General features: G+C 41.4%; 1 protein-coding gene and 1 long non-coding RNA gene across 3 annotated transcripts; one reads left to right on the forward strand and one right to left on the reverse strand.

Moving 5' to 3' along the window:
- Positions 1-1,098: 1,098 nt before the first annotated feature.
- Positions 1,099-11,371, reverse strand: LOC128352388 (uncharacterized). The gene is made up of 3 exons (XR_008320370.1): positions 10,958-11,371; positions 3,194-3,278; positions 1,099-1,411 (listed from the first exon to the last, which is right to left on the reverse strand). It is a non-coding gene; the product is annotated as an uncharacterized LOC128352388 (long non-coding RNA).
- VGLL3 (vestigial like family member 3) lies at positions 11,265-52,176 on the forward strand. Of its 2 annotated transcripts, none has more exons than XM_053312952.1 (4): positions 11,265-11,794; positions 24,190-24,445; positions 30,894-31,391; positions 50,299-52,176. In XM_053312952.1, exons 1-4 carry the CDS (start codon positions 11,651-11,653, stop codon positions 50,340-50,342), a joined length of 942 nt encoding a protein of 313 aa, XP_053168927.1. In that variant the 5' UTR covers positions 11,265-11,650; the 3' UTR covers positions 50,343-52,176. The 2 variants fall into 2 exon arrangements, with proteins under 2 accessions (XP_053168927.1, XP_053168928.1); XM_053312953.1 differs by lacking the exon at positions 11,265-11,794 and adding an exon at positions 13,474-13,564.
- Positions 52,177-72,089: the final 19,913 nt, after the last annotated feature.

A 72,089-nucleotide genomic window follows, 5' to 3' on the forward strand; every position in this document is an offset into this window, starting at 1 on the left:
TAGCTATTTGGTTAAAAAAAAGTTCAGTGCAAGTGCTAAGTGGGAAAGAAATTCTAAGAGACAACCAGAAATTGATTTAATATTTTGTTCACGGCTAGGCTTTTGATGAAAAGTACATTGCAGAAAAAATACTCAAATGGTCTGCAGAGAGTGAAGCTCATCTAATAAACACAACACTGCATTAAGTTGTCTTTTTTTCAAGTTAATATGATACTTGAACTGTTCACAGCTGACTAAATTAAAAACTGTCAAAATGGAAGAGAATGACCTGGAATTTGCAGCATTGTAATTTTAATATATTTGATCATGGATTCTGATCAGAATCCATGACAGAAAACAATCTGCATGCACATGTTTCATTATGTGAGCAGAAAATTACATGTACATGAAATATACTAATATTAATTCCAATGTATTAGCATTGATGTACAGTAATATAATATGACATAGTTACAAGCATGTGAAGAATGTCTCTAGGAACACCAGACGTATTTTCCTCTTATAACTGTTTCATCTTTTATATTAATGTTAATAATTAATATAATTGTTAGAGTGTTAGGTAAACATACTAATGTAGCAACTGTACATATAATTTTTGCTGGAAGCCAACAATTTGGCTGATTAATACAAATCAATATGCAATATTTAGACTGCTTTCTCACCTCCCTAACCCACGGTCCCTAGGCCTCTAAGGCCTCCCTTACCTCTCCCACCCACCATTCCCACCAAGTACAAAACCTCTCTTATTCCTGCCTTTCCCAACAAGAGAACATAGCCTGTCTTATTCCTGGGCCCTAAATGAGGCTTTTCTCCATCCTCTCTCCTCCTCTATCCCTCATTCTTGTAACTCCTTTCTCTGTCCCATTTCAATCAATTTCATACATTTTGCAGAAGGAAACCTGGGTTTGAAATCAAATGTACAGTCAGTCTAGCTATGGCCAGTCTATAAGACCTCAGAGGAAGCAGTTGGGAAGGACAATTTTGAGTTGAAAAATGATCAGTGGTAAATGGTTAATTTCCACCACTCCCCCCGCACCCGCGCTCCACCTCAATTATTTGCATTTATGAGGCTACTTTTTACCTCTTTAAAAAGCTGAGATTTGTGAAGTGTATTTGTATGTAATTTGTAGCCTGCTTCATAGAAGTACCAGTATTACAGGAAATATTTCTTGGGGGTAGGGGCAGAAATTTATGGTGATTTCCAGGAAAGGAAAAGTCCTGAATGAGCAAAGTGTGGTTTATGCTTTAATTCAGTCATTTGACATTATACTTGTAAAACTGTTTACAGGTATAATGCAGTAAGTCCATTGAGCATTTATCAGAATGAAATTTGGACCTTGCTTTTAAGGAACATCCTATGTTTCAAGTTCAAACAACAGCCTGATCTTTGTAGAATCCAGCGGAAAGGGTTCTGGAATGCAAGGACAAGATAGTGGAATTGAATCAGGAATATTCACAATTTAATGAGACAGATATTATTTGCAGAGAATCAAGTGCAGTCTGCCTTCAGTGCTCTTGCTGCTGGCTGTTTGTTAGCCCCATCTCTACTCTGGGACTGGAATACAAGTAACTAAAGCACCATTCAAATTTGGCCTGGATCAATGAATGTATTAATCAAACACACCATAATCTTCACACCGGTTTCCAAGCTGATTCTAAGATAGAAAGACTATACTGCAAAACAAAATGCAACGCACCATTTCCCATTGAAGACTGAAAGAATGGAACGAACGTTGGTGTGCCTGTTCAAGATCAAATTGCCAGTTCCGACTCAAACTATTCCTGGAGACTTCCCCCCCCCCTATTCCGCCCCCTGGTTTCCCCACCCCCATATTTTTCCTAATATCAAATCATTAAAATCTCCAGAATTGCTTTCAATTATCCCTTGGACATTGATGCAGATTCCTGGAGACTACAGGCCAGTCCTGAAGGGTTGCAACCCTAATTCAGCACATTTTGCTTTCACATTACTGGTTTGCTCATTTTCCAGTGCAGAGGAAGTGGAAATAAATTGTGATGTGACCTCTCAGGCAAGGCCTCTCATACTTTAGCATTCATTCTCCCACCCCACTTTGGCCAATGTATCTTTCCCACGTACAGAATACCTTTATCTGTGCTAACACAGGGCCAAAGTAGACAAGATACCAGTATGTTTTTCCTAAAGTAGCAAACAGCAGTGGAAATTAGATTGGGAAACTGGCAAAGAAGAAATTATTAACTTCCCTCTTCCACACTATGGCCCTGATCCAAGTTAGGGCATTCTGTGACTGCTTTTATATATATATATATATATATATATATATATATATATATATATATATATATGGTGACCCTTGTTATCCATGGTCCCAGCACCCCCAGTTTTGCATATCTACAGACAGGTCTTAGAGACCTGGTTTCTTTGTTTACAGTACAAAAATAGGCAAAAAAATTCCTATATGTGGTTGCTGAGTGGCCAGAAATGACCCGGGAATGACTTCCAGTGTCACTTTCAGCCACCATTTTACAGCATGGAGCCATTCTGAGGCTCTTTCTTTTAAAAAAATTTTTTTTGGGGGGGGCAAATATTTGCCACACGTTTGGCCAATTTGGGGGTTTTCAGGGGCATTGCTGTGGCCTTGGAGAGCAAGGTGCTGTGCATATTTCTACCCCTTTCCACTTTTTTGGCCTTTGGGGGACGGGGTAAGGAACCCTAGATTCCCATAGGGGAGGTTTTCTTTATTTGTGTTTCCATACTCGAAGTTATAGGTGAGAATGGAACCCCCATGAATAAAGAGGGCCACCTGTATATATTTCAGGAGATCTCGTCTCATCTAGCTTGGCTTTCATACACGAGTCTTGAGAGAAAGTAGTTAAATTCTTTTAAAGAGGAAGGTGCCACCACATATGCCTATCTGGAAGCCCTGCCCTACAATCTCAAAATAGCAAAGAAAATATGCATATACAAAAGCACTCTGTTTTTATTATTCTAGGACTGAGCTTTGGTAAATGCAAGGTATGGCAACTGGTAATCCTCCCAAGACTGCATACAAATTAATCACAAGTTTGATAAAAGGTGGGCCTTGGTTCTTTAGTGGTAGAATACCAGTCCCAATGCTAAATTTTGATTGTTTCAATGGCTAAAGCTAGATTTTAACATAATAGGAAGAACTAGAAAGTTAGCATGATGTACAAAAGCTCTTCTGCTACTGACCGGCTCTCTGCATCAGTTCCATTTACAAGTAACTCAAGGGCTCCTCTCATCTCTCCATTAATGCACTCCCCATCTGTACTGCAGACTAATGGAAAGAAGAAAAGCGAGTTTATTTTAAGTGCAGTTTTGGAAAACAAGTATACAGTGCATGTGGAGAAAAGCAAATAATCCTAGTTATTTTCTCACTTTACCCAAACGTGATCAGATTGGGATAGTTCGAATTATGCTTAATATGATATAAAACTGAATTCATACAAGACCACATATATTTTATATTCTGTAAGATCATCACTGTTTCGCACAGTGGCATCAGGTGGGCCACTGTGAGAAACAGGATGCTGGACTAGATGGGCCTTGGGCCTGATCCAGCAGGGCTGTTTTTATGTTCTTATGTTTCTTAAGAAAAAATAATAGTAAATCATACCTTATCTCTTCTTCTTGCAATAATATGATTGCCATCCCTGCTGCATTGACCTGCAACAGCTTCAGCATGAAACAAAGTCCTTACTTAGATGTTATCAGAGTTAAACTACACATGACATTTGCTGTCCTGAGAAGTTTAGTTTTTCTATAGTGAATAGCATCTAAATCAGCCTCCCTATGTATCAGGTCTCTGGCAAGGGGTAAGGTACATTAATCCTATTCCCCCATCATCCAGGGTCCTGATTTGCATCAGGGGTGTGAAATCTGACTGATATTTACCATGAAGAAAGCTCCCATTAGTGAAAGTGACAGCTGTTACAGGGGGCAAACAGCAGCCAGACAGGGCATCCTACAGATTCAGAACCATGGCAGGAGGGGATTTATTTACTACTACTACAGCTACAACCAATATTTATATACCACTTTTCTTCAACAAACGTTTCCAAAGCGGTTTGCATATAGAAATAATAAATAAATAAATAAGATTGTGAGCCCTTTGGGCTCCCTGTCCCCAAAGGGCTCACAATCTAAAAAGAAACATACGACAGACACCAGCAACAGCCACTGGAGGGATGCTGTGCTGGGGGTAGATAGGACCAGTTGCTCTCCCCCTGCTCAGTAAAGAGACTCACCACTTTAAAAGGTACCTCTTTGCCCAGCTAGCAGGGGACAATTATTTATTTATTTGCATTTACATTTATGCTGCCTTTTGTGATAGATGTCAGGGCAGTTTACAACATATTTAAGCACACCACAAAACACTTGTAAAACAATAAAACAGAATTAGAGCAGCAAGATCAAAAACACCTCACCCAGAAGAAGCTAAATGCTCAGTGAAGGTCATATATAGCCAAAAGGCCAAAAACAAGTTCCTTCTTTACTGTCCAAAAGTATGCAATTTCAGAGTGGTTTTCAACTGCTTGCATACAACCAGGAGTGAGGTGAGAGAGCAGATTTTCCCAGGCAGGGAATTCTCAAGTTTAGGGGCAATCACCAAGAAAAGATCTTTATTGTGGTACTTGACCAGATTACACGACTATAGTCCAATATTTGCACTCAATATACTCAGTACAATCTGTCTGTCAATTGTCATAGTTACATCTAGACAAAAGAAGTTTACCCAAATCAGAAATACATCCTTACCTAACTAATAGGGGGAGCCTTCACCATTACTTGACAAATCTTATACAATGACATAAAATTTGGCAACACAGGAGAACACATATATTCTTCTCAGTAAGGAGATAAGTTACATAATAATCCATTGATCTTCCCTATAAACCCTCTAAAAGGGGTAAAATAAGTTTACTATGTGGAATGTTTAAAAAGTTACAATAAAGTAAAATATGAGCCAAATTTTCAACTTCATCTGATCCACAGGGACACCTGAGCCTCAGCAGGTGTTGGCATGTGAAGGAGAGTGTCTCTGGAAGATCTTTAAAGTGGCTAGATTCTCTCTTCTTGCCCTGCCCCAGTTTTAACTAGAGCCACAAGGTCTGGTTATTTGTGAGGCAGGAACAACAAATGAGAGATACAGCTGCAGCCCGCCCCATTCTGTGGCTGCCTGCCCTGCCCCTCATCACCCTTCATTCTCAGCAGCACTGGCCACCACTGGTGTGCACAGATTGTATGAGTGTTGAGCATAACATGTGAATAAGGCTGCTGTCTTTGCACTGAGTTAGACCACTGATCCAACCATCCCAGCATTGTCTTTACCACGTCTGTCTGAAGATGCCAGGGATTGAACCTGGGACCTTCTGGAACAAAACATGTGCCTAACACAGAGCTAAACTCAGAGAAAACAGGATTGTAATATATGAACAGGATCTAAATAAAGGTAGAGGTGAGGCTTACAGGAGTGCGGAAGGCATGGTATGCAAAACAGAATGGTATGCAAAACAGGTTTATAGGATCTGTCCCCAACATGCCTCTAAGACTGCTGTATCTGTGTCTGTGCTATTATTCCACTGCATGGCAGGGTTTGGTAATCATAGTGGTTGGCAACAGACTAGACAGCAACTTCTCTAGTGACTGGAAGGAGAGAAGAGGGTTGTAGTAGTTCAGCTGAGAGATGACTAGACATTGATTTTTATTTTTACTGGGGGCTGAAGAGGAAAGGCCAGATTTTTTGCAAGAAGGTGTGGTTGGTGATGAAGTGTCAAAGCAGAAATATCAGACAGGCCATTGGAAATGCAGGATTCTACAGAGGGGGTAAAATGTTGATGTAATGAGATTGAGTTGGTCAGCAGACAGGTGGTACTGCAAGCATGGGAGATGACTGAGTCTGTCACCAGGCAGAATAGCAGCAGACCAAAGAGAGATCCTTGAGGGAGCCTAAAGAAAGGATGGAAGTAGAGGAACAGTTACTACCAGTGAAAATGATTAATTACACAGGTAGGAACAAACAGCTAAGCATTTTTTAAAAAGCTAAGCTCTAGCCCTTGTAGAAGTGGAGTTATGGAGCAAAATGTGTGGTCACTATTTTTCAAGTGTTTGGATTCTTTGGTGTGTAACAATGTTTTCCTCAATGAGTCCCTATGAAGACTCATTAAACACCTTTATTTCTTCTATTCATTTTGACTGTATTTGGACAGTGCCAACTGCCAACTGCCATGTGCCAACTACTAAGGTGTGCACAGAACTGGGTGGGGGGTAGGACTTTAAGGGTGGGGGAGGGTACATTTACCCCTCCCCCCACCGGTGCTGGAGTTAGGTAAAATCCATTGGGGTGGCAGCTTACCTCCCTTCCGCCCCTTCTGCTTCTTCAGCAGGAAGTGGCCAGAAGTGCAGGGTGCATGTGCGAGCACGTCCTATAAAAGGGGCCTCCGAATAGGTCTGTAAACATCTCTACCAACCACACCTCCCATCCACCCACAAGGCAGTGGGGTACTACTCAGTTTATATTCTAGGAATTTTGTTCAAGTGTTGAGACTCCTTGGTGTCTAATTCCCTTTCCTCATAATGAATCCCTATGAGGATTAATTACACATCAAAGAGTCTAAACTCCTCAAAAATTCCCAAAATATAAACTGAGTACCCAGTGGCTTATGGGTTGGGAGGTAGTTGGCACATGGGATGCCACTAATTCCTCACCAAGCAGTGGAAATGAACAGAAGAAATGAAGGTGTGTAATGAAGATACCAAAGAATCTAAACACTTCAAAAATTCCTAAAAATTAAACTGAGTACCCCAGTTTGTGTGTGTGTGTGTAATTGACACATGGCATTGGACAGTTGGCACTGTCCAGTGGCAGTCAAAATGAACAGAAGAAATGAAGGTGTGCAATGAATCCTCAAGGGATTCATTATGATGAAAGGTTATTATACACCAAAGAATCCAAACACTTGAAAAATTGTGAGTGCACATTTTGCTCCATAACCCGACTTCTACAAGGGCTAGAGCTTAGCTTTTTTTTAAAAAAAAAATGATATCTGGGGATCCATGTTAGGATAGGGAGACTTTGAATCCCCATTATTTCCTATGGTGGAAATATACAAAATCAGTAAAAATAAAAAAAAATCATTAAATAGCAACCAAGTGCCCCACTGCCTTGACCTTTGGGTGGTAAGTGGCACCCAATGGGCCCTAGCCACCACCCAAATTTGATGCCCCTAGGACCTTTACAATGGTCTGAATCGATCCAAATCTGAATCAAATGGAATCAAATCCAAATAGAATCTGGGGTGACTCGGGGGGACAAATTCAGACACAAAACAAATCAGGGGTGATTCGATTTGGGCACAAATTGAATTGAAAAAATCAATTCATGCACATCCCTAATTAGTTGTTAAATGAAAAAGATCAATTGACAAAAAGGTTTCTTTCTTAAAAAAAAAAAAAATTCTTGACCTATTCTCCCTTTCTAATAACTGCCTTCTATTCTTTGCTTTCAAAATACTATGGATGGTAGATATAATAATGCTTAAAAAAAATTAGAAACACACTTTTGTGAGAAAATGGGCTGTATTCCTGATATTCTACAGGAATAAAATATTATATATATACATATACATATATACATATATATATACATATGTATGTGTGTGTGTGTATATATATCCTACACTTTGTTAAAAATGCTTTAACTTGTAACTTAATAATGAAAATAAATACAAAAAAATTGAAATAACCTACAAATAGATATCTATTAAACTGGATCTCTTGTCTTGTACAGAACAGAACATCACCAATGCCACACATGAAAAACCTGGGCCTTTTCTGAGCCCCTTGGCTTCTGAATCTAATAGCCCGCATTCCCTGTCCATCAAAGTAACTAGTTTGAGGAATGTTATATAATCTTAGTATAATTTCACAAAGTATTGTAGAGACATATTTAGGAAAAGGAGACATCTTCATATTTCAGTCTGGAAAGGGCTTTAACTGCTTCAGTTTATGCCCTTTTAAATAATATTTTTATGGAAGATTAAAGTCAACACTTTGAGAATTGTCCAACACTGGATAAAAGCTTTGGTTTAGAACAGGGATTCTCAAACTTGGGTCCTCAGGTGTTATTGGACTTCAACTCCCATAATCCCCAGCCTCAGTGGCCTTTGGTTGGGGTTTATGGGAGTTGAAGTCCAATAACACCTGAGGACCCAAGTTTGAGAATCACTGGTTTAGAAGATGGTATTTTGAATCATTGCACGCCACAGGTGATGCAACAGTTCACAAGTATCACATTTTGAGGAGCATGCTACTGTCTCACAAAATTTACATTAGGCTGCAAAGTAAAAGTTTATTTTGGGTCTTGTTTCCGAGTTCTTCAGTTGCTAAACAGAGAAGAAAGGCTGCAAGCATGCATACAGGTAGTAGGGCTGAAGGGGGGAAAAAATTCTTCACTGAACCCTGGGAAGAAAGGAGGGAGAGAGAGAATGCTTATATCTGCTAGGCCTTAGAAATAGGATATTGTGGGTTTGGGTTTTTGTTTTTTTTTTAAAAATAGAACTTCTACCTAAGTTCAGTGAAGAAAACATTGAGGCTATTCACACGATGGGGTGAAATCGGGCTAGTGGAGGCTAGCCTGATTTTGCCCCATCGCGTGAACGACCGAGCTCGGCTGCGAGCCTGGTGGTTCCTAGGCAGGTACCCTGCCCTAAAACGAGCGCTCCGCAAACCTGGTTTTAAAAATCGTGAGTAGCCGTGGTGCGGCTCCGCACCATGGCTACTCATGAGGAAACCCCTGGAAGGGAGGTGAAAAGCCACCTCCTGGCTCTGGGGATCTTGCCAGCATGCCCTGCGCTCGCACAGGGCATGCTGGAGCTTCTGGGGGCCGATCGGCCCCCACTCGCCCCAGCTCCCGCTGGCTCCGTTACAGAGCCGGCAATCGTGCAGGCAGCCAATCCGGCTGCCCAGGGCTCCCGCCTGGATCGTCTGCGGGGAGAGTGGGCTTAGCCCGCTCTCCTTGCTCGGCTCACCAAACCAGGTCTCACCGATTGTGAGACCCGGCTCATTATCTTGCTCATTCTCATGTCTATTTATTTATTATGGGAAGTTACAATCTACCCTTTTTTTTTCAGTTCAAGGTTTGCTGATGCTGAAGAACAGCTACCATGAACAGCAAACAAACATACTTTCTGTATAAATAAAAATGGATATTAAAGAACCCTATACAGATATTATGTTGTAAGAGTGTACAAATTTCTGTACACTTATACATGTTTGTGCGCAAATGACTACTTACATTTGGTTTTAAATGTGAACATGGGTACTACAGGCCCCTCAAATGCATGGCACAGAGAGGAAGTGTACTGCTACAATAACCTGTGTTCAACATAATGTGTTAATAACTGCACCTGTGTAGAGATCTCTACTGTGTATACTGTACATTCATTGTACAAGTGTTGAAAGTAATGTTTCACGAAATGGAAATACCTCATTATTATACAGAAATAAAGAAAGAGCCAGGGAAGGAAGGAAATTGCTCTTGTATTCTGTGTGTTACAGCAAGAGACAATGCATCATTTTAAGCAAATAGCTTGCAGAAACTCAAAGTGCAATTCTGCGATATAAATACTTCACAGCTATTGAACCCAACCAGTGTAGTGGACTAGCCACCACTTTTCAGATTCACATCCCTCATCTGTAAAAGTAGATTGATGGGTGCAAAATTAAGACAGAGGTCCAAATGAAGAGGAACTAGGCTAAACAAATGGCTTTAAATTATAGGCATGATCCTATAATCATCCTTTGTATGGAGAGCTATACAAAGGACATGTGTATACTGAAACAAGCCTATTTGTGCCACCTGTCCCTGGACTTTAGCATTTGCTCATGCACATAGTACACAAATCCATATTGTGCCACTGTCATTCAGGAATGCCACTGCATCCCAGACCATGGCATGAAAATAAGAGGGTCTCCATGCGCTCACAACAAGGCAAGCAAGTCATCAAGCCTCACAAGTTGACTGCAATTAGACTAGTTCCGCAGCACTGGATCCAGAGAGTGGGCAGAATAGAAGGGCCTGGCTGTCTCCTTCCCCTTCCATCTTGCCAGTATTAGTGATCCCCTCCCCAAACCCCAGGTTTCCCTCAGGTCTTTGAAGCAGGGACATCAAAAGAGCCAACCCGTTTGTATGGGCTGGATTTTTGTTTCAAATTATTTTATGGTTTTAGTTATTGATCTTGTACCCTGTTTATATGCTCATTCAACTTCGTTATGGCCTATAGTCAATTCCCTTTCTACAGAATGGAGCTTCAAAACGACACTTTATTTTTTACAAAGTTATACAACTTTGCTTTCAGTGGAGCACAAGTAATGACTAACTGTAATTTAAGCAAGTTTATTCAGAAGTAAGTCCCACTGAGTTCAGTGGGACTGACTCCTAGGTAAGTGTGTCTAGGATTGAAATAAGTGAGATTTAAACACACTTACTTTTCAGTAAAATACAAGAGGTCAATGTGACTTTAGTTAGATTGGGGTATGACTAAGGATACTGTATGATGTAAATGTTAAATTCCAAAAATGTAAATGAATCATATAAATCTATTCCTTTTTACTAAAAATCTGGATAAAATATTTTGCCCCAACTAAGAATAAAGCATATATCTCTTGAAAATAAATTTTTAGGGCATTTGCTTTCCATTTTAACGCCAGATAGATAATATTTCCCCTCCAATCTAAATAATGCAATTTTGCTTGAGAAATAATGGATTTTTCTAAATGGATTTTTCAAAATTCAAATTTATGTTTCTTCTAAACTGCAAAAATTCCAGAGAGCCACTGAAAGTACACTTACTGAAACTAAGAGCGAAATGTACCTGTTGTGACTCTCTACCTTTATGCTAGAGAGCAAAGAATGAGAGGATGATTAGGAAGATGGGCAGCCTATCAAACATCTACCTTACAGTGATTCTACAGCATGATGAGCTTCAGATTGCTGAACAAGCCATTAATAAAGCTGGTCTTATCCAAGAGATTGTTTTGTTTCACATATTCAACCCTCCTCCTTCCCTGGTTGTCGTCCCCCGTCCAATAAGCCTCACTTGTCCTCCAGATGCCACTGCCGTCCAGTGCGAGGCGGCCAACTGCACTGAGGCAGTTCAAGCAGCCTTCACAGAAGGGCGGAGTCCGCTCTCCCCCGACACGCCTTCTTTTTGTGCCAATCCTCTTCCAACCCTCTTCAGCCCGACTCAAACTTTGCTCCAATCCAAAGGCAGCAGGGCGGGGTTTCCAAAGTTGGGACCCTGCTCTCTGGTGCTCTGGGCGCTGGCCATTGGCAGAGCGCAGCGGCCCCTCATTGTGCGTATGGTAATCAGTGCGGCGGAGGCGCGCTGCCCCTCATTGCCTCCCCGGGGCTACGGTGCCTCCTCCGCCCTATGCAATCCGCTTTGCCGCTGGTGCCAGGCTTCTATATAAGCGCTAGAGCGGCTCCCCGCGACTCCTGGAGATGAAGGCGCCCCCGTCACTCGGCTCTGCAGCCCAAGTCTCCGCCGCTGCGCTCGGCTGGAAGAAGGCAGCTCAGAACCCAGGAACAGCGGCGGCGGCTGGAAGACACGACTCCGGGCAGGGGCAGTAGCACGTCCCGCTGCTGCCATGAGCTGCTCGGACGTGGTGAGGCACCAGCCGCAGGCGACGTGCCGCCCGCCGCAGTTGACGTTGCCCAGCGCCGTGGCAGCGGCAGCCTGTCCCACGACTCCTTGTCCTTTGACGGTGCCGCCGTTCACGCAGAGCCAACAGGTGAGACGGAGGAGGGTGGACAGGAGGCGGAACACGTCTAATACTCGAGGTGGAAGCAGCCGCAGCAAGGAGTGTGTGTGTGTGTGTGTGGTGTTTCCTTTGGAGGGTAGGTCGAAAGAAAACTTGCATTAGGGGTCCGGGTGAACGGAGTGCGCTGGAACGGTTGCTCGGACAGGGCGTGGGACCCCGCGAATCTCTTTAGAACGTCGCTAAACTGTTCACACGTGCATGTACACATCACTTGCTTATCCAGGGCCTCAGCTGTTTGGAGGAACTGTCTGCCTTGATCAGCATTGTCTTTGCGAGGACGTTATATGCAAGTTCTGCCTGTGGTAGTTGATTTGCGGTGGCTCCTTGGAAATATGCAAGTCACCCCATGAGGCTACAGTCGCCGTGTGATGCATATGCATGTGTGAACCCGTGTGTGTGGCTATCTAACTGTTGATAAAAACGCTAATGAGAGTATCCATATTTTAGGGACTTCTGCAACTTTTCACCCAGCCATCCCTCCTCGCTCTCGCACAGTCACACGCACTTTGTCTGACAGCCACAGCCCCCCTTACATTCACACCCCTTTCACCTGAGTGTGTCCAATGACTGGAGTTGTGAGACACAACCGGAGTTAAAATGTTTGCCACAGTGTGCGTGCACATGTGCAAAACAGCAGATATGCATGCATAATTTGAGGCTCCCAGATGCTCCGATCCAGAAACAGAAAAGGTTCGGTGTCTGACACGTTGAAAAGGTGACTAGTCGATGCGTGTGTTTCACAAAGTGGGTGAGTTTCCCTTGTCGCTCGTCAAAGTATAAGCAGAGATGGCGCAAGGCATCTTAGCGCCGCCTGGGGCAGAAAACCCGAATGCAACCTCGTCCCCTTGCGGTTCAACCACCGCCAGGAAAATAATTACTGACAGTTTGTTGTCTTTCAGTTGATAACTCAAAAGGAGCCACTTGTGGCGAGCCGCCTCACGCTGCTTAGTGGGTCAGTTAAGAAGATTGACTGAAGAAGAGGCTGTAGTGAAAGACAAACGCGTGAAGTTCATAAGCACATGGAGAATGCGTGGCCAGATCCTGTGCCTTATAAAGTGGAGGCGGCTTAGGAACAGAGCGAGCTGCCTTATAGCGAGTCAGACCACTGATCCATCTAGCCCAGTATTGCCTACACAGTCTGGCAGGCATCGCCAAAGTTGCAGGCAGGAGTCTCAGCCCTATCTTGGATATGCCAGGGAGGGAACTTGGAACCTTCAGCATGCAAGCATGCAGCAGGTGCTCTTCCCAGAGCGGCCCCATCCCTTAAGGGGAAATATCTGACAGTGCTCACACATGTAGTCTCCCATTCAAATGCAAACCAGGCCAGAGCCTGCTTAGCAAAGGGGACAAGTCATGTGCCACAAGAGCCCAGCAGCTCTCCTCCCTAAAATGCAGAGGCAAGCTTGTGTGAATGGGTTGCTGTGTGCATGAATACGTGTGAAAGAGTATGGAGTGTGCGCGCGCGCGCTGCTTTGGGAGTCTGCAGAAGCTCAGCCTTGCGTATTCGCAGCAACTGGTTAGGGCTGCGGGGAGTGCCGGTCTTTGGGGGCTGGTGGATTTTCTAGTTCAGGGTTGGGAAGGGATGGCCTCGAGGCAGCTCCACGCGCCTTGGTTGCATCTCTCTCCTGCTACACCTGAGGGAAGGGCAGCGCGCCGCAATGGGCGGTCCGGCGGACCTTCGAATAGAGCTCCCGAGGTCAGTTTGCTGAAGTTGCCCACGGGCCGCGGGAGCGCTTTCGGGTGAGTTTCAAGCTGGGGCCCAAATTCGACGGATTGACATGGGAAGATGCGATTTAGGCACGATGCAACACAGAGTTGAATCTGACGGAAGGAGACAGGTTCGGAAAGAGGCTGCAGCAGAAGACCTTACCTGCTATGTTGCTCAGGATTTGTGAATTTAAGGCTGGAGGATGGATTTGGTGGCTACCTGTACCCCGAGCTGACTTAACTGGGATGTAATTTCCCTTATTTTCCCTGAGACTGACTTAATTGGATTGTCTAATCTATTTACTGATTGACATGTAGAAGCTCACTTCCACATAAACGTGTGTATATATCAGGTGTCCTGATATACTTGGTTAAAGCAGATTCTTAAGTTAAACAGTTCTTGCTGCATTTCTAGTACCAGATTTTTAAAAGAAATAGTTCCCTTGTCACAGACTTTCGGCTAAAGCAACACTGTAAGCAAGCACTAAGTAAAGTAAAAACATACAAATTGGTGTAATTCACCAGAAATTCATGTAAATGAAGAGGATGTTCTGTTGCATCTAAAGTTGCATCTAATAAAAGCATCTTGTGGCATTTTGAAAATTAACAGACATTGTGGCAAAAGTTTTGGTGGACTGGCATTTGCTTCATTAGATGCATCAGATGGAGATAACGGTCTAGTCTATGAAAGCTTATGCCACAATAAATCTGTTGACATTAAGGTGCCAGAAAACTTTTGCTTCCTCAGCTGGTTGCTCTGTGTTTAAGTCAGAGCCTTGTTTTCTGTACAGGAAGTGTTGCAGTACAGCACTTCACACATTATTACCTCAATAATAATACTACATTAATACTACTGTTGATGGCATGTATCTTTCTGCATATCAAGTGTAACCGGACACATTACTTAAAAGGGAAAACAACAACAAACCAGCACTTTGTGCTTGCTTATGGTGCTGCTTTAAAGTAACTAACTAGTTCATCTAGAAGCCTAAATGCTGTCACAGGGGAACTATTTAAAAAACACAACAAAAATCTTGTTCTTCTAGAAATTCAGCAAGAACTGTTTAACTTAAGAATCTGATTTAACAAAGTATATCAGGACATTCTTATCAGGCTGACAGCATTTTTAGACTATGCTGTGCGTGGGTGAAGTGGGACTAATATTGACTTGGCCCCAATGCAGTCATCCGAGAATACATTTTTTTGGTTGTTGCTGCATTCCATAAGGTTTTATCATTATTATTCACAAAAATTGTTTTCTCTGTACATGAGAAGTGAACCTTAATACCAGCTTGCCTAGGAGAGACAAATATGAGCTAAAATACAAAGATCCCTACTTCAGGTTTATTATTTCCTCTCTATTTATTGCCAAGTCAGTTTCAGCAATGCTTGGCTAACTTTTCAGGTCTGTAGTACTTGGATGGCAGGAAAGTGTAGCATTTTTGTGTTTTTCCACTCAACTGTTTTGAAATTAATTCTCAGATCTAGGTCAGCACAGTTGTTCCAAGAGCACACTAAAAGACTGATTTGTATTTTATTTTCTAATAGTTCCACATTGACAAGTGTTATCTATTAAGGATAAGCTTAAATCCAACAAATGCTCCTGTATGCCATCATATTGAAATATAACATTACAGTGGAAACTTTAGAGTTTCTTCTTAAATTTTATAATGTCTCTTTATATTTTTAGGATAGTTACTGTTTCTAGATATGTTGTGAACAACATGGGGATTATTTTTAATGCAAGGTGGTATATTAATCTAACAATAAATAAATAAATAAATAAATAAGAAAGATGTATCTATGGTTTTCTATAACAGAATATGTTGGCTAGTCATTGGCTTGAAACTGAAGTAGTTTTTGATATCATATAATTCACTTTGCTATCTCATGAGAGTAATTCTGGAGTAGGACTGGGCTGTGTGCATGTATGTGTTTGTTTTCTTTCCAAACCTATAACAATACAGGGAAGGGGACGGACAGAAGAAGAAAAAAAAGCTTATTCTGAATAAGAGATGCTGGTTGCTGACATTTAAAGCACACTGACAGATTTCCAGTTAAACTAACTGAGGCTGTGACTCATATTTATACTGGCAAGGTGAAAAATGCCATTCTTTTTTGGCCTTTGGTGATGTAAGGATTTTGGAGATTTTTAAAAAAAAACACACGAATATTATAAATGCAGATATCAAAACATATGGAATTAACTCAAATATCTTTGTAACAGACCACCCGTTTTAATGATAGCTATATTGGTAAAAACCAAAGTAAGGTAATCCCTTCGATAGGGCCAAAGGCTAGATATTGAGCAAAAACAGGGGTTGAGGTATAGACAAAGTTGAGCATAATGAAAGGTCTGTAGTTTGTAAGGTTATATCAGACACTGACAAAATCTGATTTGAAAGACTTGTACAGTTTTGATTGTACTAGACTAAAAGCAGGGGGGAAAGCAGAATAAAGTATCCTGTTTATCCAAAGCAAAAGTTTTGAGTACCCCTTTCTAAGAATATTCATTTTAATTATAAAATTAAGTATTATGTACTGCTTTTCAGGACTTTGTTTTAGGCCAGCAATACTTTGATGCCAGCAATACTTTGATGCCAGTTTGAGGCCAGTAAAACTTCTGCCTTGTACTGGATTTGCATTTACTTATGAAATTTATGAATATTTCCTATATTCATTTCCACTGTGCTTGTGTTTCCCTGCCTTGATACGTTCTCCTCAGTCTTGTCTTTTTTCTGTATGCATTTCAAAAGAGACAAGAAGATGTTATACACTTTCATTGTTAGCAGCCTGAACACAGGTGTTTAGCAGTGGCCATAAAAAGCACTTGAAATTTGTCTCTCTTGCAGCTTTTTAATATCTCAAAATTAAAAATGTAGTAAAAAGTTAACATGCTTTTTATTTTCATTTATGAATTTGAGTTTAAAACACCCCTGAATGTATGAATATTGCATTGGTAAACATTGAAAGAAGTTCAACTGTTAACACTTGTCGCCTGTCTATACACAACTTCCTCATATTTTCCTCTTTACTCAGTTGGGTTCTGCATGCCTTGGAGGCTGTTCACCTCATAAGAGGAAAACAATCCTCTGCATGTAGCACCTGAGGCTGAATATGTGGTGTTCAGAATCCCAGATCTCATATAACTTATTGGGAGAAGAGAACTGAAACCCTCCCTCCCTTAAACAGGTGATAGGCACTATCAGAACCTCCTGTGTCACATATGTTTGGCAGATATTGGTGGGCAATTTTTCACACAGATACAAGCAAGTATTGTATATAAAGACAAGTGTGGTGCATGGGAATTTTTTTTTAATCAAGGGCACTGATGAAGATTTTAAAAAGTAATCAAAGTGTCCTTATATTAAGTTATGAAAGACCAAAATGTCAACATTTGAAATGAGTGCATTACAAATCACCTTGCCAGGAATATTTGGGGGGAATTTGGAATATATGTTTGGCTGTGTGATGTTTTGCAAGCCTTCAGTATAAAACATAGCATAAACAATGTCTTTAGACAGCTTCACATATTTTCTTTTTCTTTTTGGTTCTGCAAAGTCTGTTGTCAAAATAAAATGGAAGAAAAAATCCAAATTCACTTTCCGTTAATTATAGTTTAATCATGAGTATTGCTGCAAAAGCTGATGTTTCTTTTTACAAAATTGAAATTGTACAATAGATTACAAAACATTACAGTCTTAATCTAGCCAAAGCTAAGCACGTTTGAATCAGTTTGTTCTGATTGGCAGCTTTCAGTATGTGCTTACGTCTCTTCTATTGACTCCAAGGGCACTGCAAAGTACATGACTTTGTTTTCATTTCTTTTGCAAAAAAAGTATGCCCTGTGGTGTGAACTCTACATGCTTATTAAGTTGCTATCAAAGTGCCATAGATGGAAGTGATCAAGCATTCTGCATATACTAGGGGCAGGGGCGTAACAAGGCTGGAGTGGGCCCAGAGACAAAATTTTAAAATGGGCCCCTCGCTTATACACACACACACTTCACATGTGACTTGCCTCTGGGGGGCCCCTCGAAGCATGGGGGCCCCCAGGCAGCCGCCTCCCCTTGCCTAATGGTAGTTACGCCCCTGACTAGGGGTCAGTTGCCAACATGTTGCGCAGTGAAACATGGGTGGTTCAGAACCACCCATGCCTTTGTGAGTGCCTAAAAAATGAAATGCTAGTGCTTTTGTGCAAATACTCAAAAGGGCATGATTGTATTTCTGCAAATCTATCTATCTATCTATCTATCTATCTATCTATCTATCTATCTATCTATCCATCTATCTATCTAATTCTCTCAGGCATACCCGTGGCTAATCCCATGCATGGCTGCTCTTGTGACAGTTTGCGAGCAGCTCCTGGAAGTTGTGAGAGCTGGCAAGTAGGGAGGGAGGGAGACCGAGGAGAAGATGCTATTGTGAGCCGCTGAGGACTGCCATGCAGCAAAAATGGGGCCTTCGGCCTCCTTGTGAAGAGGACAAGAGCTTAGTGGGGGGAGGGAGGTGGGGGGAGGTCAAGAAGAAGGCAGTGGCACCACTGCGAGTGGCCAAGCAGTTGACGACAATGGGCCACCAGGCTCCTCGTGAGGAGGATGAGAGCTGGCAGGGGTGTGGGGTCGAGGAAGTGGCGGTGGCACCACTGTGAGTGGCCAAGCAGGCAGCAAAAATGGGCCGCCGGCCACCTTGCGAGGAGGATGAGAGCTTCTGGCAGAGAGGGTGGCGAGGGAGACCGGCTGAAGGGGAGGGAGGAGAACTGGCTAAGACCTGAAATGGAGGGAGAGGAAGGGAGAACTAGGGGTGCAGATGCTCTGCACCTTGGACAGCTAATATGCATTATTTCCAACATAAGTAGCATCACAGAAGTGCAATTGCACCTGTTTAAGTATTTGCACAAGGGCAACAGTGTTCTTTTGGCACTTGCTTCAGTGCATGGGGTTCAGAAACACCCACATTTCACTGTTCAACATGTCGGCCAGTGATTAGAGCACAGTAACTATCTAGTTTTTCCACATCATCTCCTTAATGTAATATAATTAGAATACTCCTGAAGATCTCTTGTTTTTCACCCTGAATTGACTCTTGTAAAAGCCTCCAAACCTGTTGAGATTGTTCCTCCTCCTCACCTTCAAGTTGGTGGAGCTGAAATGGGGCAGAGGAGGGGAATTGGGAGTGCTGTCAGAGTGAAGTGGAGAAAGGCAGACAGAGATAAGAAGCTGGGGAGAGGTGGGAAATCACAATTGCCAACTGATGAACAAGAAGCTGGCCTTATGCAGGACTTATTTAGCTATGGGCTAATGCCATCCATTTCAATACAAAGCAAATGCTCTCACACCATCCCTTATGGTGATGCCACAGAGTGAGCTCTCAATCCTGACAAAATAGTTCAGGTTGCAGCATTGTATTGGTACAGCAGCATTTCCCATGTGATATGTTCAGAGCTCTCACATGTGTAAAGATCTTTTTATTCATTTTAGTGAACTAATTCACTGAAACGAATGGGAAGCCTGGGCATATATGTGGCTCACAGAGCTTTGAAAGAGAGCCATTACACTGAAAGGAATAATCTGATTTAAAAGTGTAGGTAAAGTTTGTTTAGCACACTTGATGACTGGGATTTTCCCACACCAGTGAAAGTCTGGTGTGGGACTTCAAACATTTTAACTCCAAATACTTCAAGGCCCATATATCAGGTTAGCAATGTCATTGCATAGTGAGAATTTTTATTTTAAGAGAGGGAAAATCTATTTGGTTTCTCTTGATTGAAAATGTATATTGAGTGTTGTTTAAATAGGACATGAGAGAGGAAATCTGTTCCAAGGCTGAAAATAAGTGCTTAGAGTTTCATCTTGTGCCCTATCCAATAGAAGTAAGACAAGAATTTTGTCAATTGTATGCATGTGGGCACACTATATCAAATGCTGTAATAAATAAATAACATTATTTTCTTTATCAATGGAATACTGTTGACCAAAGCATGTACCTGTCACTCATTAGCACAAGTATCACAGAATAAAAAAGATATATTTTAAAAATCATTTAAAAAAAATAACCAAGATAACTTTTAACAATAACTCTGAGGATGAGAAACAGGAAGGATTGCAGTGCAAATGTGGACAGAGTATGAAAAGAACATTCCTGCCTAGAGCAGAAGCTCTGAATAAGAGTTTAATTTCCTGAATTCCACTCTCCATATACAAATCTACCAGACTTCCAAGCAACCGCATCTGGATCCCAGCAATATGGTTCCTAATACTGCCCTTCACCTGTGAATTTTCTTTTTTTGCCTTTGAAAATTATCTCAATAAGTGCAAGGCCCGAAATGAATACAGTACAGGGAAATAACATTCAAAAGGGTAACATGAAGCTGTTGCATCCTGGGGTGGGGGGGATCCTGAATCAAAATGTACAGTGGATGATCCTGAGCCGCAGGAGGCAATTTTCTTTCTAGTGTTTTAAAAACAAATAAACCATCTGAATATTGTTGAGATGTGCTATGTGGGAAATGTCATTTTTTAAAAATTCAAAGAATAGTGTCTAGAAATGTAGTTATTTAACCTGAACTATCTAGTAGACTAACAATCCATAGAGTTAATGCAGGTAGTTTGAAGGAGCCTGGCACTATAATTTTGTGTCCTGCCCCCCACCATCCTATTCACTCTATACACTTGGAATGCCTGAAAAGGGCTTCTATATTCAGAGCCTTAAAGAGAATTACCTGGCAGAAATCACCATTGAGAAAGACAGGATCCAGGCTGTCCTGCAGAAGGACAGCTGCTGTATTAGAAACCTAGTTGTATTGTAGTGAAATCAATGAGCATGCTTCTTTATAACAGCATAAACAAAAAGTAAGGTTCCTCTCCTGATAAATTTATAATCAAGATTAATATTTTGTTTCTTAGTTTTGTGTTGTAAGTTTAATTTCTTAAAATATCAATAACAATTGTAAAATTTACCTATAACACCACACCTACTACTACTGGTATTTATATACCACTTAATTTTTGAACTGGTGCTCAATTTTAAAATTAATTTTAAAAAAATCATAAAATTAAATTTTGCCATAAAATCATTGGTGCTGCATTATACATATCGTTGGTGCTGCATTATGCATATCGTTGGTGCTGCATTATACATTTGAGTAGACAGAAATGATAATCTTTTATCAGTGTACTCGAGACTGGCTTTAGGAGTGAGTGAGCTGGGCAATTGCCCAGAGCGCCTACTTGAAGGGGATACTGAGCTGAGCTTGGTGGCCTGCTGTTTGTTGGATGAGTTGCCTTCAGTAAGCTAAAAAACAGCTGACACTCTGACTGCTGAAGCGTGCATGCTTCGAGAGACTCTGGAGGTGTGACAGGAGCCCTTATGCAACTTCCCCTTTCCCCCTGCATGCTCACTGTTGTATAAATATTCTTTTTAGTGCTTTGGAGTTGCTCTGCAAGATTGGACATGTGTTACACTTGGAAGCTTGATGGCTCTTGTACAACAGTGTGCGTGTAGTGGGGAAGGGGGATTTGTGTGAGAGCTGCTGTGGTCAGCCAGATTTTTTTGGGGGGCGGGGGCACAATTCCTGCATCTGCCTCCTATTCACACACTTCTTGCCACACCCCAGCTGCCTCCCCCCGCCCCTCATGCCTTGCCCCGCTGTGACATTAACCACAGGTGTGCAGGCTGGCTATCTGCTGAGTTAGGGTTGATTATTTGCTGGTCAAATGACCAGCCCCTGGGCCAGGGGTTAATGGGTCAGCAGGGCAAGGGCGAGAGAGAAAGAGAGAGAGAGAGATGGGGGGAAGAGTGTGACTGGGAGGCAACTGCAGCAAATGAGCTGCTCCCCAGTCCATTCCCCACCCACCCCCAGTGGCTGCAACTGCATGTGGTTCCTCGAAGTGTGCACATTTTGTTAGGATGTAGTTGAATAAAGGGTTAAAGTTCTATAAGTGGGTGCCAGCTACAAAAATGAACTTCCACCAGTAGTTAGGCGGGGTGGGGGGAGGTGTCTGTGTATTCTAGGACTGGCCTTGATGTACTCAAAGAAGTGCATTGATTAAAAGGATGTGAAACTGTCAGAAAAGAAGCGTTTCTTACATGTGTACTTTGGAGATCTGTACTTCTGATGGTATTCACACAGCCTTTGGGAGTTTAATATATATAACAGTTGTAGTAAACATCTAGATTGTAGTAAACATATAGATTTTTAGATTGTGAGCCCTTTGGGGACAGGGGTCCATCTTTTTTGTTTATTTCTCTGTGTAAACTGCCCTGAGCCATTTTTGGAAGGAAGGGCGGTATAGAAATTGAATTATTATTATTATTATTATTATTAATAATAATAATAATAATAATAATTATTATTATTATTATTAATAGGAGGAGGAGGAGGAGGAGGAGAAATGCAGGCTGAGAACTGGTCTGTAAGCAGGTCACAACTTTATTGCTTATAGCTTACTTGAATTTGGTGTAATTTTGGCAGGGACACTTTGTTGCTGACAGCCCATCTGCTGGCAATGAAGAAAAATACTGTGACCTGGGAAATGAGAATGGCGTAAATCAATAGTCAGCATGACACATGGATGCTGCCTGCCATCATCATCCTGGGTTACTGCCCATAGTTCCCATGGCTCCAAAATTCTGAGGACCCTGGAAAGCAGTCCATCTCAACTAACCTTCCAAAGAATGGCTTCTGTCTAGTGCCCATGTGCCCGTTAGAACAAAAAACATAAACCTATAGGCAATAGGAGGGAATAATTTCCTCTGAAGAAGGTATACTAATAACCCATACTTAAGGGCCAAATGGGAGGAAAGGCAAAAGGCAAATAAGGTTTCTCCCTTAAACCAGACTTCTGTTTATTCTCCAGCAGCCATCCAAAGTGAAGCCTTCACTTTGCCCCACACAAACTGAATTGCTTCTTTGCCCCCACGCAAATTGATTAATGGCATGATTGACAATCATACCCAAGTCAAGCAGCCCTTGGTTTTGCAGCTCACCAGTCACACCAGTTTCTCGGATCTCCTCCCAAGTCAGGCACAAAGGGTGCCCACCACCAGAGGGCAGAATCTGAGCTTCCTGGAAAACATTTAAGTGGAACATCTGAAAAATATGTTCCATGAAAAATTGATCTTCACACATATTTATTTTGACATTTTGGTTTGATTTGAGAGAAAAAATGGGAATAGATATCTAGGGGCTTCCATCCAACACTGCCTTTAATTAGTTTTTGTCTTTTCTTGTGACTTTTAAAATGGTTTGTTTATCTCACACCAATCTCATCACATTTAAATCATCTTTTATATGCAATGTTTTATAAATTGGTGTTATGGAAAAATTGCAACATTTGCTTGAATGAGGGAATAACACAGATTTGTTTTGTGTCTTTGGCAATGCTCTATGCTAGGATTTTTTCTTCTTCTTTGAAGGGTTTAATTTTGCTACCCACATCTGTGTGGAGTAGCACCCTCCTCCACAAGTGATACTGAGCCCAGGTAGAGCCCAGTCATAAATGGAGGATAGTGGAGAATGTCCAAAACTAAATTATAATACTAGAATATTTTATAACTCCCATTGTTCAGAAATTAAGGACTAATTCTGCAGCTCTCATAAAGATAACAAGTCATATTACAACCGTTAAGCAAGGAAATATTAAGCAACTAGAAGTACAACCCCCTAAGCATGATTACTCAGAAGATTTGTGTGTATAGGATTGCACCATAATAAAATGAGTTTGAGCCACTTGCTCCATATGACACCAGAGCTAGCGTGGTGGTGTTTGTATACTGGAGAGAATTTAGGATACAGTATTGTTTCCTAAATTGCATATCTTACTTTTCCTCCTTTAAATTTTGTATCCTACTTTCAGGGTGCATGTGTCCTGCTCCCTCCCCCCACTTTCTGGCTACACTTCTCTTTCTCAATAAAGATCTACCCTACTTAGCACCATCTACCTTAATCATTAGGTAAAGCTAAAGTGTGCTGTCGAGTTGATGTTGACTTCTGGCGACCACACTGGCAACCATACTGGTGACCACACTGACTACCACACTGTGGTATTCTTTGGTAGAATACAGGAGGGGTTTACCATTGCCTCCTCCTGTGCAGTATGAGAAGATGCCTTTCAGCATCTTCCTATATTGCTGCTGCCCAATATAGGTGTTTCCCATAGTCTGGGAGACATACTAGCGGGAATCTGAACCAGCAACCTCTGAACCGGCAACCTCCCTGCTGCTCATTGATTTTCTTGGGGGGGGTGGGCAGGGCAGATCGGTTTACTTGTTCTTGCTTCTCTGCCATCAACAGACTTATGCTAACTCTGTGGGGAGGGGAAGAAGAAATATAGTTGTGGGAGGGGGGCGTAGATATAGTAGCAGGCTTTCAACTACTTTTGAATCAGCCAGAAGGGCTAGTTTTCTCTTCTTCCCCTGGAATTGACAAACAGCCAAAGAGGAGATATAGTGGGAGCACACATTGGCTACTTGTATGATACCACTTAGACAGCAGCTGCTTGGGTCAAGCAGTTCACTTACAGAACAGGTGGTCTGGCCCAGAGTAACATTTTTATCAGCTTCCCTAGTTGAATTAATGTTTGTTTCCATGATCTGCAGGTAGTGATGCATGTTCTTAACTGTTTCTCTCTCTTTCTCTTTTTAACCCATTATACCAGAATAAGTTAGCTGTATACAGCAAGATGCAAGAATCTCTAGAAGTGACCCTTCCTAACAAACAAGATGAAGACGAAAAAGACCAGCCTGCTGAGATGGAGTACCTTAACTCTCGCTGCGTCCTTTTCACTTACTTTCAGGGAGACATTGGATCAGTGGTGGATGAACACTTCTCAAGGGCTTTAAACCAAGCCAGCAGCTTCAACCCAGAGACTGTCATTTCAAAAAGCAAGACAGGACTCAACCATCTATGGAGAGGTAAGGCTTAGAAGCAAAAATTTAATTCAATCCTAAACAGGATTTTATGCAGTTGATTTTGTGACCACATACGTTTGCATGTTTTTTGTACATTTACACAACTTTTTTTTTTTAAAGCATAGTTTCACATCCAACACCTGGAGGAGATGCAAACAAAGAGGGTTCAGGTCTAGAACCAGTGTCAATGACATCTGCATGGCCACATTCAGTTAGGATATTCTCTAGAAAACTGTAATATCTCAGGGTCAAAATGCACATGACATGGAAGCTCAGTGATTGTCCATATTCTTCTTTTCCTAATTAGCAGTCTCAGGCAGCTGCTTTGAAGATCTGAGAAGTGGGACTGAGAGAGGGGATATAACCCCTCCCTCCCAAGTCATAGCCTCAGTATAGAGTGATTTAGATTGGAGAGATGGCTTGGGTAGAAAATATTACATCCATTTCCCCTCAATTTTGGGAAAGCCCTGTACAGTTGCTAATTCAAGGGCGGTGGGGCAGGCAGACCTCATTGTGGCAGATCTATGATTATGGACCTCCAGTGTCTCATTAGTTTGGCTCTTCCATTTTAATTCTACAGCATCAATTCCGGGGAATGGGAGAGTGTTCTGTGGACAACACAATAATGTCATCAATGAAAAGTTATGATTTCACTTTCCTATCTGCAGGATGCTATAGAGACACAATGCAAGCATGGCAGTCATATCAAACTTCATAGTTTGATAGAGGTGTTTCTTCTGTCTAAAAGAAACTGGGAAGCACAGCTGCTAAGGATACAGACTGACATCCTAACTAATGATGTGCTGCTGCTCTGTGAGATGCCCTGGTGCTACAAACAAGTTCCAGACTAACACAGCACCAGTACTCATGGGTCTGTGTATGTGAATTTTAACCTTCCCTTTTCCTGGAATCCCTCTGTGTCACCTAAAAAATGTCCCTGAAGGCCACATGATCCACAGCGTAATATTTTTGGGTGACAAAGAGGGCTTCTGGGGGAATGGGAGTGCCAGTTCTGTGTGAATTGATCCCATCCATTGCACCAGCGCATCACTGGCACTTTGTTAGCATGGCTTTTCCAAACATCATAGGGTATTTATTGTTGCAGAATAGATCTCAGATTTGATCACCTGGGTTGTGATGAAATCGAGTGATGAAAAAATAAATATTGTGACCTCACATATCAGACAGGTGGGATTTGCTTAATATGAAAGAATTAACAATGTTCTTGGATGGTGAGAGAGCAGTAGATAGTAAGGATTTGACTTCATACAGCCAACTGAAGAATAGCAAAAGTTAGAATTAGACATCTAACTAGACATCTGATTTTTCAGTGAGAGATAGTGAAGCATGGGCTTACCTTCCATTGAAATCAACAGGATATAGCTTATACAAGGATATAACTTGGATAAATAGAGATAGAAATGACAGAAAATGTGCTTACTTTAATTACCTTCAGGATCTTAATCAGCCATCTGGAGCAGACTATTCAAACATGAATTCTCAGGTGACACTAACCAGGGTGGAGGACTCTTTTGACAAGTAGAAATGTTTATAATGCCAATATATCACCTTGCCAGATAGATGTTGTTGTCAACACTACAGAGAATTGCAGAAAAGAACAAAAAACCAAGGCCACCTTCACACATAAAGGCAGCCCGCAGGTCCAATGGATTTGCAGTTTGCCTCCATTCCCTCCCATACACTCCAGACAATATCTGATATGCAGTCTAGGAGACTGCAGAGGGGGAAGCATTGGCTGTGCACACAGGATGATGGACAGACCTTGGAGCCAATTAATTAGGAGAGGGGTAGGTGCTTTCTACCCTCAACCCCAGTTAGAACATGGCGGCGGAATTCGGACAACACAATGCCGCCTTCAAACCTGGGGTCTCGGCGGCAAAACTCACTATAGACCTAATGTACAAATTAGGGGGGGGGGGCTGAAACTGACCCACAGTACAGTTTCACAACCAAAATGAGTTGTGCAAGACATTAAATCCTTATTGGTTGGCTGTGTAAACATTATAACATTACACAAATATGTAACTATATAGTGCCAGAATGTTTTCCATGTATGTTGGTTATGAAATGAAGGTGTGTAACTTTAAGTCTGTGATGCTGAGACATCCAATCACACTCTTAAGGTTTCCAGAAATACTAAAAGAGAACAAATTGGTTTGGCTATGTTCCTTTCCTTTCTCCAGTTTGCTTTTTCTTTTCAAAGCTCTTTTGGGGGGGGGGGGGCAGCTGTTGCAGTCATCCTCATCAGAACATTTGCCCAGCTAAAGATTTTCTTCATCTTTGTGTTGTGTGTGTGTGTGTGTGTGTGTGTGTGTGTGTGTGTGTGTGTGTTTAAAGGCGCCTGGAACTCACTGAATTCAGTGGGAGTTACTTCCCAGTAAACATCCACACAGCAGTTTTCTGGGATACAATAAGCTACTTAGACGTGCATAGGCGGGTCTCTCAAGCCAAAAAGTTGGGAACTCTCCCGAATAGTCTAGAGCACTGATTCCCCAACCTGGGTTCCTCCAGATATTGCTGAACTACAACTCCCATCATCCCCAGTTACAATTTATTGTGGCTGGGGATGCTGGGAGTTGTAGTTCAGCAACATCTGGAGGAACCTGGATTGGGAACCACTGGTCTAGAGCATGCTTTGCTTGCCTAAGTGTACGCTCACAGTCTATCTTATGTTATACTCTGAGAACTAAGAGATATTTCATTTTCAACCAGGAAATAAGACACAGTAGCTGACATCCTGGCTAACAAAGTACGAAAAGTAGGGTCTGCAAGGACATAGAAGGAGCCCTTATGGAACTGCCCCAGTCCGTTGATGTCCACACTATTGTACAAGAGTGCTAACACTTCTACGCACTGCCCATGCTAAGCACTGCCCATGCTCTGGAAGTGCTGAAAGTGGAAACACATCACTGATTCTTTCTGGAGCGGGCAGCTGTAGAAAGATGTATTTAGGTTCGCACTGCATCTCACAGACTCGACTAATGGGCTTTTCATTAGTCAGGAATCAGGATGTCAGTCACTGAACTTTGTCATGTCCAGATGGACATCACAAGCATTCTAGTTAGACAGAAGGAAATGGAGTATCTCCTGAAATTATCCCATTCTTTCAGAAACTCCATGTGTCTCAGTTATGCTAATGCATATTTCTTGGCAAAGCATTCGTTAAGTAAAAAATTTGCTCATTTGTTAAATTATTTTTTAAAAAAAAATTAAAGGAAAAAGACTAATTGGAAGCAATTGGTAATTTTTTTAGGTTTTTGTTTTTGTTTTGGTCAGCAAAGCTCTTAAAGGTTAATAAAAGAAAACTGCATTTGAAATTTCCAGCTAGAAACATATGTTGAAAAAGTAGAAGTGGACGGTAGAGTAATCTTTCTGGAATGCCTTGCAGATAGAAGTCACACATATCATCATATACATTTGTACAGTGCCTACTTTGTGAAGACCTCATGCTTCATAATTCATCTAGAAACTTTGTTCTGCACCATTTTAGATTGTTTCCTTTTTTAATTGATTAATTCCCAGTTTCCCATTAATTCCCAGACTTTGAGACCCAGTTCAATGTATGCACATCATACATTGATTTCTCAGTACACGGGCCATCTGCATGTTCAGTGACCACATGGGGGAGTTGGCCCTGTTCCAACCTTCACATGTTCAGGGGAAGGTCTGAAAAAAAGTCATAAATGCATACAACTGTATATGTGACGTCTCAGTTTGTGCCATCTGGAACCCTGCAAAAGGCACATGAGAGAGCCTAAGCAGACACAGCTCTGTATAGTTCCTGCACTGAAAATGCAGGGATTAAAGAAGTAAAAGCAGGCACAATCTTGCTTTTCCCAGCCATGCATCCATATACATCCATAATTCAATATATTATGTGACTTTGATGGATCATTCAAACATGCAATTCATCAATTGATGCTGCAGTCATCACGTAATGGATATGCATGTGTGAATCATTCCTATGGCAGTTAAATTGTTCTGACATAATTCACTCTCATTTAAATCTGAAAATAAAGTTCAGGACCATTATAATATAATATAATATAATATAATATAATATAATATAATATAATATAATATAATAATATTATCAGGACCCCTGCTAACTGGGCAAAGAGGCACCTTTTACCGAGTGATTCTCTTTATTTAGCAGGGGGAGAGTAACTGGCCCTATCCACCCCCAGCACAGTACTTCCAGTGACTGTTGTTGGTGTGTGTCTTATGTTTCTTTTTAGAATGTGAGCCCTTTGGGGACAGGGAGCCATCTTATTTGTTTGTTATTTCTCTTTGTAAACCACCCTGAGCCATTTTTGGAAGGGCGGTATAGAAATTGAATTATTATTATTATTATTATTATTATTATTATTATTATTATTATTATTATTATTATTTATTATTAATATATTTTAACTCCAACATTTGATACTATCTACTTCATTTTGTTGGGAGATAGTACTGGAGCATGCTGTATGTTTTAATCTGAAGGCAGCTTTTCTTCAAGCTTAACTTAAGCCTCAGAAATAAATTGCAATTAAGAAGTGATTTAAGGCAGTCTTGGGGTGCCTATCTTAAAAACCATTTAAGTCAAAGGGAACAATCCTGTTGATTTCATTGGGGTCATAATTCTAAAGCTCCAATTCTTAACACACATTTTAGAGAGTAAGCCCCATTAAACAATGTGAGTCTTAATAATAAATTATAAACTACATATTTATGTATTTATTTTATTTATTTAATACATTTCTATACTGCCCATAACGCAGGTTTTAGCAATAGCAATAGCAATAGCAATAGCACTTACATTTATATACCGCTTTATAGCCGGAGCTCTCTAAGCGGTTTACAATGATTTAGCATATTGCCCCCAACATTCTGGGTACTCAGGTTTTGCATTTCTAACATAAAAATATGTTAGCTGCCCCATAACAAATTTTTCTCTGAGCAGCTCACAGCAACAAAACAATTAAAATATCCAATTAAAACACAGAACACAAAACAAATTACAATAGAAAATAGAAAATGAACTAGAAAAGAGAAAGAAAATACACACCATTTTAAAACTTTTTTAAAAACTCAATTTTACTTATCAGTAAGCATACATAAGATTGTGCTGTAACTAGGGTAAGTAAACCCCTCAGAGACCAAAATATAATGGTCCAGTCTTAAGGCAGCAAAATGTGCAAATATTGAAATCCTTGTTATTTTCTTGAAATGCTTTCAATCTAGGCATTTTAGATTTGCTGGTTAATCATGGTAGGGCCATCTTTCTCAGTTGATACACAGGATCTTTTAATTGATGAAACCATTTTTGTCCTCAAATGTTATTTATTTTGGCACAGGTTGAGTATCCCTTATCTAGACAACCGAAATCCGGAATGCTCTAAAATCCGGAAACCACCATAAGGCGTGCGCCGTAACAAAACAAAAAACAAAATGTTTCAGCTTACTCGCTTGCAGATTCCCAATTTTGCTGCTTTTAAACATGCAGTCAAAACTTACTTATTTCAGAAGGCTGTTAGTGACGGGTTTTGTCTGTAATTTTCTCTAGTTGCAGATCTGTTTTTATTGTGAAGCTTTTTAATCTGTTTGATGTTCTTGCTTTGGTGCTAGAGGGGAAAGGGAAATCCCCCCTCCTCCACTCCCTGCTCAGTTTGGTGCCTGCTCTGTTGGCTCCTACAAAAATAAAATACAGTAACCTTTCGTGTTGGTTACTGGATCCCATGTCCAAGATATCTCATTATGCAAATATTCCAAGATCCGGAACACTTCTGGTCCCAAGCAGTCTGGTTAAGGGATACTCAACCTGTATTTCTATGACCTTATTTCTTCCCCATAATTTCAAATTCATATTGTCATGTAATTCTGTCTTCCAAAACTTTTTGCCTCTTTCCAAAACTTTTCGCCTCTTTCCAAAACTTTCTGAAAAGGAATTTTGCTTTCAGTCTTTTCTTTCAATCACGGTCTTGGCAAGTATGCTAACAGAATGTGTGCCAGTATTATCATTTATATTCCAAAAGCATTAACCATACCTCAGAAGAATGGGATTTAAAATATGCAATTTCATAACACAATGGCATCAGACTTTTGCTTCTCTTATACATCAACCTTGGTTCTAAATCAGTCAGTTTGGTAGAGTTCCAAATCTACTTACAATTAAATAGTTTATGTTTTATTAAAATGTTTATAATCTAGAGGTTAAGTAACATCACTTTGGGAGTAGAACACTATTAGGTTTTTTAAAAAATATGCTTTTTTTCCTTTGGACTTCTCCATTTGTGGTGCTCTCCTGTGCTTCACAACTTGCTTTCATAATATAGTTACAATGTAACCGATATTCCATACCTTATGCATGTGAGCAATGCTCTTCTGTTACTTAACTTCTATTTAAGAATTTCTCTTTACTTACTTATGGCTTTTCTTTTAAAAGAGAACTCAACAATAGCAAGCCAAAGGAGTGGTTTCCCAGCTTCATTTTGGACCAGTTCTTATCAAACTCCACCTCCACCATGTTTAAGTGGAGTTCATCATGATTTTCCAGTTACTGCACCAGGCACCTTCTCAACAGCAGATCCTAGCACCTGGCCAGGGCATGCCCTGCATCAGACTGCTCCTCCTCCTCCTCCTAGCATGTCAGAATCTTGGCATTATCCATTAGCATCTCAGGTGAGCCCTTCATATGGACACATGCATGATGTCTACATGCATCACCATCCTCATGCACACATGCACCACCACCACCCAGCTCCGCACCTTGACCCACGGTACAGACCTTTGCTGATGCCTTCAGTTTGTGCAGGCAAGATTCCTCCACCACAGTGTGATGCAGCCAAGGCAGATCCTACTGCTGTCACCACTGCTACCTCAGCATGGGCAGGAGCTTTTCATGGAACAGTTGACATTGTACCAACTTTTGGGTTTGACTCAGGTAAGTTGCAACATGCTCTTGTCTACAGGTCATGTTATCCCAGGAAATATTTGTATAACTAAAATCCCAGGGTATATTTGTATAACTAAAATTTTCACCAAATAATAATTACCAAGTTTCATTGTGATCACTCTGTGCTCAAGGGAGATACCACATTCTAGTGAGCCCATTCACACAACCAAGAATTGGAGGGTAGGAGGCAGCAAACCCAGCTAGTACTGCCCACGAGAACCCATGGGAAGCCCTCCAACTCAATCCACTCTAATATAGGTAGTCCAGATCCTGTACCTGAGTTTTTTTACCAAGTTAGGATGAAAAGAGGAGCTGTCCTACCTCAGTTTTTCTTGTTTGTTAGACTTGTTAGACTTCTGGAGCTCCCAGTAGCCAGCCAACATGTTTGTCATAGAGTGCTGCAGCCAGAGGGGCCAAGCACAGGAGAAGTGCTGGTGCACGGAGGGCTGCCTGACTACTGTGAACATAATACATTTTGGGATAACTCCTTCGATCCTTGGAGGACCCAGCTCCCTTTTTCTGTAATGGAGACTGCAGCTGTAGTGATCATCTGGGTGGTGAGTTCTCAGACCCAAACTGAGGGTCTACTCATTTGTGGGGATCAGGGTAGGAGCTCTTCCCTCCCCCAAACTACCCCCAGATGATTGCGTGAAAGACCTTAGTATGTGTTTACATCATTCCTGACCTCTTTGAAAATGGATGTGGGGTCAAGCTGATTGAGAATTGTGTACCAATTTCTCTTCAGATATCTTAGTCTTCAAGGCAGATGTGAACAAACAGAAAATGCCAAACATAGGCAAGTTAAACCAAAGGCTTCATTTTGGCCAATAATCTATACATTCACCCTTGAGTGACAGAGAGCTAATACAATGATTCTTACTTCATCCAATACAGCAGAGCCTTGTTTGGAGTCAGTCTCTTGAAGCAGCATCCTGGATTTGTATCTTCTGTTTGTGTTGATCTGAGAAATTGTTGGCCTCTGCCATTAAAGCTATGTATCCATTGACCAGAACAATAACCCCAGTGCTGGCTGCTAGCATCAGCCCAAAATGCTCATCATTTATATGTAGCTTGGGTAGTGGGGTAAAGGAACGACTGATACTTCAAAGACTGACTGTATAAAGACAGTGCTGAAAACCTGTTAGTTATTTGGCAGAATGTCAGAACTGTTTTCATGTTGCATAAAGAGCCTTACTGGACCAGACTAACTATCTATCTAGTCTAGTACTGCTGTTTATGGTACCCAGTTCTGGCAACTGGTATTGCCAATATCCTTGGTGCTCTCAACTTAAAACGCATATGGCTTCTGAGCTTTATCAAAGTTAGGTATTGCTGTGATAAACACACAAGATTCAAAGGGGAGTTGCTTATTCCAACTGCAACTACCTGTACCTCTCCCAAAGAATATTGTGTTATGTGTCTGCCTTTTACATATATTGAGACAGCTGTTGTATAAAGTGTGGTGCTGTTCTCACTGATCCAACAGCTTGGCAAATGTGGCAACTCTATGAAGAACATTGGTCAGCCAGCTCCAGGCAATCCCTCTTACTCTAACCTAAACTCCTCTATTTTGCTGGATCTGAAGAAAGAATTATTGTTCTTATCCTTCCAGGCCAAGAATACAGAAGTGATACTCCTCCGACAGCGGGTGGGGGGAGAGACTCTTACCATTCTTGCTAGAATGCATGTGTCTTATACATGTGTGCACCTATGCTTTGAAGCTAAAATGAAGGAATTAATTAGAACCACAACTTAAAGTGTGAATAGTATACAGATTGCAGTATAGACCGTGCCAAAACATGTTAGAATACCCCAGAGGAGCAAATAGACTCTGAGACAAAAAGGTTTTTGAAAACTAAAGAAACAGCATTTATTTTTTTGCTGGCCAGAGGCACAATGTGAAAATATGGTATCTGGCAACCTTGGTGACTTGGAATGAAGGCAGCTCAGGGTGGGGGAGAGAAGGATGGGGAGAAGGTGGAGGTTGTGGAGGTTTGAGTAGCCTAGTGGTTGGAGGGCAATGAAATGTGGATGGAAAGCAGAACATGGAGAAAGAAAGTATCAAGCAGCTTTATACCTCATCTTTAGTCTGCTTCTTCATGAGCAAAGCCAAGGATTGGATCCCCTTGGGGGAGATAAAAAGGGTCCTTTCTCAAAGGTGCTGCCAGAGCAGTAAACAAGGAAGACAACTATATCCCTCACTGGGAGGCACCAGCTTATGTCCAAGGTTTGTTAGTGGCCAGTCAGGCACCATTGCACATACCAACTTTCCATGGCTGCAGGGAGAGCAACTCGGAAGCACAACAGTGCCAGTTCATGTGAAAGGTCAGGGCAGCAGAGTAGGGACTCTAAAGATTAGGGAGGGCAATTTACCAGGGCAGTCCTGAGGGGAAGCTTAGGTAAGGTAGATTGGAATTATGGAGCACTATTATTGCAAAAAATTACTATCTGCCAGAAGCCCATGCCTGGAGATAACACACAAGAATATGTATAGGTTTTTCCTTTTGAGGCCCTCTAGTAGGGATTGCGAAAGCACAAAGGTTTAAGGACAGAGGAAATTACTATAATTCTTGTTGTGGAGGCAGGGGAAAATGTGTGATGGAAAGGTTGCTATTCAGTTGGATTGCTAAGACAAAAGGGTACTATGATGCCAAATCTAATTGGTCTTGCCTTGATTGCATTTTAGGAAATGGTTACTCAGTTTCTCAGGGCTTCTCTTTTGTTTATGACCCTATTGATTCCATATGGATATTAAGCTTCATTATAAATTCAGAAACCCAGGATGCATTGCTTCTCTAGGCTCTTTGCAGTTTGTGTGATTCTGCTGTTTTGGTTCAAATGGAAGCTTGCTTTCCTTCCAGGGAAATGCACATGCTTATTTCTGCAATAGTCTTGCTTAGGGTCAAAGATAAATTCCAAGGTTGAAGAAAAGTTGTCTGGTAACAAGAACACAGAAAAGCTATTCAGGACCTGGTTCATAGGCTATGAAACTTAAGGGAGTTCTGACAAGATACCAAACTTTGCCTATAACACGTAGCTATTGTTTGCCTTCATTTATTAATATAGAATTAATAGCCTAGAGAGATTAGCAAGCATACCTAAAAAATAAAGTTGTCCTCCTATAATCAAAAGAAGCTGTTTCAGTTTCTAGCCTACCATTTGGCCATCAAGGAGGATAATGAATGCCCTTTCCATACAAATCTAGTGTTATTGTTTGCAGATTTAGTGGAGTTTATGGGAGAACAAGATGGTAGACTGCTGTCATTGAGTGCTTGTCATATAACTCCTTTTGTATCTAAAATCTCTTTATTTTCTTGACATGTACTTTTGCCAGAACTGCATACTGCAGACAGTCTGATACATCTCAGACCCTTTCTGTGTAATGATGCCATTAAAACAGTATTAGATGATTCTCCATTTCCTTAGACTGTTGCTTGGATTTCAGTTTTAGGGGAATGGAGCAGGGCAGTTTATTCTTCTAGGTGAAGATATCATCGTAGGGGAAGAAAATGACACACACACACACACTTGGATTCATGTTTAGTAACAATAACTCAAAAACAAAAATTGACTATAATAAAAACTCATGTCAAGAGCCAAATACACTGGAGATTATTTTTGTATGTGTGTTTTTCTCTGACTGTCTGTCTGACTTTTCTGTACTAGCTGTTGCATCCCAGCAGACTTCATTCTCATATTCTACTTTATGCTGTGATAGAGTCAAACAGTACTACTTGCTGCCTCAGGAAATTAAGAAAAATAGCATAACTGCATCCTTAAAAGGTCTGGGCAATTTTATGGCCATTAATAATGTTTGCAGCTGTACAGATGACACAAGAGTAATTAAATTTCAAGTTCCAGGTTGTAAAGTGATCATTTGCCAGGACTGGGAGCAATTGTTTTTCCCTTCATGGGGTCTGCCTTTTGGCAAGGCATATTTACGAGGAGATTTTAGTTATCTGTGAAGTTTGTCATCATTGTGATAGACCAAAAAGCTCATCTAATATGATAGCAATTCCAGTATTTCTAGTCAGAGTCTAGACATTGACATTGTCTAGACCAAAAAGAGAACAGGAATCTTGTTCAAAAAGAATATTTATTGTAAAGGAATTAGTCAAATCACTGAGAATGCTTCAATTAGTTCCTGCTTAATTATACGTAGTAAGAAGATGACATCTAGTTTTACTGTGGAGCTTTTTTCTTACTTTAAGAATAAACCATTGACCCAGTGAAATTAGCTGCACCTATATGCACCTACTTATAAATGAAGATGGCTGATGCTGCCGCAGTTGGCAGAATCACAATGTTTTGCTTTTGGAGGGACTTATTGCCCTCACAAGTGTCGTCATCAGCCCTGTCAACACTGATAATGTCAAACTTTTTTCTTTGTATTCTGTTTGTTATTTGTTTCTGTGTATTCATACCTATGGGACCTGCACAGAACTTTGGAAGTTTCTAGAGCTTAGCGTCTATTGAGCAATAGTGCATGCCCAAGTAAGTATGGTCTCCACCATCTCACTCAGTAGTTCTGTTCTGCAGCAGAAACATAGAGAATATTTTTTCTCTGGTTGGTAAACCTGTGTGACCAAGAACACTTCAATTTTGTTTCCTTTTTTTAGCCTACTTTCCAGTAGGCATATGAGACCACCCAGCATTCCGTGTGTGCCCGTCCGTGTGTCCATGTGTGTGTCTCTCCCCCACCCCATCAACCTCACAATCCCTGGACCCCAATATGTACCAAATTGAGTACAGTGGTAGAGACACATAAGGACACTTCAGCAGTGTAGTTTGTGGTTATGTGATCCACCCCAATTCAAGATAGCAGATGCACAAACATTTGAGATTTTTAACTTGTTAAACTTTTGAGGTGAACTAAGTTGTGAACCGCCTGGTTTAAACCAAATTTGCTACACCTGTAGGAACACATAGGGATGCCTCAATGGTGTAGTTTGCAGTGATTTTATCCACCCCAATTCAAGATGGCAGATGCATGCAGGTGCAAGTGGGCTAACTTTTGAACTGCCTAACTGATTTGGACCAAATTTAGTCCAGTTGTAGGGATAGAAAAAGGAAAGTAGCCATTTTAGTTCTTACTAGAACAACTTGTTGTTCTTTACTTTTTTCTTTATTTTCAACCACTTCTTCTGTATTTGTGTTGTATTTCAACTGTGCAACCATGCTCCCTACCATTTCCCTGGCTTGGAGGCTTATTCTGAAAATGTCCTTCAAAAAGTGCTAAACCTACCTTTTCTTCCTTGGAAAGGAACTGGAAACTTCATTTGCAAAGAAACTTCCTTTCCAAGGTATAAAAGAGAGCAAACATGCCTGTCTTTAGAGTGGACAGTAGAGAGGAAAGTCTACTTCCAAAATATCCGGAAATAGGTAAGATGCAATAGATTGTCTAGACATCCTACTTGTCCCTGGCTACAGGCAACTGATAATTTCCCCCACATTTCAAATGCTAAAGCCAAACCTGTTTGCACAGTTTTGGTCCCATCCACTACTCTGTGCAGGTCTTAGAGCACTTGGCAACACTCCTGTGGTGTCATTAGGAGTTGTGGTTATAGAAGCACCTTAGCCTGCACTGGCATCATTCCTGCACTGGCATCACTGGACTTAACTTTGGCCTTGGACCTGATTCTCCAACTGTCAGATGTAACAACAACCTTTGTGGAACTGAAGGCTTCATTTAAGGTCACAAAGAAGCACAACTTCCCAGACTTCCTCAGTCCCCTAGCAAAAGCAGAAACCAAAATCTTCACTGCTTGATCTCCAGAAATCTGTAGGTTACTTGCTTGATCTCCAGCAATCTGTGGGTTACTGTTGTCACTACTATAAACTGCTACTCCCATTCTTGGTCATGCCCCCCTCCCCTGCATAAAACCCATTGGATGAAGCACTCTCCCTCCCTCCCACTGCCACATTAGGACTATGATTAGGACTAGCCTCCTAACAACCATATGGCATCATTGCTATATGAACCATCACCTAATTACAACCTTCCTGCTTTGGCCTCCTCAGCAATGTCAAGCCACATCATATCACCCATTTTAGTACTAACCTCACTACTGGACACTACACAGGCTACAGGCTGGAGTCCTGTATCCATTTTTCCTGTTCACCTATTCTGTACTACTGGCTACTCTCACTCTTTATGATAACCCAAGACCAATCTCCCAGTTCAGCATCACTCCCCTCTCTAGAAGTCAGATGCTGCTGCTGCTGCTGCTCCTCCTCCTCCAAAGCCAATCTCACTCTGACTCAATTTGGTATCACTGTCCTTGACATCTGATACTGCTTCAGACTTCTCACTACCAGAGCTAGTCAGAGATACTGTTGATGAAACTGCCTCAAGGGTGTTTGGTCGGCACCCCCAGTTCGAGCAAATGTGGGGAATTTAGCTCAAAAGGGGAGACAGTTCCAGTCAGCCTTAATTTGTGCAAGTGTATGAACTCAAGAAATGAGCTTGAAAGAGAGGTTTTAATTAACGAAAAGGAGTTTACTGGAAAAAATATAATTTCCTAGGTGGTCCTAACATAAAAGCAATGTAAGGCACATTTAGGTTAAAGTTCCAAATAAAGTGTAAATTCCCAGGCGGACTAGAGAGGTATTTTAAGACAGAGGGTCAGGATTTCAGAAATAAGAGAAAGGGATAGGTTCAGCCCTGAAGAAGCTGAGCAAGAGGCTATATCACCTGTCCTGAAGAGGGGTACACCCAGGCGGTCTGCTGGAGTTTCTCTTGCAATCTGTTGGGGTCCTGAGTGAGAGGCACTGAGATGTTTCACAGTGGGAGATCCAGGGGTAATAATAATGAAGAAGCACTCTGTATCATGGAGTTAGGGATACTTATATCCCAAAACGTGCCTTGAGGACACTTTTCTTTTGTCATACTTTGCTGAATAGGATAGCCCATACAGGCTTCTTTGGAATGCATTGTTTCTGATCCACCTTCCTGAGTAGGAAGGTGTGTGAATCACCTATTGTATTCAAGGCTGATTGTGAAAACAGTTGGAGTGTGCAGGTGCATCCAGAGCATCCTGTTCTGGAAAGGGCTTCCCAATAGTTCTATCAAGAGTTTCAGTGGGCACCTCTTCAAAGTTACATCACTGACTCATCCCTATTGTAATGGTCTGCTGTCTTATCTGCCTTCACTTCCTGGCCGGAATGTTTAGTTTACCACAGGTGTTATCTCTCTTGCAAGAGGAAGAGGGGAGTTTAGATTTCATTCCAAGTCTGAAATGATCTTGAATGCCAGACACTAGCAGTAGCTAGTTCTGGAGTCTGCTTAGCCAGGGGCTCCTCACAAAAAGAGGGAGTGTGGATCTAATCCCCTTTCCAATTTGTGGGCCTTGGAGCCAAATCTAGGGGCTACCAGTAAGCCAACTAAGCAACTTGTCCCCATGTATAACATAGACTAGGAGCTCACATTGGGGTGCAGCTCCTGAGCATAGCAAAAGTGCAATCTCCAAGCCTGGAGATGCAGTTGCAACCAGGGAGGCTTCACCTGTGGGGGACATCTACCTGTACATGGAATAGATTACATGCATTATGTGTTCAACACCTCCATCCTTCCTTAGGACCTCTTCTGTCAACTGGTTGAAACAGATATATGTGTTCCAGTGATGCACTTATGGTTCCAGCACTACTGTCACCAAAAACATCTTAGATGTCATTTGTCTCACCTACATCCTGATGCCTTGAATATGTACCAACTCCTTATGAAGCTCTTTCCTTTTCTGATACCCTGTTTGAAACTCATGGTTGTTGAAGTAGCTGAATCTCACAACAGGCAAACTTCACTCTTCCCAAAGGATCAAGAATGCTGCAAGTTGGACTCTATGGAGGAAAAACTCTACTCCATAACTACTCCATACCTCTACTCCATACAGCAAATTGTTAATTACCAAACCTTTATATCACAATACCAATACTATGGGAAACATTAATGTAGTTTTATCACCTTCCCCAAGAGAGATGGCAATTCTCCTTTTCTTTCAAAATGTGCTTCCATCTTGCCACGCAACAAATCCATAGCTTATGCCACATGGTTAGCTATTGCTGAATTAAGACGTAACAGAAAAACAAGATCCCTTCACCTCCGGTTTCCTAACCTGCACATTCGAATTCAGGAAAATGGAGTTTGTGCAGGAAAGGGACTCTTGGTTTCCCTCCCCAAACTCTAATCTAAACCTTCAGTTCAGAGTGGAGTTTGTGCACTGCAAACTCCATTTCTGTGGTGCCAGCATTACATCTGAATGCTGGCACCACAGTTGTGGCCCCATGGAACCGGAGCTAAGAGGAAGCTCCTCCTTCACTCTGGCCCAATTGGCTGGGCAGGCTGTCCTTCTGTTAAGAAGGAAACCCACACAGCCAGCTCCCCCGACTCTCTGCAGTCTCACTGACTGCAGAAAGGCAGCTCTTCCCAATGCCCGGATGTGAATGGGAGAGCAGGGGTAGGGAGCTTGGAAGCATGGGTCTGGTGGACCTTAAGTTTCACGTTATTTCTGAATGGGGCCTTTGTCTCAAAGCCATTGTGGTTCAATAGCTCTCTACCACCAGGCATAGCTCCATTCTAGGGGCTTGGCTCAGGAAGCTTGGCTGAACATCAAAGATCTTCTGTTTGATGGGGATGCCATCTTTTCTCTATGCATTGGTGACAGGATGCTCTATGCCCAAAAAAACACCCACCCCCCCACCCCAGTTTATGGCCTGATTGAGCATTCCACTAAAACCTTCCAATCAAAAAAGCCATTCACTCACTCACTCATCACATCATGATCTTTCCCTACATGATGACTGGCTATTGGTTGTTTCATCTCACAAACCACTTCTATGTAAACTCTATATCTCCTCACATAGCTGGATTGCACCGTACATCTGAAAAAAAAATATTATCTTCATCCATCAAATGTATCCCGTTCATAGGAACAGTTCGCACTCCCATCACCTGCTGCCATTTAGGTCCCTACTCTTCTTCCCACATATTGAGCATTTCTTGAGAGGCTTGTCTCCCAGTCCACATGGGAGTTGCCCCTTCTTCTAGCCCATGTCTAAACCATTTGAACCATTCGCTTTTTGCAACCTCTGCTTTCTTTCATTTAACATCGCCTTTCTCCTCGCTATCACTTTGTTGAACTCAGAACACTACAGTCCGGCCTTCAGTATAGTGTAATCAGAGCAGTACAGTGTAGATGAACTCAGAGCAGTACAGTCTGGCCTTTCCCTTCAGTATTTTATCAAGATAAAGTTGTCCTCTGATCGAATATCTTCTTTGTGCCTAAGGTGCTCTTCACCTTCTATTTGACATAGACATCTGCCTCTCTGTATTCTCTCTCTGTTTTTCTCTTTTTCTTTTCTCAACCTTAGATGAGCATTGCACGCATTTGATCAGTCTTAGATCTGAAGGATGACTTCCTTTCAACAGACTCTGTTCTTCCTCTGCTATTCCGGCCCTGGCGAGGTGCTCAGAGTCTCCTCACAGTAAATCTCATCCATGATCCGGGTCTCATTCTTGCTCACTTAATGTCTGGAACTGACAGATTGGGGTATGATCTACAAAGGCTATAGCAGCTTCAGTGTTCTTTGGCAGGGACATCCTGGTCCAGAAACTCTGCCAATGGGCCCAGCCTTCCACATTTTGTTAGGCACTACACCCTGGACATGTATTTCCATTATGATGTTTCCTTCAGCTGGGCTGTCCTTTATTCCTTGTTTACCTGGTGATGATAAACCATACTTTGAGGTAAGAAAGCTTAGTTATATCACATACGTGTGAAAGCAAAGAGACCACAAAGAAGAACAGGTTGCTTACTTGTCCTCTGTAGTGTTCCTTTCATTACTTCCTTCTTGGTTATGGTCTATTTGAACTCCATTCTCATGCTCCCATATCAAGTTGCTTATTAATACAGAAACTAGCATTCAAAAAGGGCTAGTGCATGCGAAGTCAAGAGAAAGAAGCCAGGAAATATAGTAGTCCCTCACCAGATTTTGGCTACTAGAATGAACTGATTGCACAATTGCAGAGAAAGTTTTAATAGCAAAGGGCTATAAATGTAGTACTTTTAAAATTCTGGGAGAAACCCCCCCCCCTGCATTTTGTATTCAGAAAGTTCACATTGTGACTTAATCCCCTTGGCGAAGTCTTCTGAAAAGAGGCAGGATTAAGGCTGCAGGAAACAATTAATTTTTTATAATATTTATCATCACACATTTCTTGTGATGAAGTAAAAATTGGAAAGCAGCTAGTTACTGGCCCCAGCCACTGTTGAAATCTGAGTAAGATTCCACTGAGATTAAATGGAATGGCACTTGCTTAAGAGAGCAAAATGATTTGTCCTGAACTTTATAGCAGTTCAGCTACATCTGCACTCTATACACTGACATTGTTTGGGCTAACAAAACTGGAAAATGTCATGCCTTTCTCTGAACCAGATAAAAGGATGGTAATTGTGGTAATGCCTGGCATGTGGGAGTATGGTTGGGCTCATGACTGCACATGCTTGCTAATGCATCTAGGAGACAATATATGTATAGATATGAAAATATAGAGCTACACATGGTTTGTCTGGTTTCTGTTACCTTCTTTCCAGAAGTGATGAAACTGCATGTACTGCAGAATAACTCTGGGCCATAAGCATTTTCCTAAGCACACTGGTGAATGTGCACAATACCAAGGTCTATTTTATTCTCCACAGAATGTGTGATATAACCATGACTACTAACACCTGAACTGGTCCTTAAATGTAATATTGTAGAACTAGAAAGAGAGGCCCAGTTCATACATAACATGAAACCGGAGGTTGGCAAACCCATGGTTTCAGTTTGGAACTGTAAATTGGGCCAGAGATGTTTGCCAAACTGCGGCCCACCAACCTCCAGTTCCCGGAGAGGGGGGCCCACAGCCAGACTGTGAGCAAAGTGTTGGCACATTAGCGGAGTGGCCGCAATGGCCATGATCTTGAAAGGGATGTGCCGAGCACGATTGGACATTTCCAGAGCACATTGCCCACCCTTGGCAGGGAAAGAGCTTTTAAATCCCTTTAAATGCCCTGCCCTGCCATGCCATGGCAGGGCTTCTTCTGGCAGCAATGGCACCAGCAGCCCACAAAGAGCCCTGCACCCTGATAGTCCTGCAAAAAAACTAATTCGGGGTGGGTTATTCCTACCCACAGCTTTCCTCCACACAGGACCCTGGCTCAATACAGAGCCCCAATGGCCTGTCACTCTCGTTAGAGAGTGGTCCGTTGGAGAAGGGATTGTTTTGCCATCAGGCATCAGTCGAATTTTTGGTCTGCAGTTTTCTTCTCTTCCCTCCCCTTTTGATGGTTCTTCTCATGAGTTGTAATGGGTCAGACGAATGTGCCTTCAAAGCAGTCGTGCACTCTCCTAAGACAGGAGCACTACTGAGCCTGGTGACTGGCCTTGCTCATCAGTAAGCCTATGGAGTGTGAACCCCCCCCAAAGGGGGAGTGGCTGGGCCCACTTTCCCCAAACTTTTAGTGAAAAAAATTAGAGCCCTTAACGGTTTGGGTGCGGGATACCTGAGGGACCGCCTGCCCCCAAGAATTGCTGCCTGCTTGACAGGACCATCTGAGGGGGCTCTGCTCTAGGTGCCGACAATGAGGGAGACTCGGTTGTCGTGCACGTGGGGCAGGACCTTCTCTGTTGCTGCCCCCAGACTTTGGAATGCTCTCTCAGTGGCCATTCGCTCCTCAGATTCCATCACAGTTTTTAGAAAGCTTGTTAAATCTTGGCTTTTTATCTGGGCCTTTACATGATTGTTTCTATTGCTGCTTCTGTGTGTTTTATCCGTATATAGTTTTTGTTTGTATTTTATATATTTTAAATCAGACTATTCATATTTTTAGTTTAATATTTTTAATTGTTTATTTTTATTGTATTTTTTAAAAAAAACTTTTGTAAACTGCCTTGGGATTTTTTTTAATGAAAGGCAGTATATGAATTTAACAATAAATAAATAAAATAAATAAACTTGGCTGCTCCAGAATCCCTGCTTGGGGCTATCTTTTAAACCCAGCCAGGAACATCCCTCCAAACCATTTGCTCTCCTCCCAGTGATGGGGGTCCCCTGCTCATGTTGGCTCTCCCTCCCATGAGAGGGGCCATTCACTGGTGCTATCTGTCCCAGGTCTCCCTCAAGACTGCATGCTCACGGGTTGAGCTTCCTTCCGCTTTCAGGGGGCACCCAACTCTCAATGGCAAAAGAGCACTGCACACACACACACCACCCATTTGTGAGAGCTTGCTTGCATACATGCATGACACTGGGATCTGTGATGGACCTTTAAATCCATCCATTGTGCTGTAAGATCCCAGAGCATGGATTCATGTGAGAGGGGAGCCCTGGTTTCTAGTGGCCCCAGACCAGCGGAGTCATCATTACAGGGTGTGGGAAAAGGTGCACATGTCCACATTGATGGAGAGGCTGACAGGGTGCACTGTTTGACAGCTATTTGGCGGCAGTCACCAAGACTCGGAAAGCAGTCGCCAAGTTACCTGTCCCAACAGCTTTTCTCCATAGAGCATTCTGGCTCGATTTGGAGCCCCAGTGACTGATACCCTTGTGATAGAGTGGTCCATAGGATAATGGATGGCACGTCCGAGAATACCCCCTAGTAAATTTGATATTAGTGCTCCCAGATGGCCCTACTAATGAATAAACCTAGGAAGTAAAAAATCCCCCACCCCAGGGAAGATCTGGGCCCCACTTCCTCAACCTTTCTGTATTAAAAAAATTGAACTTAGCTGCTCAAGAATCCCTGGTTGGGGCTGCCTTTTAAACCCAACCCAAGGCACCCCAACTTCCAAATGTTCCCCTCTCACTGTGATGGGGTGCCCTGCTTATCTTGCCACCTGGAGTATTTGTGCTTGTGAGCATACATTATTGTTACTTCCTCCCCAGGGAGAAAAGCGCTTTGTGCCTGTCCTGTCCCTCCTGCTTACAATGTGGGGAAAGCAGGGGACAGAGAGGTAAGAGGGAATGCTCCCGAGTGACTGTGCAGCTTAACAGGCTGACAAGTCCGGGGTGGTGCGTGGTGGTGTCCCTGTTGCCAGGCAACTGCATAGCTGCAGAGGTGACACGAGGGGCAGGACTGGTTCTCTGAAAGGTGGCCAGTGAGAAGATCTGCTAGCATAGAGCTGCCATGTCCCTGGATGAGTCTGTGCTAGGGATGTGCACAAACAGGCCTGGAGGGCTGGAATTTGGGCCAGTTCAGTGGGGTGAGTGTGTTATCTTTTAAGGAATAGGGAGGGTGCTCATCCCCACCCCACCCCACGTTTCCCCCATTGGCGCAATCTCCAAAAATGCTGGTGCAGGGCGGCAGTGAATCTCCTTCGCCACAAATCAGCATTGGACTGGAAGTGGAATGTACACGTTACGCATGCACTTGCGCACATGCACTGGCCACTTCTGATCTGACACTGACTCGCGCAGCAAGGAGCTATGCTGCCACCCCGCACTAGCAGTTTTGGCGACAGCGCCAATGTGGAAAATGTGGAGGGGAGCAGTGAGCATCCTTCCTGCTCCTTAAAGGTAATCCTCCTGCTGCTGAACTGGCCAAGTGCTGGTTCATGCACATCCCTAGTCTGCCTCTATGATTGAAGTTTGAAAATTTGTTTTGAAATGTTTTGAAAGTTTGAAAATTGGTGCAAAACCATTTATGGTGGTGTCCAGAGTAGGACGTAACGCTTTGGCGGCCAAACTGGAGGTCTCTTTGTACAAACCAAAAGTTCAGTTTGGAGTTTGGTGAGGCAAATCAGAGGTTGTTCTTGCCGTGAAACCACGGTTTCACTCATTCAGATATACTGGAGTTCCAACCTCTGCTATGTTTAACTCCAGTACGGCAAACTGGAACAGTAAGGCAAACTGGTGTGAACCAGGCCAAAGACTTTTTTGTTTGCTCTTCTTGTTTCTTTCTTGTAGTAGCTGACATACCATGCAATTCTCCATCTGCCTTGGAATGGAGCACTTGCACAGATACACAGTACGGCAACATTGCATGATAGAGGGGGCCATTATTTCCAAAGCCCCTCCATCGGACAGCTCCATCTGCAATTTTGCAGTCTTGGGCAATAGCGCTCTTGCACATATGGCTCTATTTCAAGTCAGGCAGAACATTGCACAGTATGCCAGTGTATTTATAGGATCAGGTTTCTAATGCCAAATAAATATGCCGTGCTATCAATATTTTTTTAGATTTATAGAAGTTAAATTGGTTTATGTGAACTCAGTAAAGAACTACATTTATTAACATATATTTTTAAAGGCAAATATATTGAATCTAGCTTTTTAAAAACCCCTACATAAAAGCACTAGTAACTTTGAATGAAAATAGCACATCGTAGCTATAATTGTTTACAGCTGGTTATTATTACAGCAGGGATACCTGCTCCGTTTAAGATTAGAGAAGATGGATTTTCTTGGTTCTCAGGAAAGAGCAGAAATAAATCTATGACAGTTATAAGAGTTAGATGTCAAGCTGTACCAAGGGTTACTGAGGGTCCTAAGCAGGCCATGACAGGATATCTACAAGGATATAACTATGAGGAAGAAAAATTGGAGTTAATTAATAAGTAGGTGTCTAGATGTATGGCCCAAGAAGCAAGAAGACTAAGGTGGAACAGGGGTGCTGTTAGGCATGGACCTTGGGGCCCAGGTCTATTTGACCACTTTTATAAGGGGCCCCATGACTTTCCTGTTTATTTCGGGAATGGGTTGGCCTGGAGTTCTGAAATTTGGCACCATTGATACGTTGATTTTAAATAATAATAATATTATTATTATTTTTAAAAACTTCAAAAGCATCCTAAAAATGGCTTGTTTCATGGCAGAATATTATAAAAAATCCTAGAACTGGAGCCCCTGCCCCTGAACCATCATTCTACCTGCATGTGGAGGAATCTGTCCAGTGCCTTAATAATTTTTTTTTAAAAAAACAACAACAACCACATACTCCTTTTCATCCCCTTAATATTTCTGGAATGGCTTGGCCTAGAGTTCTGAACTTAGCTCAGTTGTAGGACAGGTTATCAGGACTCATTGTATTTGATTTTGAGGTGGATTAGTCAATCCCTTGATTTTTAATTATTTCTTTGAATTCTTTAAAAAAAAACTTCAAAAACCCCCCAATGTGGCTTGTTTCATGGCAGAAAATTACAAAAACTTCTGGGACTGAAGCCCGCCTCCACCTATGGACCATCCTTCCACCCTCCCTTTACCTTCATAAAAAGTGAAACATCCCCCCCTTGAACATAAGAACAGGCCCAAGGCCCATCTAATACAGCATCCTATTTTGCACAGTGGCCCACCAGATGCCACTGGAAGCCACAGGCAGGAGTTGAGGGCATGCCTTCCCTCCTGCTGTTACTCCCCTGCAACTGGTACTCAGAGGCATCCTGCCTTTGAGGCTAGAGGTGACCTATAGCCCTACGACTAGTAGCTGTTGCTAGACCTCTCCTCCATGAAGTTATCCAAACCCTTCTGAAAGCCATCCAGGTTGTTGGCTGTCACCACATCTTGTGGCAGAGAATTCCACAAGTTGATTATGCGTTGTGTGAAAAAGTACTTCCGTTTGTTGGTCCTAGATTTCCCAGCAATCAGTTTCATGGGATGACCCCTGGTTCTAGTGTTATGGGAGAGGGAGAAGAATTTTCCTCTATTCACTTTCTCCACACTATGTATGATTTTATAGACCTCTATCATGTCTCCCCACAGTTGTCTTTTTTCTAAACTAAAAAGCCCCAGGTATTGTAGCTTTGCCTCATAAGAAAGGTGCTCTAGGCCCCTGATCATCTTGGTTGCCCTCCTCTGCACCTTTTCCAGTTCTACAATGTCCTTTTTTAGATGTGGTGACCAGAACTGTACGCAGTACTCCAAGTGTGGTCGCACCATAGTTTTGTATAAGGGCATTATAATATTAGCAGTTGCAGCAAAATTTCTTTATATTACCATTAGGTTAAGGTCTCAATTAAGTGCTTAACTGTGGGAGCTGTTTTATGCTTTTTAAACTACTTTTTTATGAATGACTGTATTTTGTTTTATTGTGTTTTAGTATTGTTGTATTGGATATGTTTGTTATTTCTATTTCTGCTGGCCAATGTAATAAAATTGATGATGATATTAGCAGTTTTATTTTCAATCCCTTTTGTAATGATCCTTAGTATGGAATTGGGGAAAGAGTCGAACTTTCAACGAGCTGTCCACCACGACCCCAAGATCCCTCTCCTCGTCAGTCACTGACAGCTCAGATCCCAACATTGAACCGCATTTGCCACGTCGCCCACTCACTCAGTTTTGAGAGATCCTTTTAGAGCTCCTCACAATCCATTTTGGATTTCACTACCTGAAAGAGTTTGGGATCATCTGTAAATTTGGCCACCTCGCTGCTTTCCCCTGCTTCTAGATCATTTATGAATAAATGAAAAAGCACCGGACCCAGTACAGATCCATGAGGGACCCCACTTCTTACTTCCCTCCATTGTGAAAACTCTCCATTTATACCTACCCTCTGTTTCCTGTCTTTCAACCAGTTAGCAATCCACACATGTACTTTTCTCCTTATCCCATGACTGCTAAGTTTCCTCAGGAGTCTTTGGTGGTGCAAAGCGCCCTTGCCCAGCCCTTTACATTTTGCAAATGGCTAGGCTTAGAGTCCTGAAATTGGGCACACATATAGTCCAAAATGGCAGGACTTTGTGTATTTTTATTTCAAATAAATTGGTCAAGCCTGTGTTTTTTAATGAATTTTTCCCTACTGCAGTAAAGTTGCCAGAAAGAGTTATCTATACATAGAGTACTTCACATCTAGTGCAAATGGAACTAACTGTTACATCTGAATAAACAACTTTTTAAATTTGTTTTACAAAAGGCAGTATGGCCAAGCTTTTTGTGTGTGTGAGTCTGCATGAGAACTGTGAAGCAAGGCGCATGTGTTGTGGTGTTAACCCCCACCCGCCATGAATGCACTATATGTCCAAATTGGTTTTGTGTTTGACATGTAGAGCAAGGGACATGTATTGTGTCCCAATTAGTTTGTGAATGGTCAAGAAGCTGGGTGAATCCACTGGGGCTTGCATAATCCTCCCCCCCCCTTTTTGCAAATGCACTGTGGCTCAGATCTGTGGGTCTGTGGTGAATGCTTATGTTGCGGGGGAAGGGGAGGGAGCTGTAAGCTCATTATATCCGGGGTCCAAAATTACCAAGCTGCACCTCTGAGGTGGAAGGCTGCAAAAACAGGATCTAGAAGGATAATGGAACAAACCCAAAGGCAAGGGTGTTTACACAGCATTAGGCAAGGGAAGCAGCCACTATGACATGCTTTAGATATTCAGGCAAAGTGTTTTCTAATAGGAAGCTATGTAGGGGTCATTTTGTCTGAGCAGTTCTCATGCTTGACTTTGAAGATCAATTTAAATGTTACAGCCCTGTGCAGAGACCACCAAAAATCATTTATACATCATGGTGCTATGCAGGCAGGTGTAATGTGTCAGAGCACCTAACTGTGAGTATTGAATCAAATCAGTGCCTCGTATAGCCTTGGCACCAACAGAACTGGCATGCAGATTTTGCATGCCTTTAAGGTGGTGTGTGCAAGAGGAAAATCTTAGACCATGAAGCACCACCAAGGAGAAGCGATTCCCATGACTTAAAAAGAAAAGATTGCTGTGACATTTTAGACAGCACTGTGATTTGGGGAGAAGAAAAGAATTTTTTAAAGGGGGGGGTCCCAAATATTTTTTATTCAATCATAAATCCTCTTGCCTGATACATTTTGAGCCAAAGAGAGCTCTTCTTCAGGGGCAATTGTACAGTATATCTTTGTGGATTGTGTCCCATATTAGCAGGATTTCTCCCTGACTCAGGCAGAAGTCCCAGAAATATTTCTGGCAGAAAACAGCCAGCAAAAGGTAACTGCGATGAAACTTTATTTTTAATTGCTCTGTATGGTAAAATATGTCCTAATAATTGAAAGAAAGGTTTCAGTCACAGTACGAAGACATCTGAATGAACTAAACAGTCAGTAGATCAGGTTTGACCCTCAATATCATTACGTAGCTTTGATGATCTTAAAAATGTAAAAGTATATGTATACTAATATGGAATAATACAATCAAAGCATAATTACATCACTTAACAGTAAGTCATTGCAGGAGTTATCATTTCACCCCTTTAAGTGCAGGAACTTCACAATTTTGAATACAATAGAAATACTTTAGTTTGATATAGGATTGATTCTTAAGTATGACATGTTTCAATTTTCCCCTGGATAAAACCCTTCTATGATTATTGGATTATCTGTCTAATTGTTGAAAGGTGTGGGGGCTTAAAAATATTGGGTTGTATAACTTACCATATTTTTCATTGAGCTTCTGGTGTGTATTATGTTTATGATGCTTGCAATAATAAGTTTATGGGAGCTTATTAGTTGAATGTGTTTTGAGAGACATCTCGTGTGAGATGGATATACATTTCTTTTGTCCCTGTGTCTCCTCTGGTCAAACAACCTTTGCAGATTTTTGGAACAATATAAAAAACAGTAAAATCTTCATACCAGAGGCAAAAGTGGGATAAGCATACTTATCTCAAGCAGTGGTTCCTCTTTCAAACCATCTCTGAAAAAGATTATACATTTCTAGTCTTTATTTCCAGCATTACGCACAAGGATAACAGTCTACTTTTATTAAGAGGTATTGGAAGAGAATGTTAATTAGTATAATTTAAATCTAGGACTAACTGTTGAAATTAGAAAAAAATATAAAAGGAAGTCTGGGCTACATGCCAACACAGAATTGAATGCATATAAGCCCAGTGAAATAATATTTTAAGAATTTGTAAGTACATGCATATTAAACTTTCCCCCCTTTTTCTTAAAAATAGGCATACAACATCCGGACAAAAGCAAGGACACATCATGGTTCTGAAGTAGAAATGGATCTTACCAGTAACCAGTTAAGAGTCTTTCCCTTGTGAAAGGGATACTACATTAAAAAAAACAAAAAACTTTCTTCATCGTGGCAATGGACGTACTGCTAAGCAGATGATGAGCCAACCAGTCATGATTCAGCCTTTACCTCTGGAAGGCCATTTCTAATTCCTAAGGCATTTCTTTTTTAAAAAAACAACCCAAAATCTTTTCATTGTATATCATGTGTCATCTGAGCCTGCAGAATTTCTGAAACCTAATTTCTTTCCCACCTCCTTTAACAGTGTTTTGCTTGGTTGTGTGTATGGTCTATATTAATGCACAGCCTTGGTTGTCAGGAGAGACCTAGCCATGACTAGGAGTCATCTTTCAGGAATACATATTTGTAGCTCTTTGTGCATCTATTTTTGTAGAGATACAGAAAGTTTGCATACATGTCAATGGGCTATTTTAGAACAATGTATTTTTTTAAAATTTAAAGTTTAAAAAAATTAAAGTTCTGTTTAAAGAACTTGCTGTCAGAAAAGCACTGGCAAAAAAGTTTAAAGCATATTTTTAGATGTTTGTGCTTGTATGAGTTTTTATTGTCATTACCTGATGTATCTTGTCATGATGAAACAGTTCAATCTGCATATAGCAGTCCCACAAGATCTTGAATGTACTTTTTGCTTAAGCAATCATCCAAATGTTAAATATTTTCCATGGCCGTGCTCTATTACTGAACAATGATGCATCACTTGGCTGTTTCTGAAGGCAACTCTGAAACTACTCATGGGAAAATGGTATTGAAACAAGAAGGCATAGATGTTCCTTAAACTGTAATCCTAAGGACAGTTGGGTTGCCTGATCCTTTAAATTGACTTTAGTTGTAGTGGCCAATACCCTAACTTGCACTGTGCTGGTATCCAGACCCTTGCTGTTGTGCAAGGGTGAAGGGCAATTGTAGCTGATCTCTCCTTCCCTCTGAAGCCCACTGTGCCTCCCAAAAATATGTCTCTAAGGGCTCTCTGATGGCACAGTGTTAGTCTGGATGTTAGCATTGTTGCACCAGCGCAGTGCTTGTGTGGATGGCAATCCGTGTTTTGACACTGAAGAGGGATCCGGTGCTTTTCTGTTGAGGGTAAGCTGTCTGATTCTGCCCAACATTCCTACCAACCTCTGCCTGCTAAACATATATGCTGCATTCTAAATAGCTTGTTTTAGGTGTGCCTAAGAACTTGGGCAAGCCTGATGGAATTTTTCTCTTGAATGGAAGACTCCCATTCCATGTTACAAACTGCTTTGGAAGTTCTCTAGTCACATTGTACTTGGGATCCAGGCCATGATGGCAAACCATTTTACACTCCATACAGCTTGTATGATGGACCTGACACACCTACGGGGTTCGGCACAGGGAGGGCTAGTATACTTATGTAGGTGCAAGCATGTGAGCTACTGTACCTGTACCAGTTCTGAGCATAGCACCTCACGACAATGCAAAGGCCCTTAAGTCTTGTCCTGTGAACTGTGTTAGTACCTCATTGGAACAGAGCATTAATTTTCATTGACATCCCATAGGACTAATTTAAAAATAACTCTGATCAGAATTAGGCTGTTGATAACCTAACTGATATTCCTGGTTTTGGTTAATTTGGAAATATTGTTTTCATTTTTGCAATCAGAAATAAATCCAGTAGGAATAGATGCCTGAAGCATATTGTGTAGGTGTCAGTGGAAAAAAACCTTCAGTATTGACTTTTGCATGATTCCATCAGGCCTCCTTTCTGTGAAGCTGTATATATTAAAAATGGAGTAATTTTAATTACTGGAATAAAGCTTCTCATTTTCCATAATCAGTTCTCATCTTGCAGTCCATTGAGCACCTTCTCCACTTTGTCCAAATAGAATCAAATTAGGAAGTTATTAGGAAAAACAAATGTAAAGCTATTGGGTCCCTAATTCAACAAGGCATTTAGACCATGTGCTGAACATTTAAACCTAAGTTTGAAATTCTTCACCAAGCTTGATATCTAGTTGTATTCCCTTATATAGTTATATATGCTACTGAATTGTCCCTCTTGATTCGAAACATGCTGGTCCAGTGAATGTTTTTACATATGTACAAGAAACTGTATGTATGCAAAATGGCTGTTACAAACTGCTTTTTCAAACTGAAGGAGGCAAGGACCTTTTGACATTTTTTCTGCTGCTGGAAAATAGAAATAGATCAGCCTGTATGTACTGATCTCTTCTCTAGATGAAGGGCATTACTTGATAGCAAGTTTCATTTCAGTAGGGCATGTCAGTAGTGTGTGCAGGACTCGAATATGTACCACCTCTATCTTGTTTCTAAGACCCCAAGTAGAAAATTTTCATCAGGCAAACCGTCCTAATTTTGGGGGGTAGTATAAGCATACATTTGTGCCATAAATTTTAAAGTTAAAGCAGCTTCTTATTCTGGGCAAGCAAAAAAGGAACCACACAATGTTCCCTATCAGATTTTACAGACACCAGACAACATAGAAGATATGGTGGGAATGTTCCAGGGTCCCTGTCAAGGCACTTGAGGGTTGCTCTCAGTCAGGAAACCTGTCTCCTTGTGCACTAGGGGCCTAGAACCCAGTCATAAGCTTCACTGCCATTGTCCTAGTTGTCATCTGTCTCTAAAACCAAGTCTCACTTGAGTGTTTACAAAAGTTCTGAAGCTCAACTGCTAAGCTTAGTTATTGTTAGATGACTTAGTTGTCCCAGGGGAAGTCTCTCTTTTTATAGTGGTCTTCAAAACTTATGTCAGGATGTTTTGTTCAAGAAACACTGCAAATCGCTCTTGGAGAGCACAAGAAATTCCTGGTTCTGATTTTGCTGGAAATGCTAAAAATATTTTTCCTTATATTTGACAGGCCTGGAAAGAGAACCACTAAAAGATTTCAAGAAAAACAACCACAAATATTACCCTAATTATTTTTCTTACACTTAAATGAAGTGTTGTGAACTACACCTGGTTTTGCACTCTGTACATGCTCAGAGGGAAAGAGGCAAAGTCACATCATACACAAACTGAATTGGTTCTTGGAGATGGTGACCATGTAGGATCTGAGTGCACAAACAGAGATAGAGACACACTCAGAAAGTTCAATGGGCTTTATTATAAAAAGTTGCTCATTAGGATTAAATAATCCACATTAAAAACATGTTTCCAATTCAAAGTGTAGTGTAATGTGCCTTACTAACATATGTGTGTGCGTTAAATCTTCCTAAAGCCTAATACAATTCAGATACAGATGGAAAAGGGGGTGGGGGAGGAAGGCTGAGGGCTGGCATGGTTTGGGGGAGATCAGGGATTAGTATAGGGACGAGGGTAAGGGAGCAGAAGAAGGGGAAGGGATGAAGGTTTGCAAAGATTCCAGGATTCCAGGCTTGCAAATGCAGCATATTTACCAGGATCAGAGACTTGAGAGCGGAGATCTTTTCAGTTGAAGAAGCCAGGCCTTTGGCAGGAGACAGGAGCCTTTTTGCAGTCTGCTCAGGGCATGGCTGAGAGCCAGAACACCATGGCTGGAGAGTCTTGACTTCTCACTGCGCAGTAAAAGTCACAGACAGCTCCTGCTCATGAACAGAGTTCCAGCTTTGCCCCGCGGCTTAGCAGCAAACTCTGGGATCCTCGTGAGCAGCTTTTGCTGTAGGCAAAAGATTGCTAATCTGCCATGTCCAGAGACTCCTTATTATAATGGTTCCATCCTTTGATGTCCATTTGAGTCTTCTGGATCATAAAAGGCGTTTATTCCTGCTATCCTCTGAATATTGTCTGTTAATTACCAAAAATCTCTCAGGATATTTGGTCAGTTCAGAGATCTCAATCTCATCTTCTGTTAGCTGCTATCTTGAGGAGGGGGCATTGCCCAAAGCAAATCTGCATCTTTCAGTTGCAAAGGGCATCTTCTCTTCCCAAAAGGTGTTAAAGTGTTAGTAAAGTAAGAATTAATGTCTACAGGTGTTTCCTTTGTATGCATCTATCTATGTTGAATTTCTATAGAATCCCCTTTGGGCATAGCAGAGCAATCATTGGCAAAGATTAACATAGATTTCTTGCAACAGAAAAGAGGAGTTCAGCCCCTGGCCTTTTCCACAGACATTATCTGGTGGTCCGTTGCGTTTTAGCATATTGATATAGCTCAGGCCCGGCCCTTTGTGTTTTCTTAAGTATCCAGTTCACAATGCAATGCTGGAATGCCTCTCCCTTCGCAGAGCAGGCAGTTCACCCAGAGGCAGAGCAGGCAGTTCACCCAGAGTTCAGGTGTGATTTCATTTCTTAATATAAAATGAAATCAGACACAGGCCTATATTCCAGGCCTATATTCCACAAACCTCTTGAATATGTACCACCTCTATCTTGTTTCTAAGACCCCAAGTAGAAAATTTTCATCAGGCAACCTGTCCTAATTTTTTGGGGTAGTATAAGCATACATTTGTGCCATAAATTTTAAAGTTAAAGCAGCTTCTTATTCTGGGCAAGCAAAAAAGGAACCACACAATGTTCCCTATCAGATTTTACAGACACCAGACAACATAGAAGATATGGTGGGAATGTTCCAGGGTCCCTGTCAAGGCACTTGAGGGTTGCTCTCAGTCAGGAAACCTGTCTCCTTGTGCACTAGGGGCCTAGAACCCAGTCATAAGCTTCACTACCATTGTCCTAGTTGTCATCTGTCTCTAAAACCAAGTCTCACTTGAGTGTTTACAAAAGTTCTGAAGCTCAGCTGCTAAGCTTAGTTATTGTTAGATGACTTAGTTGTCCCAGGGGAAGTCTCTCTTTTTATAGTGGTCTTCAAAACTTATGTCAGGATGTTTTGTTCAAGAAACACTGCAAATCGCTCTTGGAGAGCACAAGATATTCCTGGTTCTGATTTTGCTGGAAATGCTAAAAATATTTCTCCTTATATTTGACAGGCCTGGAAAGAGAACCACTAAAAGATTTCAAGAAAAACAACCACAAATATTACCCTAATTATTTTTCTTACACTTAAATGAAGCTTCCTTTAGAATTTCTTTTGTGCACTTTATCTTATTGTTTTACATGTAGGAACATCACTGTAGTCCCAACTGTACATAAAACCACAACACAGCTTATTTCCAATCATACACAGGTGGGGGTATTGATTTACCATATAACAGGATCAGCTTCAAGGCCTGTTTGGGATTGTAACAATCTAGATTCATTAGGATCATTTTTGGTACCATGACTTAAGAGAATGAGTGACCAATAAAATAACATTTCCTCCAATGTTTGAGAAAGTAAAATAAACTGTTCTACTTTAAATGAAAGATGGGTTCACAGCATTGTATTAAGAGCAAACCAAATGCCTCTTCCAAGAATTCTAGTGATATGTCTTGATAAAGCCATTTGAAAATACTAACTTCAAATAATGTGTTTCCCTGTAGTCCAGAAACATTTAATAAGCTAGCACACTTACTGTTGCACATTTGACTTCTAATGCTTAGAACCTGAAAAATAGAGCATATGTAGGCAATGGTCAGATTCACTTCCAACAGAGGGCAAGTATATGAAGGCTAGTAAATTTCAGTATTGAACAGAAATGCATTTCATACCAGTAACCTGGCTACCAGTAACCTGGCATGTCTCTACAGAAACATGGGTACTGCTCATGACTAGTATTACGTGCAACAATTTGATACATGTACATATTTCTATCTAGATTCAAGCACAGATAGCAATGATTAACAGTAGCTCCTTTGGGTGGGACCTACACATGGTAGATTTGATGGAGATGTTTCCCATTGTCTCAATAAGTTGGAGGAGCTTCTTGCTAAGATTCAGTAGCTATGACCACTCCTGAAAACTGATTGTGTGGGCAGTGAAAGTCTTAGTTGGAGGACCAGGAAGTGATTGTGTAGAAGGAGCAATCCTAGTTGCGAAGTATTGGCAGAAGACCTCCTCCACCCTACAGTAGATCAAATCTAAAATTACTGATATTAGCTGACCATTTCGACCAACTAGGATTGCTTCTCCCACATGAGCATCTGCTGGTCTTCTGTCCAGGATTGCCACCACCCACATGAACCATTTTCAGGAAGCATGTACAGCTGCTCAATCTTATGTTCTTCCACCTTAAGTAAGCTTTTCCAACTTACTTGCCAACAGTGTGAATGGAGTCTCTGTGCATATAACTGCATGTGCATACAGTTCTCTGTATGATCAGGGACCCTTTCCCAATCAAATAAAGATAATTAATGTGTGTGGACTCTATGGAGGCATTCAGTTGAATGCCTGTAGGCCTTCTCCTGCAGTATGTTGATTCACTATGGTTAGGTCATGTGGATAGAGCTATAGTGGTGAAAATGAATGGATAGTCAAGTACAGTTGTAAGCTCTGCCATCTGCCCTGGAAGCAAAGCCCTACCCCTTAATCCTGTGGGTGGGTGGCTGTGAAGGCCGACTCCATAGTGAGGGCAAATTACTCTGTATGTGTTCAAAGATACCTTATTAAACGAAAGGTGTTTCTTTGTGGAAGGTACATGACCCAGGTGGTAAAAGTGGTAGTAAATGAATAGGTATGGTTAAATGTGGAAAGGGAGGACTCCAGGACCAACAGAACAGGTCGTTTTTCTCAGTTCATACCATGGTTCACAGACAGTTATTGTGCAACTCTTAAGTGCACAAAATTTCCTTTTCTGTATCCACAGGGACCCAGTATAGGTTTTCCATGCCGAACAGGTGCTCAGTGCACATAAAGATCCTGCTATATGCACAATATGGTGAGTACAGTAGAGGCTGGGGAATTCTCTCTTTCATCAAGTGTAATGTATTGCATGTTTAATTTCCACTAGGTAAATAAAAGTTAGCATGTTAGAATGATAGACATCTACTATAAATTTACTGCTAGCTATAACTATGGAAATGTTCCATATAACTATGGAAATGGAATGGAGAACCTTTCCTGACAACGTTGCAATCCTTTGCACACTTTACAATGGTAGTAAGCTTCATTGAGCTCAAAAGTAGGACATACTTCTGACTGAGTAAACATGCATAAGATCAGATTGTTAACTAGCATCTGTACCAACCTGTTTGGGGATGGCAAAACTCATTAAACCAATACTTAGATAATGGTTTCCCCTATACTTGAAACTGAAAACACAATGAACAAAAACCTGGTTAAAATTAGGGACGTGCATGAATCAATTTTTTTTATTCAATTTGTGCCCAAACTGAATCACCCCTGAATTGTTTTGTGTCCGAATCTGTCCCCCTGAATCCCTCCAGATTCGATTTGGATTTGATTCAATTTGATTCAGATCTATATTGATTTGGAGCACCTATAAAGGTCCTAAGGGCACCAAATTTGGGTTATGAGTAGGTCCTCATGGGTGCTACCTACCACCCAAATGTCAAGCCAGTGGGGCACTTGGTTGATATTTAATGATTGTATTTAGTTTTTACTGATCTTGAATATTTCCACCATAGGAAATAATGGGGATTTGAAGTCACCCTATAATATAACCCTAACATGAATCCCCAGCTTTCATTAAAAAAAAAAAAAAAAAAAAAGAGCTAAGCTCTAGCCCTTGTAGAAGTGGAGTTATGGAGAAAAATGTGCAGCCACTATTTTCCAAGTGTTTGGATTCTTTGGTGTATAATAACTTTTCCTCATAATGAATCCCTATGAGGATTCATTGCAAACCTTCATTTCTTCAGTTCATTTTGACTGTCATTGGACAGTGCCAGCTGTCAACTGCCACATGTCAACTACACACACACAGACACACACCACACTGAGATATTTGGTTTATTTTTAAAGGAATTTTTGAAGTGTTTAGATTCTTTGGTGTCTTCATTACAAGCCTTCATTTCTTCTGCTCATTTTGACTCCATTGCTATGCGGGGGGAGGGATTAGTGGCATCCCTTGTGCCAACTAACCCCCAAACCCACAAGCCACTGGGTACTCAGTTTATATTTTAGAAACTTTTGAAGTGTTTAGGCTCTTTAGTAATGAATCTTCTAAGGGATTCATTATGAGAAGAGGTTATTAGACATCAAAGAGTCTAAATACTTGAAAAAATTCCTAGAACATAAACTGAGTTGTACCCCACTGCCCTGTGGGTGGGAGGGGGGTGTAGTTGGCACATGACAGTTGACACTGTCCAAAGACAATAAAAATGAATAGAAGAAATGAAGGTGTGTAATGAATCCTTATAGGGATTCATTGAGGAAAAGTTATTATATGCCAAAGAATCCAAACACTTGAAAAATAGTGACCACACATTTTGCACCACAACTCCACTTCTACCAGGGCGAGAGCTTAGATTTTTTTTTAAAATGAAAGCTAGGAATCTGGGAAAATTAATAGGAGGAATCTAAATCTTGAATCAATTCAAATCGAATCTGGCATGATTTGTTTTGGACCTGAATCTAGGCTAGATTTGGGTACAAATCAATTCGAACCCAAATTGATTAGCAAATTCCTAGTTAAAATGTTTAAAAACTTTCTATTCTAGTCAACAGATTTAGTTCATCTCTATATGAATGGTGCAAAAGTACTAATTAAACACAGATGTGTCTTTGGTATTCATTGCTGAAGGAGCAGAATGTTCTCTTGAAGCATTTACAGCACCAGCATAAAGAATAATGACTAGAATTGTTACAAATATTCTTGCAAAGTTCAAATTCATATTAATGGCACATGACTGTAGTTGTGAAAAACTGTAATATCACAGCGGTCACACTTTCATTTGAATATGAGCACATTGTTTAAAAGTACAAATTAACTACACTTACAAATATGACACCTTGCTTTTGACATTCTAAATTGTTTTAAGAGAACTGACATTCTGAGCGCTTAGAACAAGTTCTAGGTCTTCACGTTTTAATTTATTAGTTGTTTTGTTGTTGGGAAATTTCATGTTTTTGGCATGTCCCATAAAGTCCAGCCCTAAAAATAAATAAATCAATAAACAGGCAACCAGTGATCTAGTTCATTTGGTTGATATGCTAAAGAATTATAGAAAGGTTGGGATCAACATTATTGGCAATACCCCCTCTTCCACTGTCTAATAAACCATGTTGAAGGTTATCCTGATTCACTTAAGTCAGAACTAAAGCTATAGCCCCCACAAAACCAATGGACACAAGCACAAAGAGTCACACATATGTGCACAGCTTGGATTGATGTTTTTGTCATAGTAACTTCCACTAACCAAAGAGACAAGCATCTCTTCAGTTTTAAAAGCTGCTTACCTGTTTGGTAATGGAAACTGCTTCAATGATAGATTCAGACAAGATCTGGTTATATCTATTAAAAGAGATTTAGATTGAATACCTTGAGATTGAACTGATCTCAATAAGTTGGAGGAGCTTTTTGCTACAATTCAGTATCTATATGTCCACTCCTGAAAACTGATTGTGTGGGCAGTGAAAGTCCTGGTTGTATTTCTGCTTACCAGTAAATAATATTTACACGAAATCATGAGTACATTACTAATAAGACCCACAAACCCTTCTTTCTCGGGTAAATTTCCTTTTTTACCATTAGTACCTTACTGAATAGTACCTACCAAACTAACAAGGGTTTTTTCTTCTGATACGTTTACAAACTTCACTTGCAACGAAATTTATACTAATCTGTATGTACACCTAAAATAATGGAGGACATTGTATTTTAAGAAGTATTTATAAGGTTTTTGTATGAAGACGTCATAGTTTAATAAATAATTTAATGTGAAATGGTTACTGTTATATTTCCCACCCTGAAACAATCTATGCTTTTGGCCTATCTGAAGGAAGGATGGTCAGTTTCTGTCATCTTGAGGGCCACACTGTGGAAGCTCAGAATACCCAGCTTCATAATAAAGGTGGCATATTACATACGAAATTTTTAAAAAAATTGTCAATATGAAACTTCTGGCCTACATCCAGACTAACAAAGTGCTGTTGTAGTGACTCTGTGTGTGTGCTATGTAGAAAGGCAATTCTCATCTATCCCTTCCTTCTGAAACTTACTATGACTCAAAAATATGTCCCTGATGGTTGTGCAGCTTCAGAGGTAAGGGCCTTACAGTGGATTTCATGGGGCAAGGCTGATAGAAGAAATTTGCACAGATACCGCCCAAGACTAGCACAGTGCTCACAGTATGAGCACTGCATTTGCCTGGATGTCAGCCCATTATTTTAGAACACAGAAAATCTGATAGGTCCAGCAGGAGCCAGATAAAATTGCTTCGGGAACTCACATCCAGCTTGCTAGCCATCAGCTGGCCCTTCCTGGTCAAGAAAATGGGCTATAAAAGTAATGGAGTATTCCACATCTCTCTCAAGTTAATGGAAAATATGTTATTGCTGTATGTATATATATTCTAGGGATGTGCAGAATGGATCCACAATCAAACCAGTTTGTTGTGAACTGGGCTGCTTCGAGTGGTTCAGTTGCGAACTACTTGGACCAGTTCATGCTGGTTTGTCAGTTCACCCAGCCAAGCTGGTCGGTTCAGCCAAATGGGTACGTGGAGCGATGGCTCGGTTGGAACCACCGCAAAGTGTCCATGCACACCCTTAATATATTCTAAAATTTTGGAAATCAATTTTTTTTTAGTGTCATGGTCTGTACCATGTTCATGAATGCACATCTAAAATGAAAGTTATTTCCAGGGTCCTGCTAAAAAGCAGATAAATCCTATTTTAATTTGCTGATCTGCAACTCAGGCAAGCTATACTGAGGGCTGGTCTATACATGCAGCAGAATGGACTGTCCCATTTCAGACTGAAAATAAGAGAATCACATTTTTGAATGCCTCTTTATGAACAAATTAAAATCTATGCATCAGGCCAGGGGTTGGGCCTTTCTCCCCTTCTTTTTACAGGTACTATTTCCCATCTATCCATCCATCTATCTATGAATGACAGGCAATGTCCACTGAGTGACAAGCAATGTTCACTGAAACAAGTGCATTTCACTGGGCATCTCCTATCATTTATTTGGGATGTCCTGACACTAGTCCACCATAGGACTTACATGCTGACAGTCCCTGGTTCAGATCCTAGCAGCATCTCCAGGAAGGGCTTCCTATGTTCCTAAGACAAATAGAATGATAATAAATGGTTGGAATAGTAAGAACAACACATTATTTCCATGAAGAAAGCCAAAAGCTTTGCGTCCCTGCTGAGTAGGGGTGAAACAGTTTGTGAACCAGAGTGAACCAGTTTGGCAGTCTGTTCACAGATCATTGAACTGGTTCGAAAGACTGACATTCGAGCCGGTTCAGAGGTGGGGTTGCTTTAAGGTGCAGGGAGGGTGTCCTTACCTCCCGTGCCACGTTTTCCCTGCCAGCACTTCTGTCAAAATCACCAGTGTGGGGCGGCTGTATACCCTCGTGCTGCCCTGGTCAGTGTAATACTGGAAGTGGCAAGCATGTGTGGAGCGGCAAGAGGGTACAGCTGCCCCATGCTGGTGATTTTGAAAGCAGCATCAGTGGGGGAAACACTGATGCCTTAAAGCACACCCCTCCACCCTCCTGGGAGTACATGGAACCAGTTCTGCATCTCTGCCCAGACCTACAGCACTACATCATTGGTGCCTATCCAATTATAAGCCAGCCACAGTCTGATGATGTCGCCATACCAGCAAGTATTTATAAATGTAATAAATAATAAATGCAACATAAATGTAAATAATAATAATAATAATAATAATAATAATAATAATAATAATAATAATAATTATTATTATTATTATTATTATTTAACAGAAAAGCAACAAGAACTAAAGCAAAAAATAACTGAGCACATGAACCAAACAACCACCAGGGTTCGACTTCCAGCTCTAAAAACAGTTGCCAAAAAACAACTTGCTCAGGCATTAAAAGATGTCAATGCTGCACTTGCAGAAATAACCAATAATTTGCAAGAAACAAACCAACTAATGTACAGTGCAGCAACAATAACAACACAAGAGCTCGGACCTGCAAAAAAGAAAGTAGTACATCACCTAAATGAAAGATTAGATTAGAAAATAAAATCTCCAGGCTTAGATCAGATGCTTGTAAATTGAAAGATATGAAAGACAAGAAGCTGAAGAATGAAAACACCAAACAGTATCTGATCCAAAAATACCACCTAGATTCAAGGAAAATTAGAGAAGTCCTGGAAATAATAAAGCAGCAAATAACAGCAGTGTCAAAGAAGATTAACAGATATGAAGCCAGAACTACACAACACAGGCAGAATCTCCAATTCCAGTCGAATCAGAGACGTTTCTACCAAAGCATAGAAGGAGAAACTGCAAGAAACGTAGAAACACCAAATAAAGAAGAAACAGTGCAATTCTGGGGGAAATTATGGGACAACCCAATAGATTATAATAAAAAAGCAGGCTGGATGAAAGAGGTCAAAAAATGTAACCAACAAATGCAAGATCTAATAATAACACCAGAATTAATAAGTGAAAGAGCAAAGAAAATTAAAAATTGGACTGCTCCAGGCGATGATGAACTGCATGGCTTTTGGCTTAAACACCTAACAAGCCTTCATAAACAACTATCAAAACAGTTCAATCACATTTTGCAAGGATATTGAACAATGGCGAACAACAGGGAAAACTCATCTTATCATGAAAGACCCAGCAAAAGGTGCAGTTCCAAGTAATTATAGACCGATAACCTGCCTGCCAACCATGTTCAAATTATTAACTGGAATAATAGCAGATGAAGTGATGCAACACTTATTAACTAACAAACAGCTTCCATTTGAACAGAAAGGAAATTGCCCAAACACCGGAGACACAAAAGACCAGCTGCTGATTGACAAAATGATTTTAGAAAATTGCAAGAGAAGAAAAACCAATCTAAGTGTTGCATAGATTGACTACAAGAAAGCCTTCGATTCATTGCCTCACACATAGATACTAAAATGTTTAGAAACAACTGGTGTCAGCAAAAACATTCAGATATTAATAAAAAAAAGCAATGAGCATGTGGAGTACACAGTTAACAATCAATGGCGAGACACTTGGACAGGTTAGCATTAGAAGAGGCATTTTCCAAGGGGACTCACTATCCCCTCTGTTGTTTCTAATCGCCATGACCCCACTTTCACAAATACTCAACAAAACAGGCCTCGGATACCAAACATCTAAAATATCAAGTCAAATCAACCATCTGCTGTACATGGACGATCTGAAGTTGTATGGAAAGTCCCAGTCAGAAATCGAATCACTGCTAAACACTGTCCGTATATTCAGTAGCGATGTAGCAATGGAGTTTGGACTAGACAAGTGTGCTGCATTAATAATGAACAGAGGGAAAATAAGAAAAACAGAAGGAATAGAACTGCCCAATGGAAGCAAAATCAAGAACCTGGAAGAGAAAGAACATTACAAATACTTGGGCATTCTCCAGGCTGATAACATCGCACACACTGAAGTTAAAAGAAAAATTGGAAGTGAATACATCAGGAGAGTTAGAAAAATCCTCAAGTCCAAACTCAATGGCGGGAACACCATACAAGCCATAAACACCTGGGCTATACCTGTTATCAGATACACTGCAGGAATAATAGACTGGACACAGGCAGAGCTAGAGACGCTAGATCGTAAGACCAGGAAAATCATGACCATCAATCATGCTCTGCACCCCCGCAGTGATGTAGATAGGCTCTACCTCCCTCACAGCTCAGGTGGAAGAGGAATGCTGCAAGTCCATCAAACAGTAGAGGAGGAGAAAAGAGGCCTTGAAGAATATATCAAGGACAGTGAAGAAGATGCACTTGAAATGGTCAATAACGCAAAACTCTTCAACACCAATGAAACAAAGCAGGCCTCCAAGAAAGAACAAGTCAAGAACTGAGCAGAAAAATGGAGAAATAAGCCCCTGCATCGCTTATATTTGCACAATATAAGTGGTAAATCAGACATCACGAAGACCTGGCAATGGCTTAAGAATGATTACTTGAAGAAAGAAACAGAGGGTTTAATACTGGCTGCACAAGAACAGGCACTAAGAACAAATGCAATAAGAGCAAAAGTCAAAAAATCAACAACAAACAACAAGTGCCGCCTTTGTAAAGAAGCAGATGAAACCGCGGACCATCTAATCAACTGTTGTAAAAAGATCGCACAGACTGACTACAAACAAAGGCATGACAAGGTAGCAGGGATGATACACTGGAACATCTGCAAAAAATACAAGCTACCTGTAGCCAAACATTGGTGGGACCATCAAATTGAAAAAGTTGAAGAAAATGAAGATGTAAAAATATTATGGGACTTCCGACTACAAACAGACAAACATCTGCCACACAATACACCAGATATCACTGTAGTTGAGAAGAAAGAAAAACAAGTGAAAATAATCGACATAGTAATACCAGGGGATAGCAGAATAGAAAAAATAGAAATAGAAAAAATCACCAAATACAAAGATCTACAAATTGAAATTGAAAGGCTGTGGCAGAAAAAGACCAAAATAATCCCAGTGGTAATTGGCGCCCTGGGTGCAGTTCCAAAAGACCTTGAAGAGCACCTCAGCACCATAGGGGCCACAGAAATCACCATCAGCCAATTACAAAAAGCAGCTTTACTGGGAACAGCCTATATTCTGCGATGATATCTATAACAATTGACAATAAAATTCTGGCATCCCAGGTCCTTGGGAAGGACTCAATGTCTGGATAAAACAAACCAGTCAATAACACCTGTCTGACTGTGTAAACAAGATAATAATAATAATGTATTTAAGAGAACCTGTTCTTCGTTATGAACCCCGCCACCTATTAAGATCTTCAGGAGAGATTTGTCTGAGGGTGCCATCAGCTCATCTGCTGGTGACTCAAAGACATGCCTTCTCTGTAGTTGCCCCAAGACTGTGGAATGCGCTTCCTGGTGAGAATAGAGCTGCTCCATCCCTGTTAGCTTTTAGGAAACTATTAAAGACACATCTCTTCAGCCAAGCTTTTTAGTTACCAGTAGTTGGTGTCTATGGATATTTCAATCTGATTTTTATGTTTAAATTGTTAAATTCTTAGTTTGTTTTATGGTGCAAACCGCCTAGAGACTTTGGTAGTGGGCAGCATACACACGTATTAAATAAGTAAATAAATAAATACATGCTGCCCTTTGCCAGCAAGAGAACAGGCCTGCCTTAAAGCTTGCTACATGGTTGGTGCTGGGTGAGTGGAATGCTCAAGGGTTGGGAGGAGCCAATTGGTGGCCCCTGGAGACCCGCAGCTCAGGGCTTTTGTCCCCTGCCACAATTCAGTGGTGGCTACTCCTCTGATATCTTCTGTTAAGCTTCCCTTCTCCAAGCCCATTCCACATAGGAATGCCGTGGTTGCCAGACCCTTCACCATCTTTGTTGCCCGTTTCCAGGGAAATTCAGTTTCTGCTCAGCCATTGACAAAGGAATTGTGGTCAGTCCTGTGCATCAGCATTGCTTATGGCAAGAATGCACCACCCCAACCAGTGCCAGGGCCATATTACCCCTTCTTAATGAAGGATGAACTTTGACTATACTGTGATTTGCATGTGGCCCACTTTATTTATTTATTTATTTATTTGATTGATTGATTGATTGATTTACTGCCCTTCCAAAATGGCTCAGGGTGGTTCACAACATGATAAAAACAATTAAAACAAATTAACAATTAAAAACTATTAAAACACAATAAAACCAATAAAACAGCTAAAAGCCCTGAAAATCAGGGCAACAATTTAAAACAATTTAAAACAGTTAATCATTTAAAACCCTGGAAGGCCAGGCCAAATAGGTAGGTTTTAAGGACTCTCCTGAAGGACGGCAATGATCTCAAATTACGAATTTCTGCCGGGAATGCATTCCACAGCCCAGGAACAGCTACAGAGGAGGCCTGCCTCTGCGTCGCCACCAGACGAACTGGTGGCAGCTGGAGATGGACCTCCTCAGATGATCTTAAGGTGCATTGGGGATCATGTAAAAGAAGGTGCTCTCTTAGATAACTCAGACCTAAGCCGTTCAGGGCTTTAAAGGTAATAACCAGCACTTTGTATTTAGCCCGGAAACATATCGGCAGCCAGTGTGGCTGTTTCAGCTACAGTTCAACTACACTGTTTCAGTGTAGTTAATAGCATTAACTATCAATGGTAATAAAATGTGGGCCATATGCAGTGCATTTAATTTTAAATAGATGCAGAATATAAATGGGTGAGAGTACAGGGACTTCCGCTCTCAAGTTATGTGGTGCTTCCAACAATACTAAACCAGCATGTCAACTTCAAGGATAATTAGCTAGGTCACATTTAAATATGTATGTGGGGTGGGCTGGGGTGGGCTGGGAGTGAGAGCAAACTGAGGCAGGCCACAAACATAGGCAGATGGCAGCACATTTGGGCTGTGCCCTGTATATTGGGGCATGCTTGGCTTACAAGATGCTGCAGTAGTTGTCAGAAGCAGCGGTTAACTTTGCTTCATGTGATCCTTGGGACTTGAAAATGTCTTTGTGAGGTGACATTTTTTATTGTGTGTGTGTGTGGTGTACACAGTTCAAAACAATATAAAACAGAGTAAAAACCAAAACTATTTCACAGAATAAAAACAGTTAAAACAACATCACAGGATAAAACCAATTAAAACAGCTTAAAATTAATTTCATTTAAAAGCCTGAGAAAACAGGTGTGTCTTGAGGGTCTTTTTAAAAGCAAGCAGAGATGGAGATGCTCTTATTTTGACAGAGAGTGCATTCCAAAGCACTGGGGCAGCCACAGAGAAGGCCTGATTCCGGGTCACCACCAAAGGAGCCAGCAGAAACTTTAACCAGACCTCCCCAGATGATCATAAGAAGCGGCAGGGTTCCAGACAAAGAAGGCGATCTCTTAAGTGCCCTGGACCCAAGCCGTTGAAGGCTTTAAAGGTAATAACCAGCACTTTGTATCTCACTTGGAAACATATTGGCAGCCAGTGCCATGGCTGTTGTTGGGGCAGGGTGATGACCCCCAGCCCTACACTCCCATAGGATGACCCCCAGCCCCACACTTCTGTCTCGGGGAGGGGCAGGGTTTTCTGTGTGCAGGTGGACCCTGGCGTGCAGTAAGCCCCAGCCCAGCCTGTAGTAGGCACCCAGCAGACAGCAGCGGAGCAGGAAGCAGGTATGGGGATCCAGGGGGAGGCCTTCACCTCGATTCACCTCTTCATTCCCAGTGCTCCATGCCAGGTGGACCACCAACACCAAGAGCAGCACCCAGAACCCAGGAAAGTTTGTTGCCCTCCCAGAAAGCACCTTCACCCCAGCAGCCACATACCAAGAGACGGCTGCTCCTGCTGCTGCAGAAACTACTACTCTCCACTTCCTCCAGCCCAGCTGAGGAACAGCAGTTGTTGGAACTGGTCCCTCTCCTGCGACAGCCTTCGGGTTTCTCTCCTCTCCCGCATTCCAGCTGCCTTTACTCCTCATCCTGCTCGCTGAGTTAGTGCTCACAGCCATGACAAGAGATCTCTTTTCCCTTCCCTCTCCCCACTTCTCCAGGAAAAAAAATGCAGCTGCCAAGATAGAACCACCCCCCACTTCCTCCCCCACAAAAGGGCTCTCCGTGTAAGCACCTACATTCTCACATTTAAAAGTGCCTCCCCCATAATGTCCGTGGCGAAGGATGCAAAAGAATTCAAGGGTGTGCCCTCCCAAATAAAGCAGTCTAAGGGGCCAGAGATATGGGGTGACTGTTCTGAATTGGGAAGGCATGCATTTTAGGAGCAGCAGTGCACAGATGATTAATATGTGTGTATTTACACAAAATGGGTTGCAAATGCTCCTGTCTTTGTATCACTCCTGGTAAAAAATATAATTAAATCAAAAGCATTAGAATTGTACTAGTAGGGCCCAGGACTATCCCTAGGAAGCCCCTCACATGCTGATTTGCCCCCCCCCCCCGCCGGTGCTCACCAGGGACAGCCCTGGACAGTGCATTGTTTTAAAAATTGGTGTTATGTGGTCCTTTTGGGTTGTCCTGTAGGCCAACCTGGCTGCCACATTCTGTATCAATTGTAGTTTCTGGACTATATACAAAGGCAGCCCCTCTTAGACTGCATTACGGTAGTCAATCCTGGAGGTTACCAGCATATGTACCACTGTTTTAAGGTCATTTGATTCCAGAAATGGCTGTAGCTGATGTATCAGCTGAAGCTGATAAAAAGCGCTCCTGGCCACTGCCTCAGCCTGAGAAAACAGAGAGAGTTTTGGATCCAGGAGCACTCTCATAGTACATAGGAGCTATGTACTTGTTCTTTTGGGGGAAACATAACCCCATCCAGAACAAGCAGATCTACTGTAAACTATCTCTCAGGTCCTGACCACCCACAATAAGGACCTTCATCTTATTTGGATTCAGCTTCAGTTTGTCATCCCTCATCCAGCCCATTACTGCCTCCAGGCAGGCATTTAGGGACATTATGCCATTTCCTAATGAACTGGATATGGAGCAGATATGGAGAAATGGATTTGGGTGTCATCAGCATATTGATAACACCCTAACATAAGTGTTAAGTTATATGGGGTGTGTGTGTGTGTGTGTGTGTGTGTATAATTATTGTTATTAATTCGATTTCTATACCACCCTTCCAAAAATGGCTCAGGTTGGTACAAAACAGTGAGCTGGGTGGATATCTGGTAAGAATTCTTCCCAGCAAAATTATTTTTTTTCTTTGGGGAATGTTTTGGCCTATATAGCCAGCCAATAAATTCTAATTTTTTTGAACATTTCATGAGATTTCCCAAAACAACCAATAGTTTACAAACTAAAGTTGCAAATCAGAAAGCAGTTGCTCTCTAATATGGGCTGGCATTTATACTCCATCTATTTTAATGAGAATTGCCTAGGCTCAGTTTGCTGGATTGTACCCAATATCTGTACATCTGCAACTAGTTTTGTTGTTTTGTACTCACAGGGAAAAACTGAGTCAACCTTCTGTTGCTTTTCAAGCCACATTATACGAATGCCTATTGTACCACTCTTACAAATTGGGCATTTTGTTTCTATAATTTATGAAGAACATGGCTTCTAACTTGGATTTCTCTTTCACCTCTAGAAATAATGGAACATGGCCCCAAATCGAAATAATATAACAAAAGTGTCTGTCTGCAGAACTGTGAAATGTGTTCTCCCTTAAGCTTGATGCACAAGTCCTTGCTTCTGGATACAATGAAAGGGAGGCGAGAGCGGTCTTGAGACTATATAGCTGCTTCTGCTGAAAATACCTTTCCTCCTGTTTTCCACACACACCCCTACCTTAAGGGTTGAAATCTCATTAAAAGTATTATATAGAATTCACTGTGCAAATTTCCCTCTAACAGGCCTCCTTGTAGTCCACCAAGATGCAAGGAACAATAATAATGCATGTTAATTTTTTGGAAGTGCCATTACTCTGCAGGGCATTAGTTGATGACTTTACAATTTCAAACTATATTCACTCAGTTTTTAGAAGGATGATAAAAGTGTGTGTGTGTGTGTGTGTGTGTGTGTGTGTGTGTGTTTTGTGTGTGTGTGTGTGTGTGTGTTAGAACTAAAACTGAAGATGCCTTGCTGTTATTTATTCTGGCTTTCTAAGGAAGAATTTGTTTGGAGATTTGGCAATTCAGGTTCAGGGGGTTGACAATATTGATAGGATTACATTGAACCTTCTGCTAATAATAATAATTCGATTTCTATATCGCCCTTCCAAAAATGGCTCAGGGCGGTTGACATAGAGAAATAATAAATGATCAAGATGGATCCCTGTCCCCAAAGGGCTCACAATCTAAAAAGAAACATAAGATAGACACCAGCAATACACACTTAAAACAAAAGCAGCAGGTGTATGCAACAACAACAAATATTTATATGCCGCTTTTCAACAAAAGTTTCCAAAGTGGTTTACATAGAGAAATAATAAATAAATAAGTAAGTAAGTAAGTAAGATGCAGGCATCGCCATCATAGTTTGGTCCTATACTTTGAAGAGCTGTATCGCAGGAAGAAATCAACTGATATAAGATTTCTTCATCACTACATCTCCATGGCAGGAAAAACTTTACATGTTGAGAATCCATGTTCAAAAAGCAAAAGCCTGTCACAACCTTCAGATGATGAAGAGTTTCATAACCCTCTCAAAGGACCAGAAGATGAAACAATAAGCCTGTTCACAAGGCCTCTAAACCTGTTAACATTTGTTCACTTTGGGAGGAGGCTCGTTTGGAAGCTCTCTTAATAGAAAAGAATCCATTCCTCCTCATTAACAAGACTGCCTCACTTATTTATAAATGTCAGTTTAACTTTAACTTTACTGGAAACAGGATTGAATTGACAACATGTTTTTAAAAAACTGTTTCCAGCAACATTTCACCTAGGGAATACATAGCCACAGAGGTCCATCTTGCCAGACGTGTTAGTGATGGATTTTAAAATAAACATCGGGATGTTTGGAAATATTTGGTATATGCAAATATGTAAAATATGCAAAACAAGACTAACAGCTGCGGGGTGTTCTCTCAGTCCACATGAGCAGGCTTTGTGCAGTCTTCCCCTGGTTTACCCACATCACCGGCAGACAATTTTCACTGCACAATCAGTTGCAGCTTTGCCCTAGAAGCAAGAGAGAAAGTGTTTGGAATGGAATCTGGCTTTTCAAGAATGGTAACACAATGCAGATATTCACCCAAAATTGCAGAGGAACAATTTTCTCCATGGAGAAATTCCCAGTGTCAGATACCTGGGAAAGACACAAAATTTTGAATAAGCTTGAAATTAAGTACAATTAAAAGATATTGAGCCCTTTCTCACAATTGTGGGCAGTGAAGAAAGCAGCAGAAGCTTACCTTCCCCTCAGATGATCCAGCTGCTGGGGCTGGGAGGGTCAGGACACACGATCCTATGTGTCCATACTGTCCACTGCTTCCCCCAGCAGCACAGAGGTGCGGGGATTGGGACATATCCTCTCAGCCCCTGGGACTCGCACAATGCACTATGCGAGTGCACAGTGCATTGTGGTGATACCTCTAGAGACGGGTGGGTGCCCGTCAGTGTTGCAGAGTCAGCTGAAAACAACCGGTGCTGCACATGATCAGGAAAACAGGGCTAAGGGAGTGTTTGCTTCCTTAATCTCATTTAGGTGGCAGGCTGCCTAGATGGGTTTGCCGCAGAAGCATCATCAGGATTGGGCACGTTCTCGTTAGTTCTCATGCACAGCCAATCCCAGGCTTGGCTGTGCGTGAGAACAGCCTCAGTGAATTCCAATCCTTCATTATGCCAAAGTTCTCTCTCTCAGCCCAGTTCAGAAGGTTATTACATGTGTGGCAGTTCCGTTGCATACATAAGTTTTCCAAGTGGTCTTGGTTTTGCTTTCAGTTTCTTGGCATAATTTAGCTTAGATATTTTAAAGTTGAATGATGTGTATTTTTACACCCATTGCCTAAAATGGTCCAACTGAACACAGCAATTGACCTGAGGGGGAAAGGATTTGACTCAGAACAAATTTGGCCTACTGGATCACACCAGTGCCTGTTCTAAGAGGAACATAGGCATATAAGAAGCTACCTTATACAGAGGCATTTTGAGCTCCCTGGCCTTTCCAGCTCAGACTGGGGCCAGTCAGTGTAGACAATACTGACATAATAGTTTGACTCTGGGGCTATTAACACGATTAGCAAAAATCGGGCTAGGCTCTCCTAGCCCGATTTTTACTAATCGTAAGAACCACCAGGCTCGGCTACGAGCCCGGTGGTTCTTGAATGGCTAACCCGCTCAAGTAGCCCACCCCTTAGC

The sequence above is a fragment of the Hemicordylus capensis genome, chromosome 3, assembly GCF_027244095.1.
Source record: "Hemicordylus capensis ecotype Gifberg chromosome 3, rHemCap1.1.pri, whole genome shotgun sequence".
Taxonomy (NCBI): Eukaryota; Metazoa; Chordata; class Lepidosauria; order Squamata; family Cordylidae; genus Hemicordylus; species Hemicordylus capensis.

Coding starts and splice junctions, on each gene's coding strand:
- VGLL3 (XM_053312952.1), top strand. CDS start 11,651: ATGAGCTGCTCGGACGTGGTGAGGCACCAGCCGCAGGCGACGTGCCGC. Junction 11,795..24,189: donor CGTTCACGCAGAGCCAACAG/GTGAGACGGAGG, acceptor CCATTATACCAG/AATAAGTTAGCTGTATACAG. Junction 31,392..50,298: donor AACTTTTGGGTTTGACTCAG/GTAAGTTGCAAC, acceptor TCTTAAAAATAG/GCATACAACATCCGGACAAA.